Source organism: Nymphaea colorata, chromosome 8 (genome assembly GCF_008831285.2).
Source record: "Nymphaea colorata isolate Beijing-Zhang1983 chromosome 8, ASM883128v2, whole genome shotgun sequence".
In the NCBI taxonomy this organism is placed as follows: Eukaryota; Viridiplantae; Streptophyta; class Magnoliopsida; order Nymphaeales; family Nymphaeaceae; genus Nymphaea; species Nymphaea colorata.
Window position 1 is genome coordinate 7,301,759 of NC_045145.1, and position 72,089 is coordinate 7,373,847.

Sequence of the window (72,089 nt, forward strand, 5' to 3'; positions counted from 1 at the left end):
ACGCTGAAGAAGAAGCTCATCATTGTCCACCAGTTTGCAATGGTACATCATGTGTTTTCTTTTTCTTTTTTTGTCTTTTTACTACATCAGATATGCTACACAAGTGTTGTTGGTTTTTTCTACCATTTGGAGAGCGTTTAGTTCTACACCAAAAAAGGATTGGGTACTGACTCTAAGTTTTTCATTTGCTTATCTTATCAATTTTATGAGAAGTTTGGTTGTCGGTATGAAATTTATGTCTATTTGCGTTATGGGGTCTTGGTAATAGTTGGTATACTTTTTTTGCTGACTTTATTATCGTGCTCTTAGAGCACTTGGCCAAAATATTAAAATATATGAAAGATAATATGGAAGAGTCAAAGTTTTGTAAGGAGCACAATGAATATTAAGAGCACAAGTGAAGAAGTGGAAGAAGCTATTTCTATGAAGGATCTTTATGTTTGCTTTCATTGTGTCAAAATTCTTTCATTTCATACTAATAAAAGTGGGAGACCTACTCTCAGCATATATGCACCAGGACTAATTATCTTATTGACTCGCAATATGTTGGGAGTGAGATCTTGCTAAAAAACAATGGCCAAACCTTTGCATTGTAGCTAGTTTGATCAAATACCAATTGTCAGCTAGTATTGGTTGTCTTTTGATTTTTTCTGACATCTTTAGGTCGTAGTATAGCTTGATTGCACATGATTTTGATAAACATGTAGTCATAACTTTTTGATTTTCTCAGCCAAGGCTGATAGGTTGTTGCTTAAGAAAAACAATGGTATCCACAGATGGTCCAACCCAATACAAAAACACATTACAAAGGAGGAATATTACAATTTTCAAATTTCTTGGGAATTTCCAGCCTATTTAGGATACCCCCAATTGGTAGAGCTAGCCAAAAGGACTGATAGCAAGTCCGACTGAGTGATTGCCAATAGACCATTGCTTCAACAAATTAAGGAGTACAGACTGAGTTGATCTGCTGCTTTGTTTTGGAAAGAAACCTACCCCACCAAAGGCACACTCAAAATAGGATCACCTTACAATGTATCATATCTTTTGGTATCACTAAATCATTATAAATAGATTGAATAACAATTCTGTTTGAGTGAATCCAAGGCCATGGATCAGGCTGAATTCTGAAACCAAGCCACAAGCTGATTTTATTTTTATGTTTCTTTTCTCATTCAGTAATGAGAAAAACATGCCTTAAATCATTCCACAGGTTAAAGATCATGTTACCAAGATCATCTTGGAGACAATCATGGGCCTTAGCATTCCTAGTCTGCCACACTTTCTAGAAACACCATTGGAAAACAGGCATGCCAACACCAGCAAGGCCATTTAAACTTGAATTTTCTTTACCACCTTTTCTTTCGAGCATTCAAGACAAGAGAAAAGGAAGTTCATTAAAGTCCTAAAATCAAATTTACACTCAATGAATTTCCAGATAACAACTTCATGCCCTAAAAATAAATGGCTGACAGTTTCCTCAACTCATTGACAAAAATGATATCTACTCGCCAACTAGACCTTGAATCTCTTCAATTTGTCCACAATTAATAGACGTCCTTGTATGGCAAGATATAAACATCACTTTGCCCTTGGGATCGCATCATTTTTTCATACCTAGCTTCTCTCTTCAACTGCAACATCTTTGAATCTGACCTTTTCATAAATATCTCTCTTTTTAGGGAGGAGACACCACATTCCAAACCCGCATAACATGGGCTTCACGAAGTTCAGTTTTATTAAAAACTTCACAGAAAGTATCATTAAAAACATCACAAACTTTCTGGTTTAATTTCTTCAAAACCATCCATAGTTAGTTATTAGGTAATGAAGAAGTCTCCATTCCCAAACTTCAGTCCAAAAATTAACTGTTTACCAATTACCTACTTTCCAACAATTTGGTGGCAAACCTCCTCCAAGGCTCAAACGGATCCCTTTCCAAGCCCATCACATTGAAGACTTCTATGCACAAGTCCAATGACTACAATTTTTATGATATTTTGGTCTACGGAATACAACCCAAATACTATTAGCAGTTATAATGTTCAACACCAAGAAAACTAATGCTGCCTTATTAAGCAAGTCAGCTCACATCAGTCCGACTCCTCCCTTCTAAGTAAGGAAAATATAGACTTGACCATTTTATTAGATCCACCTTCTTAACGTGGTCTTGTTGCCACCCCCAGAAAATCATGGTAGTGCTTGTCAATTATTTTCAAAATTGAAGAAGGTTCAATGTGATAATGTCTCTCACCTTATAAAAAGGCTCCTCCTCATAATCAGTTCTAGATCTGCCAACAAAAAGAGGAAAAGCTAGATAATTAAGTTCTCAACATCTATAATAAAGGCATGCAAATCTTCACAAAATTAAACATAAAGTGACAAACAAAAAAATAATAACAATTAAGAAGTTTAAGGCAATACAATGAATTCAACTTTGAAATGAAACAAAAATAACAAAAGATCAGCTACAACAAACTATTTATACCCCTATCTTAAATGCAATAAAAAGGATAGGTAAAAGCAAATAATGCAGTCAACCACCCAAAATAAGGGAATTTTTACATATTATGCACAATAACCATATCAAGATTACCAACAAGAGGAAAAAAAAAACATTCTACAACGAGTTGGGCAATGTTTGGTTTTGCAATATTAGAGATTTAACTAATAAAAACAACTCATTCATAATAGCTGGTCTAAACACAACAAATATTGTCTTCCTATAATTTTATATTTATGAGTGATTCACTTGTATGTTTAAATCCCTTTTTCCTTGAGCTACATATAAAATTGTTTAAGAACAAGTCATTAGCAACTTTCATATGAAATGATTATATATATTACTTTTAGTACACATGACATTAAGATTTCACTTTGGCGCTTTGTATATGGGGTTCAGATTAAATATGCAACTACATGCAACATAGCAACAACACAATAATATAGTGCATCAAATAGTGACTACATATCATTTAACACCCATTTAGTTATATTCTTATAGAAATAAGTTGGTGTGTTTAAGATCATTTTATATAATGTCCTTGACAAATTTTCTATTTATGTAACTTATTAATGATGGGAATGAAAACTTGCGAGAATATCAAAGGCCATTTTAAAACTCATTGTTTGTGCATCTTTAGCATTATATATATATATATATATATATATATATATATCAATCGACACACACACACGCACACACACACACACACACACACACACACATATATATATATATATATGTGTGTGTGTGTGTGTGTGTGTGTGTTTTGATAATCATGTTTTTTGGGCAAGGATTCATTTGCTTCATGAATATTCTCACATGACATAAGCACCTTAAGTGTTGAAATAGTCTATGCCTCTTGGCCTATTACTTTTATTGCTTGATTTTTAATGAAATATTTACGCAGTTTATTGTTCAAGTTCGAAGAAAATGTTACAAATAGATTCAACTTGGAAACATTGAACTAAAAAATGTCAAAGTGGGAAGGAGAAAAGAGGAAAAAATTGAGATGCAATTATTTCATGAAAGTTTATGGAGCACGTCTAGCAAGTGTGAAGCAACATTTAGTTGCAACTTATAATAGTGTTGAACCATCTATTGATGTACAACTTTACAAGAGATTCTTACAAACAAAAATCTATCTTTAAAGAACAAATGAAATGGAGTATCAAAGTGGTCAGAGATGAAGGTTTTTATGAATGAGCAACGACCAATAGCAGTCTTACATCTCTATCTATTAGTAAAGTTGGAGCTTCAAAAGGCTCCTTTGATTCATTCATAAATTAAGTTCATTCATAAATTAAGAAGTCCGACACACAACCTTCAATAGTGTCTTCAAAAAGGAACAAAGAAAAAAATTTTGCTCTGCTGTAGGGATTCTTTTTTTTTGTGCAAATGACTTACCATTCAACTTATGCAATAGTCAATATTTTACATTGAAGGAAGATACTGAAGATGTTGGTCCATGACTTAAGCCATCAAGTTACTATGAGACAAGACTTGGATCCTAAATGAAGAAGTGGATAATGTTCAAAGCAAGTTAGAAAAATACAAGAAAATATGGATGAAAACTGGTTGTAGGTTAATAATAAATTATTGAATGATAAAAGCATAAACTTGATTTTCTTGTAATAACCTTTATAATCCCATTCCATAAAATCATGTGACATCAATAGAGTGAAGTGGAAATCTAAGAATTTTACATAGTCATGCATATAAGTAGCTAAAGAAATAGGGATGCAACATATAGTTCAGATAGGAACGATAACAAAAACTAGTTAAATACATAGTTTCACATTTATTCTTCATTTAAGTACTTATTATTCTAGTTTTTGTTTTTCATTTTATACATTTTCTGGGGATATTACATGCTTCACAATTTTAGTCTTGAAGCTTTCACTTCATGAGCGAAGTGCTTTTCTTTGCCACATTATATGTATTTAAAACAACATTGCCTAACACTCATTAGGAAGAGAATGTGACACAATTTGAGTGATCTTAAGCAAAAAAGGATCAAACTTAGACTTGATGCATATTGGATGGCAAGGCAATCAATCAATTGCTTTTGAGTTAGATATAATTTTAGATAATCTTGTTTTCTTTGTTTTTCTTTTTTCTTTTTTGTCAAAACCCTAGTTCATTTCCATAATGCAAAGATACATGTTTTGGAATCCACATTCATCTAACATGATCTAGGTAGTCCAAATATTTTCAATTGGATCTAGATCCATTGATCAACCTTTTTTGTCCATAATTTAAAGAGACATAGAGACAATTTTGTAGAATTATGCAACGAAGGCTTTGTTTTGTTTTTTTTTTTTTGTGAGAACCCTAGTTCATGTCCATAATGCAAAGATACATGATTTGGAATCCACATTAATCTAACATGATCTAGGTAGTCCAAATATCTGCAATTGGATCTAGATCCATTGATCAACCTTTTTGCTCCATAATCTAAAGAGACATAGAAACAATTTTGTAGAATTATGCAACAAAGGCTTTGTTTTGTTTTTTTGTGAGAAACCCTAGTTCATGTCCATAATGCAAAGATACATGATTTGGAATCCACATTCATCTAACATGATCTAGGTAGTCAAAATATCTGCAATTGGATCTAGATCCATTGATCAACCTTTTTGTCCCATAATTTAAAGACACATAGAAACAATTTTGTAGAATTATGCAAGAAAGGCTTTGTTTATTAGAACCCTAGTTCATGTCCATAGTGCAAAGATACATGATTCAGAATCCACATTCATCTAACATGATCTAGGTAGTCCAAATCTCTGCAATTGGATCTAGATCCATTGTTCAACCTTTTTTGTCCATAATTTAAAGAGACATAGGGACAATTTTTTTTTAATAGTTGTAGGATTATGTAACAAAGCCTTTGTTTGGTTAGTTTCCTTTATTTGTAGTTCTATGACTACCTTATTTCTCGTTGTTTCCCTTCACCATTTGTTGTCCTTGCACTTTTTTTTATACTTTTCCATATTTTAGTCACAACAACAATTTTAAAGCATTGTATTGTGCCACTATTTCAGACATAAAACTTGTAGTACACTTGCCGTTACAATAAAGAACTAATGTCATGCTTGTAGTTTAGATAATTATGTAAATATCGAAGTTTATTGGTGAATAAGGATTCACTATTTCCAACTTGTGCTTATGCCTTAGCAAATATCCTCGGATTGAGTTATTGATGGGTTCATATTTTAATATATTTAACATGTATGAAAGTCATTGCCTACAACTACCAATTATGTGCATGCTTCAAGGTTGGCATAGCAGGTCGGCTTGAGTGGCATGCAGAAACATGTCTTTAGTTTGATTTCTATGGCTGCTATTATTCGGAACGACAAATAACAACATGCACGAGATGTCAGTTAAAGGGTATCTCATAAGACCAACCAAGTTGTAAAACATCCTTAAACCCACGAGTGTGGGCCTTATGGGTAGGGGTGGATGAGCTGAGTCGAGCCCGAGTTCAGTCAGTTCGAGCTCCACTCGACTAATGAAACCTCGAGCTCGACTCAGCTCGAGCTCGACAATAGCTCGATGGAAGCAATTTGAGCTTGACTCGGCAGTTACATGTTGAGCTCAAGCTCAACTCGTTTAAGGCTCAACAAACTTGTTTGAATAGAATTGATATTCATTGTTACGTGTTGAGCTCGAGCTCGACTCGATTAAGGCTCGATAAACTCGTAAACTCGTTTCAATATAACAACTGGATTAAGGCTCGACAAACTCGATTAACGCTCGAGCTCGACTCGGCTGTCATGGGTTGAACTCGAACTCAACTCGATTATTTGAACGAGTCGATTCATAAACTCGATCTCAACTCGTTAAGTAAATGACTCGGGTTCGAACTCGTTCACGAGCCGTGCTTTAACCAGTAAAGCTCATTCGTTGTTCACCCCTACCTACGAGGAAGGGGATGAGGGCTTCAGCTCTCACATACCACCAATGATGTATGTGTATCAATTTATACGCCACCCAATCTCCCAGATCCGTAAGCTAGTAAATGTGCTAACCGAAACTGTCTCTTACCCTTTCCATCCGTTGGCGATTCATCACAATGTCACTTTCAACGACGGATTTCCCTATGTATAAGCATTGTCAGATCTGACAGTCTAGTAAGTACAAAAGATATAGATTAATCAACTGAGCCACGGATATTTGTCGACGCAAAAGCACTGGCAGAACTAACGTTGTAGTAAGCACAATATTGGCACCCCAAATATGCGTAAGTATACTTTAAGAGACAGTCCGGCTTTTGCTCCAAATTGCCTTGAAAGGGCTGCTTGTTTTTTAATTTACCAAAGTGCCTTCCACAAAAACATTATGTTTTCTTGGGGGGCTTCTTAAACATGGTTCACGACATATGCAGCATAAAAGGAAAGTAAAACATTTAATTTCTATAAAATATACGAAATATTAGTTCTTATAAATTACATTTTTTTTACGATTTTTTCAGCAGTTGTATTTTTCAACAAAAAACGAGGTCGTCAATCCTTTATAAAACTTCGTTTTATTTATTCATTATTTCGGCCGACCGCTCCCGCGGGTCTCGTCGTGCAGTCAACCTCCGGACTTCCTTTACTGGATCAGGACCTGCCCAAACCGATCCACTTAATTAGACTCTCCGAGTCAAGTGGGCCCCACCAAGCCCCTCCTAAAACCCAAATTTGAAACCCTCCAGGTTGGAGGATGCAAAGGGCCGTTGGATGCGGATAAAGAAACGTAGACCGTCCGATCGGCTTGGGGGCGGTGGGTCCCATCAACCGAAGAAGATGCCTGCAGAACCCGCCCAGTGGGAAAACTAAAAACCATTTCGAAATGCCGTTTGAAGTCCGCCCATAAATGGCTCAAAACCTGGCGGGCGAGGGAGGGAAAATTTTTGGGGGGAAACCAAAAAGGAGAAGTAGAAAAAAGAGAGGGAGGGAACGCTTGTCCCTGGAAACTAGGGCAAATTAAGAAAAGGAGAATCGGACGGACGATCTCGGAATTCGTCTCAGATCTCCTGGTAAGACTTTCTTCTCGCTTTCTTCCGTCTCGCTGAGGCGCTTTTCATAATTCTTAGATTTTCTCGCTTCATTTCGTTATGCCCTAGAGTTTCTTCTTTTTGTTTTTCATCATTTTCTGCATTTTTGAATGGTTTTCTTTAGATTTTGTATTTTTTTTTTCTATTCCATCTTGGGAGCCGTCCTGGTTAGATTTTGCGAGTTGTATCGTGAATCTGATAGGAAAACTTAGTAATTTTTCCTTTTAGTTCGACTTCCCCGAGTAATTAGTACAGTTTTTTCACGTCTTCCTCCTATCTTATCTCTCTCTTTCTCTCTCCCTCTACATCTCTCTATGTAAAATTTTGTTTCTGTAGGTTCTGTCATTCTTCTATGTGTTCTGTTCCTTTATGACAATCATTTGTGCAGCGCTGAAGGTATACCCGTGAGCCAGGAACTTCTAGTTCGACGGGGAAACGAGTGTATGTAATTAGCTTGCCCAGTGCAAGTTGTTTCATGTAATTAGATAGTTTACATAGCTCTTTCATAGCGATGGTGCGCTTTATTTGTCTAGTCCTTCTTACCTTCGTGCTTTTTATAGTGTCTGCTTTTATTTGATCCATAGAGACGATCTCTCGAAATCTTCTGTTCATTATCAAAATTTGACCTCTCGTACGACAGTTTTGGATATTCTTGCGACAAAAAAATGAATTCGTACTATGTTTGTTCAAATGCTGTTTGTTGTCTTTCTTTTTGGTTCTTGAGGATAAGGGGAATCTCCATTCATGTTATGCTATTTTGTTCTCTTTTTAAATTTAGATTTCTAGCTTCTCGTTCAGCAGTTGATTTATGTAAGCTATCATAGTAATTTGCTAATTGCACGACTTTCTGCCATAATTAGTTTGTATTTGGATCTTCCCTTTTGTTGTTTGGATGTCCTTGCATGTGTGGTTGTGCTATTAGCTTGTTCTCTTTTTATGATTTTCTTTCGTTCATGTTTGTCTTTTTAGTTTGTTTTCGGATACATTGTGTTAATGAATGTAACGTCGTTACTTCTCTTTCCATGTTTTTGGTGGGAAATTGTAGATTTAATTCCTTAAATATATCAAAATTTAGAAAGATTCAGTACATAAGTTTCCATATATATGTTCTGTTGAGGAAAATGTAATTTAAGTTCTTTGAGTCTGTTGAACTTAAAAAGAATTCCAGTGCATATTCTGTGTTATTTTTGAATCTATTGAACGTAAAAAGAACTCTAGTGCATATTTTGCATTCTCTTTTAGAGGTTCCAATCTTGTATGGAAATTTCCATTTTAAGTCAGAGTTTAAACTTTTCTTCTTTTTTTGGTTATTTGGTGTTAGGCAATTAAAGCAGTTGGGTTGGCTAGGAACGGCTCCCCAATTGTGGTTCTATTTTCTTTTGGAGTTTAGTTGCTTAAGAGATTTAAGATGGCAGAGAAAGAGAAAGAGAAGGATGAAGAGGTTGCAGAGATTTCATCCAATGGTGATGTTATGAAAGAAGAGAAAAATGTCACGGTCTTAGAGAAGCCTGAAGAGTGCAGTAAGGAAGAGGTGGTTGATGAAGAAAGCAAGGAGATAGTGAAAGATGTGAAGGAGGGAGAAGATGACACAAATGAGGCAGTTGAAAATGATCAGAATGGAAAGGAGGGCAATGATATGGAGAATGTAGAGGAGGAGGATAAAGAGGAGGAGGAAACAAAGAAACGGAGGCGAGGTGTTTCTAAATCCAAGGAAAAGGACAAAAAAGAGAAAGAGAAGGACATCAAAGAGGCAAAGAAGGAAATAAAGGCGAAGAGGATTAGGAAGAGGAAAGAACCTGGTACACCTGCAGCTACTACCATTGGACGTCCAACCAGGGAAAGAAAATCAGTTGAGCGGTTTGTCATCTCCAGTGAAAAGGAGTTATCAAAGGAGTTCTTGATTGAGAAGGTTTTCTATTTTTAGTAAATTTTTTATTATTTCTTGTGTTTCTCTTTTTTCAAATTTCACTCTTTTTGTTGTTGTAAACAATCATATCTAATTTGTGATCCTCTTCCTGTGTTTATTTTTTATCGAAGGGCCATGGAACTCAACTGAAAGACATACCAAACGGTGTGTATTTTATGCTCTTTCCTGTTATGCTTAGTTTTTCATTTGAACTCCAAATCTCTGAATATTGTTCTATGTGGTTACTTTAGGTTTCCATGTTATATGTTATTTTGCCATTATATCAGATGCTTGTCATGTTACTTTTTCACTTGGGTTTTGGACTACTGGATCAGCATTCACATCTGACAGCATAAACATATTGATAGTAGAGGAGTGTTGAGTACCTGCAGGCTGCATGGAACTTTGGGACAATACATGTTCATATCTGTCTTTGAACATTGGGATAATATGCGTTCATCTATCTTTTTTTAGATTTGAGTTTTATAGTTACAAACTTACAATAATATAATATAAACAAAGATAACGTAATCATGTATATAGAAAAGTTTCTCCCCTTATGCCAAGTTATTGGTGTAAAGGGAGTACGAGTGTACGACGGTAAGGGGAGGTGCTGTCGCCTCCCCTCGCGGCGGGACGGGAGACGACGGTAAAGGCTATGCCCCCCACCCCCCGATGCCGTTGGGGACGGCTTGGCGGGGCATCGCCGGCAGCCTTAGGGGGTGGCACAGCCCTCCTTTCAGAAAAACAATTTGCCCCAGGAGAAATTTTTTTTGGGGGAGGCTGTTGCCTCCCGGGTGCCTCTAGGGACGGCCTGGCAAAGCACTGCCGGGGCTGTGGAGGGGAGATGACAGTCTTCCCTCTCCCTGCACATTGCAGGGCATCAGGCAAGGCCCTTTTTTTTTTTTTAAAGTACAGTGAGCGTGACGCTTCCTGTGAAGCGTATCCCTTACGCCAATAACCTGGTGTAAGGGAAGATGTTATATATATATATCTGTATATATAGTAGCATTGATATTATGTCTATTTAAAACATTTGGTTTTCTGTGGCGTATGTTCTATCTCAACTTTATCTTGTTATATACATCCTGTTCTTTCATGGAAATTGGGATGCTAACTACATTTTAAAGTTCATTTTCTTTAATTTGTTTAATAGAGTCGTCATGTTGGACTGATTTTGTCTCCATTTCAAGCATGAAGCATGCTTTTAATGAAAGCTTCAAGTTCTTATGTAAGGTACAAGTGTTATGTGTAAATAGGGCATGGGCAACATCACTTATGACCATCTGCTTATGCCAGTTTTGGATAACTAGAATGCCTTCCTGGCTGGTTCCTTGCTACAGATATGTAGCAGGATCCGTGACAATCATGCTATTTACTATTTTTTTGGTTTATGGTTGAGTCTAGTGTATTTTCTGTTATATCCAGCTATCACTATGCTAACAAAATGTTGATGATTGTGAAACCGGGATACAAGTCTGTTGAGAGAGGACCAGATTTGGAAAACTTGTCTGGCTAAGTACTGTCTCTTGTTGATCGGGTTCATTTTCAAGCGGAGCCATGTTTGGTACTTTTAAAAATAATTTAATTTTAGGTTTTATGTAAAGATGGAATCAATGCCATTAAGTGCATAACCTGACACTTAATCAATTATCACTTGAGCAGATAGTCAGGTATTAATCTTACATAAAAAGTTACATTTTTTAAACTAAAAAATAAGACTAAAAAGTATTTGGTGTGGATTTGAGTTGACAATTGCATCCTTTATGCTTTTTTGGGCGGACACCATAAATTTATCTATGGTATGATCCCACATGTTAGGATGCACTGTTATATACAATGTTGTAAAAAGTGTATCGTAAACCATATCAGTCTGGCTTTAAGATATGCCGTATCGTAAAATATTGTAACGTATCGTAATCTTATCGTTTTTTTAAATGAATCAGAAAAAATAGGAAAAAAATTCGAAAAATTCATAAAAAATCAGTAAAAATCAAGAATAATGTGTTCTTCATAAAAAACACATAGATCATAAGTCATAAGGTCCATAAGTCTATGAAATACCACATCAAAAATCAAGTTTTAGAAGTTATGTATCATTACATCACAAGATGATAATGAAATTGTGAAAATGTTCAATGTCAATACGTATAAAATGAAAGCACTCTCGACTCTCATTCATAATCTTCATCATATTCATTCTCATCCTCATCTCCATCTTTTTCTTCATTTTCATCTTCATGATTTAAAAAAAACTCTTTCCTTCCAATGGGAATCAGCCACCCACGCACAAATCCATGGTTTAATCGATGATTTCATTTTGAAAATCGATGATTTAACAATGGAAATCGATGATTTCCATCCACGACTGCACAATCTCTAGGTTAAAAATGAAGAAGGGTCGGGTTTTTATAAAAAAAACTCGAAAAAAGGGGGTTCCAGCCCCCTTTTTTGAAATCAGCCCGTATCGTACGATACAGGGCATGTCACACTGTATTGTACGATACGGGGGCTTGTATCTTACTTATCGTAAGATATAGGCACGATACACCCCTATTTATGATACAGAGGATGTATCGTATCATATTTTGTAAAAATACGTATCGTATCGTACGTATCGTACAACACTGGTTATACAAGTGCATTATTATGCAAATGTGAACCACCATCCCGTCAGCCAATCACATGCATCTTAAACCTATTGTGTCCATCCTTTAAATGTTTGTAGTCCTTTGAAACATGTACGCTAATATCACTCTACAGGACCATCATGTTTTTTCTCAAGTCTAAATCAGAGATCTGTGGTAAATTATTTTAAGTGAATCTGTGGTAATTCAAAACATAGCCACAAATATTGTTTTCGGTTTTTTTATTGGCTAGGCTTTTCTTGGGTATTTTTCGGCAAAATTGTTTTTTTAGGAAAATCTCAGAGTTTTTTAAAAAAATAGAAAAGTTTAGTAAATATACAAGAAATGAAAAACAATATGACATAGAAAACTATCTAGTTAAAATGATAAAGTAATAAGTATTGTATTGCATTTAGGAGGTCACGTTAAATACCTAAAATGAGTTGAAATAAAACAGTGAAACAAAAAATTGAAATAATAAAAATAGAAAATAAAATAAAAAATAGATGAAAAATTCACGAAAAAGTGTGATTTCCTGTTTTTATCATTTTTATCATTTTTTTTGCTAATATTGCGATATTTTTGAAAAATATCGAGATATGTGTGGCTATGATGTAAAGAATCTTTGAAATGATAAAAGTGCAAGTTTATAGTTATACACTTCACAGTGAAATTAAGCTCCCTGATCTTTAATGCAAAATCAAACTCACATGCACAAACTGGTTTCAAATTGATGTGTTCTAAGACTCAGCTACACATGACTCTTAAGAGTGTTTATGAGGCACTCATGATTGAGTTTTTAATCCTAAAACAAAAAAGGGTCCAAATCTCCTGAAGTTTCCAAAGATACTATATAATATAATATGAGCTGTAAACATAAGTGCAAACATTCCAGATATTCTAACAGTGTCCTGGTATTATTGCCATTTTGAAACCGATCATTCATATTGGCAAATTCTCCCAATAATTCCAAAACATTTAATCTTAAGATGTTCCTGGTATTTTTTTGTCTTCTGTAAAAAATTTCTTGTTTGACATTTTAGGGCTTGTTTATTTTTTAATACATTTTTGCAAGAAAGGTTAGGAAAATTATTATCTTAAATACCTTCATTAAGTTTTTTAATAGTTAAATCACCCATGAGAAAGTTTTGGTATTGTACAATTACAAGTCACAAAATCTCTGATTTGGAATTTGTAGAAATTAATGGAGAAAAGAATCTTCATTAAGTTTTAATAGTTTGAAATATCTTCTTTAAGGTTTAGTAGTCTGAAATATCTTCATTAAGTTTTCTTGTATTCCTTATATTCTTTAAGTTTTAATAGTTTTAAATTTTCTCATTATTTTACCAAGAAAATCCACATCTGAAGACCTGTAGAACCAGGAAATTGCAGGGACTGATGTTGGTGTGTTTGGTTGGAAGTCTTATATTCATTTCTTGAGAGGAACAACTCATAATTAGTTAAATCACCCATGAGAAAGTTCTGGTATTGTACCATAATACCGTTACAAGTTACAGAATCTTTGTTTTGGAATTTGTAGAAATTAATGGAGAAAAGAATTTTCGCTGTCCAGATATTCAAGGATAAAGTTTAGGATGAAGTCTTATTGGAATACAAATTGGAGAAAGCTTCTTGTTGGTTGTAGAAAATGTAGATGCAGAGAGCATTGTCACAGAGAACGCGTCTTATTCGAAAAAAACACGTATAATACGCAAAAAAACAGTCAGCCGTATAAACTGCAAAAAAAATGTGTCTTTTTTAAAAAAATGCCAGAAAATAAAAAACGTGAAAAAACACGTATTATACTCTTTTTTTTTTCGTATTTTTATGACTTTTTTTTATAATTTTCAGGATTTATTAAATGTTTTATTTTTTTATTTTTTAAATTCGCCGAGATTTTCTCAAGATATTCATGGGATACACAACTTTGCCTTATTATATCCAAGAAATTCATTGCCATATAATGCTCGTACACGATATATGTGACAATGATTGGAAGGTAAAGAAGCCCCTAGGCCCTAGGTAAAGTGTAAGCCTTTTTGTAAAGACGGCCTAAAAGTTATTAACATACTCTAAAACTCTGGTAAATAAACTGTTTCAAGGGTTTCCATGTGATAGTAAGTTCTTTAAAACATTGCGAAAGACTCTGATTGGAGAAAAAAATTCAATATGAAAGAACTCGGCTATGTCACACTGGTGCAAGTGCAGCTGCGGCAATTTAAGAAAAATTTAGGTGCAGTTGCAGCGAGGGTGTGTGTATGTGTAGATATTAATTAACTGATAATCACTCTTATTTATCTATATCTGCATTTTAGTCATTGCTACTATATTGTGAATAACTTTTTAAAATGAAGTCTGGGCATCTTGACCTTTCTAAAGCCTTCTTTTAAAACGATGACGCCAGGGTGTTGTCTTAATAAAGAGATGACACTTTGGTCACCCTTTTTAATGGACGAAAGTAATCTTGTCCCTCAAACACACACACATAATATATATATATATATATACAGGGGGAGAGAGAGAGAGAGAGAGAGAGAGAGAGGGATGTGCGAATGGAAAAAGGGTAGAGACTAGAGAGGGTGCATAGCGCATAGGTGAAAAAAGAAGGCGAAAAGGGAACTTACAGCATGGCATATGGAGTCACACAAAAATGACAAAACATCAGTGAGGAGCTTGCTGGAGGGGACACTGATAGAGGAGACCTTATCGGAGATGACTGGGTGCAGGGGAGTTGACACAAGCTAGGGTTTCAATCGAACCGTTAAGTTTTTCTTTTACTAATTGTTTTTAAATACACATGACAGTGTTCTGGTGCTGCTGACTGCATCAGATATACATTGACCGTGTCTGGTGCTGTGTCTAAGCTGCACCAGCATGCACACCTGTGCCCTCATTGTGTCGATGCGAGTGCGGTAGCTGTTTATGATCACCCATGTGACATAGCTTAGTGACCACTAATAACTCCTCTTTTATGAGGTTAAGTTTTAAAATTATAATTGGTTAATTTAGCTGAAAAAATACGTAAATGCAATTGCAATCTATCTTGCTTTGTAGTATATTCAGTCACAGGTATACAGTTTCTTTTATCTATGCATATATATTCTGGAAGTTTGTCGATGTGTTTGTATTTGATTCGTTTCTGAAGTAAGTAATTAGCACAAGTTATAAAGAAACACAAGAAGATGTGCGAGAAAAAAGTAAAACTATAAAATAATGCAATTGTTAACTGGCAAAAAGGTTCTTGTTTAAGATCCTATGTTTGCTATCTTGTACTTTTCATAACTGACCTGCAATGGTGTCAAAATGGACTTATGACCTCTGATTGCTTTGGTATCCACTTGTTATTTTATAGATGAAAATTGGAAAATCTATTTCTTTGGTTTCTAAATTCTTTGTTATTTCAAAATTCAATTTGTTTAGTAAAAATGGTTGATGGTTATGGGCTTATACCTTTAGATTTTTGTAAGTACTTCAATCATGCCTCATACCCTTAGAAGTTAAAGGCTTGTGTATGATTGATATTCTCTATTATAACTCTCATGCAGTGTTACAAGCTAAGTAACACAAAAATGGCTGGAAGGCCACTGTACCCATGTCCACACGCCGACATTGGTATGGCAACACACTTGGATACAATAGTGTTCATTTTTGCATATTTTTTGTTGAATGTTTTAGGTTTTTGGTGGGATCTTCCATATTTTTTGTGAAATTTTGAAATTTTTCATACTTTTTGGGTGTTTTTGATATTTTACTGTATCCTTGTGTCCACAAGTTTTAATATTGTCGTGTCTGTACCAGTATTCCCATATCAATATCCTTGTGACTCAGGTTACAAATGTTGCCCTTTTTTCCCAAAAAATTTCTAAAAGAGTTACAGTGTTTTGAGAAAAGTTGAAATGAAAATGTTGCATTTTTATTGTATTTTTCCTTTTTATAAAAAACTTTTTAATATGTTTCAAATTGTGTGACCCCTCTTTTAATTTTTGAATAGCTATAAAGTATGAAGCTCAAAATTTCATAAACTTTCTGTTATTGTTTATTGTTTTTATTTTTTTAATTCTTAATTTCCCTAGAAAAACAAACTTTCCATTTCATGCTAAAAAAAAACCTTGCTGATAAAAATGTAAGAACCATATTTGTGACAAACTGACCTGTAGTTCATAAGTCTATACAAATGGCTTAAGCTGTGCAAGGTTTAGAAAAAAATTGGAGTTAAATGTTGGTTCTTTGTCTGGACTTTGGTGGGTTTAAGTGTCTTATCATCTTATGGTTTATTTGCATCTAGTATTTAACCGAGAATTGTTTCTATGTTGCAGTTGCATATAAATTATCTAAAAGAAAGGCTGATGATGTGTTGAAAATGTTGCACACTATGCTTTTTGGAAGGCGTGGGAAGGTGAGGTTATTGCTTTAGCATTTTCTGTGTCTTCATTTTTGATGCAGAATATCTGTTAGGGCATTTTCATTAATTTAAACCCTCATGAAATTTTCCTTTTTTTGCTACTGGTCATGTATTGCGTTTTCTTTATTTAGTTTCTGGTTCAAATTTAATTGATGTTTGCTTTGATTCCTCTTGCAGAATTTTCACATTAAAAGCAATATTTCTCAGTTTTCAGGATTTGTTTGGGGTAATAATGAGGTAAGGGAAGTGCTGTTCAGTCATTCGAGTTGCAATCTTGTAACAGTTTTCCTTTTATACCATAAATCCCCCATTCTCCCCTTCCCCACCACTCGGTGTATCATCCTTACCATTTTTCACAGTTGGAATAATCTTTTTGTTCTTTTGCTGAAATATAGGAAAAACAGAAAACCAAATTGAAAGAGAAGCTTGACAAATGTTTCAAGTCAAGGTTGCTGGAGTTCTGTGAACTGCTGGATATGCCAGCAAAGGTCACAGATAAAAAGGTTAGAAGTTGCCATTATCACGTCATTGTCAACATGCTAGTTTCTTTCTGGTGGTCTATACATGATTTTATAAGTACTTTGGCATTGCACAACTATTATCTGCTTAAACGGGTTGAACGATTGCAGGAAGATCTTGTTGTTAGACTGTTGGAGTTTTTGGAGGCTCCACATGCTACAACAGATGTTTTACTTGCAGAAAAGGAGAAGGTATTGCTTCACAAATTTAAGTATGGGAAAGTATACTAATGATATTAAAGCAAATTTCTGTTACCCACTATAGTATATATTGTGAAATGTGTGTTTTAATTTCAGTCAAGCAAAGGCAAGAGGCAGAAGAGGGTTGTTAGAAGGTCTTCTAGCAAGTCACCTAGTTCATCTGGGAGGGGCTTGAAGGTTCTTATCTGATACCCTTGACAATGTTTTCTTGAGGGTGGTTCACAATTTACTAGCAATTTCTGAAACTGAAATACTCTTGAATGGATGAACAGTTAAGATGTTACAGAATAGAAATTTGTTGATTCCTTTTCGGTGTGCCACCTGGTGAGGGTGGCTGTGGGTCATCCCTTTTTATCTCCAGTCTTTATGTTGTCAGGCCTCATTAATGGATATTCAGGTGAAAAGATGTCTGAGCTCTTCTTGGAGTTTTGAATTGCTATTGATTAAGCCACATATTTGTTTATATTAGACTTCCTTTTTCTTTGCCTTCACATTCTCTGAACCATGTAGATTTGCATCTGATATATCATTGGTTGTTCGTGTCTGACCTGAATGCTAAAATGATCTGAACTGCTGTTTGTGGCCCAATAAGAGAGCTTTTCAAGAAAACACACATGGTAACCATTGATTGTCTGGTAATAAATGATCATTTCATATGATTTCATTTTCATCATGAACTCTATAAATAGGAGGACCATCTCATACGTGGTTTCCTGTGTCTTGCCTTCTTTACTAGTTAACTCTTCTTGAAATTCCAAAATTATAATGGTCTCTGCCAAAAATATTATAGATTCCATCTAGGTTTACTTGTGCTCCAGGTAACATTAATAACTTGCCAGCTAAGTCACATGGGTATGGGTTTGAGTATGGGTATGGCGAAACAGGTACATGTACGATGATTTTAAAAAGTTTGAGTACAAGAGTATGGCAGATTGTATATGTGAATATATACATTATATATAATAATTGACAAATTCTCAAAATTGAAGAAAAATGAGAGGAAAATATAGAATTTTAGTGAAAGGGAAATAAAAAATAAGAGAAAAATCAAAATCAACTGAAAAATTGAGTTTAAAAATATAAACTTTTATGTTTCAAATACAGTTGTGCCCAGATAACCATGTACTGACATGGGTACATGGGCACATCACACATACTCGTGTGACTTAGCTTGCTCGTTGCCAACTTAAAAAGTTTTGAGAAATTTAATGGTTAATCTGTAACAAAGCAACACTAAGCAATATTGTACTTTTATTTATCTCTGCTAAAATATAACGTTTACTATATCTGCTTCATGAAAGTGATTGAAAACAAGAATGCTCTGAACCTAACATCTAAATGCTTGTTGTGAATTTTTCCGTTTCTTAATTGTTCATTAATGAACAAGTAATATATATTCTTTTTTTGGGCAGTGTGGCAGTCTAATGGATTGAGCGTGAAACCTCAATATAGTACATGCAGAGGCTTTTCAAATTCTTATATGATCTCTACATCATTGTTGATTTATGTCATGAGCTTGCTTCTCTTAAGCAATCAGATCCTTCATTGGAAATCTTTTTGAACTCTCTTTTATCTTGCATTTGGTGTTATGTATTTTTGAACTCTGCCAAACCGTGCTATCCTATTCTTTGGCTTCCTAGGTCTTGGTAAGTGGTATCGAGGTGTAAAATCAACAGAGATGGGAATGTATCCACACCATCAAATTCTTAGTTTTCTTTCATAGCAAAGTGTGATTGCTTAGTAAAAATGATGATGAGTGTGATAAATAAGTCCCATCATAGGCTGCATATTTGCTTTTGACGCTACTTCTCTGGCTTCTTATGTTGGCATTACTATTTGAACTTCCTAGAGAATCTGCTATAGGAGAAACTAGATTTTGCTTTCCTAGGTCTAGAGCATATCATGCAAGTATCTAGGTGGGGACTGATGGTGTACCCACACATGGCACACACACACACACACACACATATTTATGGTCACAGATAATGCATTTCTAAAAAACAATGAAAAATGTTAAAAAACGATGAAAACAAAAACAGTCTCTTTTACATTTTTTGAAATAAACTTGAACATGATTTTTTTTGCAATTTTATCATGTTTTTTTGTTCATATTTTTGCTTTATAGTTTAAAACTTAAGTTAAATTATTTATCTTCATTTCTATCATTACTAAAACATTGTTTGTCACTTTATCTAGTTTTTTATGTTTTTCTGTTAGTTTTTCATTTATTTTATATATTTTTTTAATTTTTAGGTTTTTTTTTCTTCTAAAAACATTGCCAAAATTTTCTTGAAATTGGCAGCTTTTTTGAAAAGTACCTGAGAAAAGCCTTCCCGTTTAAAATCTGTTGACGGTAGTTGTGACTATGTATTCTGTGTGTGTGTGTGCACGCACATTTGAATAAGATCATAAAGTGTAATGGTAAAAAGTGGCACCCAAAAACTGCCTGGTACCTTACCCGAGTCAGGCATGGCAACCTTGTTGAAGCAACTGTATGACATGGCTTATATGTGAAAGTTTCTTCTGAACACCTTGTGTAATTCTAGTTTTTTACTCGTGTGTCTGCTCCTTGGTATGCACTTTTTCATTTCATTTGTTGTCTGGGAATTGCAACAGGAGTTAGCTTGGCTGATGTTTGTGTGGGTATGTTGTACTATGGTTGATCTTTATGTCTCATGTCTCCTTGTTGGACCTAATTCCCGTAACTGGATTGCTTTGTGCCTCAGCAGAAGGATGAGGACTCTCCAAAAGTAAGAAGGAAGAGAAAACCAAAGGAGGCAAAAGAAGATGACCACAGCGATGAAGGTGAAGAGCAGAAAGATGAGGAAGAACAGGAAGATGAATCACTTGGATCTGAAGGTGATGCTGCTGAGGAGTCCGGAGAAAGTGACCAGGAGGATGCAGAAGAGAAATCTGAGGATGAGGGCACTAGAAAAGGTAAGAGTGCGAAGAAAGTTTCAAAGAAATTTCCAGAGAAAGCTGCAACAACAAAAGCCAGAAAATTGAAGAACGCCACCACTTTAAAAGTTCCTAAAAGCCCTTCAAAATCTTCTTCAAAGCGTACAAAGACAGAGGAGAAGCCTAGCTCTAAGGCAAAGGTTTTCTCAAGAAAGAAGAGTGATACTAAAAAGGAAGACAAGTCCTCAACGCCTCAAAAAAGGAAAAGAGATGATAAAGGGGAAGATAAGCCTTCGGCTTCAAAAAGGGGAAAGAAGAGTGATAATAAAAGGGATGAGAAGCCCTCAACTTCAAAAAGTCCTCTTCCCAATGGGAAGACAGGTGAATTTTCACTAAATTCTTTTCTTTCCACTCAGCCATTCCAGTATGAGAAATTACAATCTGGAGTTGTTTTAAGTTTATATAGCGTGATCTTCACCCTTGGCCCTGTTTGAACTTATGTTTGCCTCAAAACTTTCAATGTTGGTTACTTGGTTTTGCTAAAAAAGGTCATATGCAGATATGCTACATTTTCTGCTGATGGCTTTAATTCAATTACCACCTGATCTTATTTGAAGTCATTTATTGAGTTGTGTCTTTGTACATGCCATATGTATTTATGTTATTGTATAGCGTGTTTGTATGTGTGCCGGGACCTTCCTGATTGTTGTGTAGCTTGGCTGTCTTAGTTTGAGCTTGGAATTTCCAGGGCCCTTAGAATAGACGGTACATAACTGGGGCCTGTGTCTTCTTTTAGCTGTTCCAGTTCTTAGCCAACTATGGTCAATATGACTAGGTCGGTCTTTGGTAGGACCAGCTTCTGCAGGTAGCTAGTGGTGGAATCTCCCTTATTTTTTTTTATCGAATTGAGCTTTACAAGTTCTTTGGGTTTAAACAGGCAAGAGGACTTCTAAAGCAAAAGGTGGGACAGACAAGAAGGATAAAGCTGGTCCTACTGAGGAGGAGCTAAGGAAGGCGATTTGTGACATTTTGAAGGAAGTTGATTTTAATACCGTAAGACTGTTGGACTGTTGTATTCTCCTTCCCTATTACATAAAAAGTCGTTGGTTAGTTTTCATTTCCTTTACATACTTCTGATTAGTGCTTGTATTTTTCTTTTGTTCTTCAGGCTACTTTCACCGACATTCTTAAACAATTAGGTAAGCACTTTTCTTTTGGTTCCATTTTTCTGCAGTATGAGCTTCATTTGTGTGGACGTGCTGCAGTGTTCTGAATACTGCAAGTCTTCAATGTCTATATAGAAGGAGTCAAAACATTAAAGGACAGAAAATGAAAGAAGAGAGGAGGGGCTCTCTTTCTAACCCACAGCCCTTTCCCGTTTAAAACTAGAATGCCCATTAAGGCGATAAAAGACTAACACATCTTATGCCTTCTCTACAAAGGTATTCAATTGCCTTTGTGGGCAGTGTTGACTGTTTTGAGTATGGTGGGTGTTTACTGAACTAGTTGCATGGTGTATGTATTACTATTATGTGAGATCAAAGCTCCAGCAAATGTGGTTTGCCAGAGGTTACCTTTTGATCGCTGCCTTGTTAAAACTGTTGTCAAATTATCCATGATGCAGCCGCCCATTTCAAGACCGACCTAATGCCGCGGAAAGCAGAGGTAAAAGGCATGATCCAGGATGAGCTAACTAAACTTGCAGATGATGCTGATGATGAAGATGATGACGATGCTGAGGAAGGAGATGAAGGAGATGTCGATGAGGAAGATGACAAGTAAATGTCATTCACCTGTAATCATGCTTATTGAAGTTGCATGTGTACTTTTTTCTGGTTTTGCTTGACCATTCCTAATGGCACTAACCTAGGAAGCTACCTGTTTTTTCTTGTTTTTCTAGTTTGAACTATTCTGGATCAGGTTGAAATGGGGACAGGCCTGGATACCTAAATATTGACATGTTCCATGTATTAATAGCATTGTATGATGCATTTTTTCCACCTGACCTTGTTGTTGATGCTTAATTTTGATTGTTTCCTTGGGATTTTGCGACTCTGTATTTTGTTGTTTCCTTTCCTTTGTTTAGCAACCTGTTTGGATGGGTGGAAAGGAAATGAATGAATAAAAAAGAAAGGAAACAGAAGAGAATGGAGAGAGAAAGGAGAGGAATGGAAAGGGAAGGAAATGAATGATTATGAAAGCATGTCTTGGATTTTGGATAGAAAGGAAAGGAAAAAAATCATTAGAACCACGTTGTTTGACTGTTAAAAAGTTCAAGCGAAGTATCCGCTATGCATCGTGAAACAAAACTGTCGTCGCGTTTTTAAAATGATATAGCAATGAAAGCAAACGTTTATAAATTACAGCACAAGATATCCAACATCAATTGATTAATTGTGAAATAGATTTAATATTTTATTTTAGAAGAATAAAATAAAATATAATTGAAAATATCAACTTTACAATGTATTTGTTCATTTAAAATAGTTTAAAACTGGCATGTATCAGTCTTGGATTGCCCACCGAATTGAATTGGCCGACTCACGGAGATTTTGATAAGCATATAGTAAAACATTCATCGCTTTTAATAAAGTTAAAATATGTTGAATTGTAATATAAAAAAAGGGCATGAGACTACAAGGGACAGAGACGAGGCAACCTGCTACCTCGTTCTCATGTGCTCTTGGCAGTCTGCTAGCCTGCGGCAGATTGTTTCAGGCAGGCAGGTACTTTTGTAAGGACATTGCATGCGTCAACAAGTAGTGTAGAGCTGTTGTTGTGCACCCACCACGCACCAGAGGCAGGCACGAGAGAAGCTCGACATTTGGAAATTGAGCCTGGGCCTGACACTTGAACTCTACATCGAGCCTGGTTAAAATAAAAAATATTTTTGTAAATATAAAATATTTTTGTAAATATAAAATATTGTTAATAATAAAATATATATCATTATTAAATAAAAATAACATTAAAAGAATAAATCAAGCCGAATTGGGCCGACCCAGGCCGACTTGATATGTTATCTGGCCAGTTTGTGTCAAATTTTTCAGGCTTGAACTCAAACCGATCGGGGTGGGTGCCCCGGCCCAATTCCCAGGCTTAAAGAGACATCATATAGGGAAAAAAAAGAAATGCAAACCGGTGAGGAGAACATACGGGCTTTTCTTTCATTTTGAATCTCTTCATTTTTTGAGGGATTGATCCATTCCTTTTCCCTCCATCCAAACAGGGCGTGGAATGAGCTCTTTAAAGTGCTATGCATAACTGATGCAGCTATTGTTTTTTCGGGGCCACAAGAGAGCACGCTGGTTTTTCTTCTCGTTTTTTTTATTACCTTCCGTCGCAAAGGGTTCCTGTTTTATTCTATAACCGGTATGCCTACATCCCAAGTACCTTCCATTAGATGTTGCTACTCAAGCAGCATGTACAAGAAACTGATTTGGATGGAATTTCAAATCAGTCCTTAAGCTAATTGACTTTTGAGCTTAATCTAATTTTCATGGTTTATTTTTTGAACCAGAATGGTTGAGTCAATCCAATTTTGTAATTAACCACTGATGACATTGAAAATGTAAGGAAAAAGTATATATAAAGATGCATCCGTTGTCCCCATGGAGATATGAAGATTATGGGCAGAAAGACTAAAATTTTTTGGGCCTTAAAAGTTTTGAAAGTCAATTAAAGCTTGTGCGCCGTAAGATCAGTCTAGCTGATGGATATGTCAGAAAGCATGTTAACATCACTAGGTTAAAGAACCAGATCCCTTAGGGTTTGCTTTGCTGTTTGCATCCAAGCCTAAAATCAGACAAAGACAGATAAGCTTTTGTGTAGTTTCAGGATCTAAGCTATTCACACTTGGATTCAGTTTTAGCAACTCACGTTGGTCTTAAATACAAATTAGGTCATGGTTAGGAGGTCACTCTCCCCTTACCTCTTTATCTTGGTCATATGAAGTTTCGATTGGCACATTGAAGCAGCAGCTGAGTTGAAAAGTTTGAGCAAAGCCCTAAAATTTTCCTGCATAAAAGAACTAAGTAATTAAATAAATATAGAGAAAAATAAAATATAAATATGTATAAGTAATTATATGATTATATGTAAATGTAAATATGTAAATATATTAGATTTGGTCAAAAGAGAAGGAAGAAGTCAAAGGCCATGAATAAAAGAATATGGGTTGAAAAAAGGTAGTCATCAAAATGAAAAATAAAATTCATTTTTGTATATTGCCAATGCACTTAGGCCGGCCTGTTTGGTAGGAGGGAAAGGGAGGGAAAGAGAGAGATTGAGCAATCCCTCCTTTGTTTGGTTGGCTAATTGGAAAGGAGGGAAATGAACAAAAGGTGTTTGGTTACAAGGGGAGGGAAGGGGAGGGAAAGGGAGAGAAATGAGCAAAAGGTGTTTGGTTACAAGGGGAGGGAAATGAGCAAAAGGTGTTTGGTTACAAGGGGAGGGAAGGAGAGGGAAAGGGAGGGAAATGAGCAAAAGGTGTTTGGTTACAAGGGGAGGTGTTTGGTTACAAGGAGAGGGAAAGGGAGGGAAATGAGAAAAAGGTGTTTGGTTACAAGGGGAGGGAAAGGGAGGGAAATGAGCAAAAGGTGTTTGGTTACAAGGGGAGGAAAAGAAAGGAAGGGATTGTTTAGTGTAAATCCATTCCCTCCCAAATCGGACGGATTGGGAAGGAAATAAAAGAAAGTTAAGTGGAAGAGTTTTTTATTCCCACACTACCCATCCTTTTCTTTCTCTTCTTTCTAAATCCATGTGCTATGTAGTCTTTTTTTTTTCCATTCATTTCTTTTCCCTTCTCTTTCTATCCAAACAAACTTTTTAATCAACTCTTTCCATTCCTTTCTATTCCATTCCTTTCCCTTCCCTTCCTTTTCTCTTCCCTTCCCTTCCCTTCCCCGTCCCTCCCTTTCCATCCGTTCCTTTCCGTCCAACCAAACAAAGCGTTAATGATAAATATGAGAATAAAATTAATTATTTAATAATTATCATGAGAGTCATTAATGTAGCATTCTTTACTCCTTTTCCTGGTAGGATGATGTGTTTCTCATAATAATAGATGAATTGAAAATATTTGTGGGAAAAGGAAAATAAGATGGTGGAGAACCAAGGGACACAATCTTTTAAGGGGAGGAACCTTTTTGCTGCAACAACTTTATGAGAAAGCTCACAAGAGAGATAGGAAGAGACAGCAAACATCTCTTAGGCTGTATCATTTTTCAAGAATGAAGGTTGAGAAAGTGAAGTATAATATGCTGAGTTGGGAGAAGATAAAATGGTTTCTACTCGAAGTTGCGTTTAAGCATGTATTTACCTAACCTAACTAGTTATCCAATCTCATGCATACACATATATGTCATAATAGAAAATGATAAAAATATATGTTCTTTGAGGAAAGAAGGTGGTTTAGATCAGCCTGGGAGATTGAAGAAAGCATAATGGATGGTGTTGGATCAAAGTATTTGGGAACAAACATGCATCAGTCAAGGTATAAGAAATATCTTTACATGGTAGAGCATGTAGTTCATGTGTATTTTGGATCGTCAAATATTTATATCCATATATGCTTAGGAAACATTCCTGCATGGGGGGAACATGCAGGTCATGTGCTTTCAAATTATAAGTATGTAGAAGGATCAAGTATTTCACATATGTTCTTAAGAGAATTAAAATAACGAGTACATAATATGCTTTACAATATGTATAGACATATGCATGAGAATCATTTCATTTTGGTAAAAGGTATCAAGTTTGGCGTAACAAGATGTGTCAGGGATGCATATGAAGAAGGTTACTGAAAACAATATATTATATAAAACATGCAAATTTGTTGCAGCTTACAAACAAAAATTATGTGATACATGTTAAAATTGGGTGGTACAACTACAAGTGAAATTTGTCTGATGCATACAAATCCTATAGAAACATGTGAAAATTGTAAGATACATGCACGCTATGACAAAACATGTGACATGTTGCAAAACATGTAAATGTGTTGTGTTACTTGTGATGATTGTGAGAAACATGTAAATTTGTGTTGTAGTGCATGTGAAAATTGTGAAATGAATGCAAGCTGTGTGGTAACATGTGGAAATGGTGTAATACGTGTATAGCTTGTGCAATGAGATTTTTTATGTTGTGCTAAAGAAATCCACATCATACAATGAGTGTGTACATGATGTGCTATATATTTTTTGAGATTTAAAAATATGGTGCTTTGGAGATCTAGATTCCTTCTTGTATTTTCTTATATGAATGTGATAAATTTTTATTATTAGTCTTTTTGGGAAACTAATGGTTCGTTAATCTGTAGTCTTTTTGAGAATTGTGCCCAAGTTTTGTGTTTGAGATTGCCACTACTAAATGGTTTATTTTGAAATAGATGCGAAAAAAACACCAGCCTTCCTTTCTACAGTGGCATATGTGACTGTCAACGAAGTTAGGTGGTTGGTCTTGGTCGAGAGGGTGTGGTGTAGCATAAACTCACTTTGGTTGCTCGCCCCTCCGTTTGCAATGACTATCCATAGGGTATTGGGCAGCATAAGTGCCTGGGGTTCTGTTGTGTGTCTCTTCCATTTAGAGAGCAAGAGGTCTCTTGGTCCCTCAACCTTGGCAATTAGAGGGGTCAATCTTCCATTTCAGCTGATTTTGGTTAGTTTGACCTTTCTTCTATAGTGGCGATTTGAGATATTTTAAGAGGCTTCATTGCAACCTTTAACATAATGGATTAACTGATAGAGATATATTTTGTTCTGCTTGTGTATTGTGCCCACAAGATGTTCTGCTGTTGCTTGTCATGATAATAATGTCAAATAGTTGATAGACTATTGGTCTCTACAAACCATGTGGTGTTTGTATCTATTTCCAATGGAAAAGTTATAACTCCCATATGTTTTTGAACCATGCAGTGTTTGTATGGTTGCTATGTATTTTGACTATTTTGGCATAGTTTTGGATTACTGTATTTATGTACATCTGCTTTGCTAAATCTGACATTATTCAAAGAAGTCTGACCCTCTTTCCATTATTTGTTTCAGATAGCTTTCATTTGTTTTGGCTTGACATCCACATTCCTTGATGTTACACTGAACTAGAATTTGCAATTGGAAAGTTTTTGAGTCTTGAGATTTTGTTGGAGCCTATTGGGTGTAAATATTCTTGTAAGGGCCATAATGTGTGGTTTAGGCAAGTGTTCTATTTTAGCAAAAGTTCCTACAACTCTTTTGAACTTTTCATGACTCAGGTCTATGTTTTGGTGGAAAGCCTTAAATATCTATTTCTGTTATGTTGATAAAAAGAAGTTTTGTTCAATGTTTAGGTTGTGACAACTTTTAATATCAGAGCATAGTGCTCATAGTGCAAGTTCGACGAGCAGTGATAATACAAGAGAAGGAAATGTTTTGCCTATTGTAGAGCTATTGTTATGTCAAAATTATATGTATAAATTTTCACATTTGACTCATGTACATGTGTAAATTAGATGATATAGCTTGGGGAGGAAGCATTCGAGGCAGAGGTAAAGGCCCTTGAAGTATGGAAAACTAAAACAATGGAACTAATATTCATTTCCTACCAACATAGCATTATCTTCCCTTTCCACATTGAGCTGCATAGGTTGAAGTTGATGAAAGCTGTCTTGCTATGGGGACAACAGAGTTCCCTATGCTGCACCTAGGCCTCCTTTTATTCCCTAGGAAATCCAATGAGGCTTCTCCTCTTAGAAAAAGTGATGAAGAAATTCACAACATGGTAGAAAGACTTTTATCTTATGCATGATGTTTGTATTTGTCCAAACATACCATTACTCAAATCATTGGCATTGAGCATGTGTCTATAGTTGAAGGTTATCAATTGCTTGGAGAGCAACATGGATTTTTTCCACTGGAGAGATTAAAAAACTGCATCTTATTGCATGATCCAAATGATGTAGACCAGTCCTAGTAGTGGCTATTGACTTGAAGGATATGAAGGATCTAAATAAATCCTTCCTGTTGTGCTAGTAATTAGGACGAGCTGGGAAAACTGTGTTTGCAGCAAGTCCCTTTCACGTAAGTACCATCATTATTGTAGTTTATAGATTTGCTGGTTTAAAGTTCATATTCTTGCATATGAAAAGGAATCATTTGGAGTTGATTGGCAATTTCTGGCATCATGAGGTGGAAATTAGAGGATGGGAGTAGAGCTGGGTTCTTGATAGAATGTTGGCCTCAAGAGTTTTCTTTTTTGGATGTGGATAATTTCACTCATATGAGAAACATTGTTACTTTATTTGTGTCAAAAACATTTGTTGGATTTGGAGGGTTTGCAAAGGTGCCATAATGGATTACATAATATTGCTTTAAAGTCTTATTTAGTTCTAGGGAAGAGATCAATTAGTTTAGAAGGATGAGGACTGTCGATGGTCAGTCAAGATAAGATATGGAATCATATAAAGGCCAGACACCCAATTAAGGACTAAAGGAGCTACACATGATTGTGAAATGTTTCATAGACATCCTCTTTGGTGTGTGATGTTGGCTGTTTTAAATTTTTCATTAAGGTCTCGTTTGATGCACATGGATTTTATTGTGTATCGGTTGGAATTTACCGTTTTGGTATGGCTTTCCATGACGTTAAACACATGAAATTTTTTCCTGTCGAGAATGCCCAACGAGGGTAACTTCACCCTGGAAAAAAGTCAGACCTCGGGGCCCCTGACATTTTTCTGTCAATTTTTTTTTGGTCCGTTAGGGCTTTCTCATTGTTCTCCTTTGTTTCTCTTGCTCAAAACAACAAGGCGGGCCACGTGGAAACCGTTTCTCTCCTTCATTTCTCTTGCTTAGAAGAGCACCAAAATTGCTTACCGTGAAGCCTTTTCTGGTGTAGTCCTAGATGAACGTAGCTGGAGAGTTGTTGTTGTTGCAGGTGGCGGCGATGACAGCGGTGGTGGAGTATAGAACTCAGAGATCTTGACGAAGGAGAAAGCCTCAGAGATGGAAGAGGAAGGCCGGAAGAGGTTGGGAGGAGGGAGACAAGGTTCAGAGCCCTCAAGAACCTTGAGGTAAGAAGGGATCTCTATCACCACTTTCTTCGTCTTTCTCTCCTCCTCTTCCTTTTCCATCTCTGCTGCTCCTGCCTGATTTCACGATGTTTCAAAGGCTATGCACCTCACAAATGCATCACTTTTGTTGAATGTTGACTCTTGGTGCTAAGATGCATTTAATCACGAGCACTTGGGTTCGACGATTTGCAAGAAAATCTGGAGGATGATCTCACAAATATTATCTGTCCTCCAAAGTAAACCTCAAATGCATCAAATTAGGAAAATTGGTGATTACTCATCACCTTTATTTCAGTATTGATGAAAAATTTCATTTTCTTGGTAAATATTTTATCCACAAAATTTTTTTTGTGTCCAGCAAACCCCAAAATTCTTTTTTCTCGAAAAATATTCTAGGCCATCAAACATGGCTTCATGCAAGAGAGACATAAGAATTATGGTTTCTAGCTGAAGCCTATGTTAGAAGGAGGAGATTTCAATTCATTTATTATTTCATTGGCCATATGCCATAAATTCTTGGATGCTGGCCTCTGCTTTTGGTAAAGCTAGACAACATCATCTATCCTTTAATCACGAACTAGAATGGTGACACACCCGAAAGTTTAAAGAGAAATGGTTAGTTGGTGTTCGAGATATAATTTTTATATATTTGGCATTACATATCACAAAATATGTTTATCCATGATGAGAAAATAACATTGTAAGAGAACTATGAAAGTTGAGGAGAAAGAACTTTCTATATGCAAGAACTTTCTATATGCAAACATGAAATAGTATGCATGAAGATTTGGTTGGTGACAACCTTTATTTATTTTTTTTCGAACCCCTTCATGCCTTATGGAGGTATAAGATAGCATATCCAAATGACCCAGGTTCAACACAAGCTATTTTCACAGGCAACCTATGTAATAAGGAAAACTGTTTTGTTGGTTAGGGTCGAAATAGAGGAATAAAGAGAGAAGATAACTTTGCCCTTACTTGCTATGAAGATTATATATCGTTTTGTTACAAGCGAATTTGAGGTTTGCATTAGTGTTGCCATCTCTACAAAAGAAAGGAAAAATATGCTTCATCATGTTGTTGTTTTTGAAGCAAGTTTGGTTATTGCCAATCGTTGATTCCCCAACTTTTGCAAAAGATTAATTGTGTTTGAGCGCCCATGACTTGGACATTTTTCAACTTCCTATATTTCACGTGAGTAATTTGTTATGCATTGAATAAATTGAGTACACTATTGATGCTTATTTAGAGAGCTCATATAGGTTAACCCCATAGTGAGGCATAGCTGCAGATATGCAACACCTCTACATTATACTTTCCATGGAATTAGCCCTCTACCTTTTGTGTATATAGTATTCTAGTATGAAATTTTCTCATGACTTGATTTCTTTTCACGTTGGTTTGCAACTGCAATGTTATCTTCACTGTTTGCACAATCTTTATTGTTGGCATGATGTTTTTTCTTTTCATGTGGGATCTTTTCATCCTAGGAATAACACTCACACTAAGTATGTAGCATGCCTCTATCATGCCCCTTTAAACTGGAGGACAGGATGGAGATGCCCTAATTGTCTCTAAGTTGATCATGGGTGGATTGAGACAAAGCCTTGGTAACAATATCAATATTTTGTATGAGACACAATGTTAATAGTAATTTCAGTGCAACTTTTTCTCGCATGTAGAGATAGTCGATGCAAGTATTTATTTGCATGTAATGGTTGCCAAGTTGACACTAAAAGAAATGTTGAAGCAAGTACATATTTGATTTTGGACGCCTTCCATCAAATTGTTAATTATTGTTGGATTTGGAAACAAAGAAATATCTTGGAGAGTTCAAAATTTTAAGTGAATGACATTACAATAAGGTTACAAGAATGCATGTTTACTTGTTTTAGCAAGCTTTAAGAAGTGTCACTTTTGATATAGGAAAAGCCCATGTGCAGTTTTGATCACCTCAACACCAAGAAATAATGCAAACTCTTGGGATATTTCATTAAGAATTTTACTTAATTCTTGAATAAAATAATGAACAAAACATTCATTGACCAGTTAATATTTGTTGATCGACATATAATAATAAGAGAGTTCCTCTTTTTTCATAATAAATAAAGAGTGATGAAATCAATATATTTGAGTAAAATCCTTTGGAAAGTAAAAAAAATAAGCAAACCTGCTATATCATGCACATAGGGCTTGATACAACCCATAAGAGCTTTATGCAGTTGATAGACATAATAAAGTCTTCAAAGGCCTTCAGATCCTTGATGCTATCATCCATAAACATAGTTTTGTTAGAATTGCCATGTAAAGGAAGCTTTTTTCATGTTAAGTTGTCTATATTCCACCTTCAATAGCGAGTAATGGTTAAGATAAGACAGATTGTGGTTGGCTTAACAACTAGTGAAAATGTTTCAAAGAATCAATGCTAGGAATTTGATTTAAACTTCAGATCATCAAATAATCTTTCAATTCTACCAAAGTGCCGATGATTTCTGGTTTTGTTGTAAAAAATCCATTGAGTAGATACCATACTTATATTTTTAGTTCAAGGCATAAGAGTCCAAGTTTGCCATTCCTTCAAAGTAACCATGACTTCTTTCCATTGCCTTGACCCATCTTGGGCGTTGCAATGCTTCTTAACTGTTTCAAGTAAAGTGGCTCAACAATAACAAAAAAATGATTTCGATTTGGTTTCACTATACCATCCTTTGTTTAAGTTGTCATTTGAAGTGAATTTGAAGAAGTTAAGCTGGACGTAGGTTGTGATGTTGTGCTCAAAATTTTAACTATGTGGTCATTCTCTTATTGAATAATTACTTTAAGACAAAACAAGTGCAGTATAGTTTTGGCATAATAAAATTTCATCAATATGACAATGAACACATTGTTTTAAGTCAAAGCAGGTGTTGCATGGTTTTGGCATAATGGAGTTTCATCAATATGACAACAAACATGTTTTGAAGCTTCAAAGATCCTGGTCTGTGTTAATAAAGATATTCAGTGTCTTTTTTGAAAATAACATGCCAGCCATCATCAGAAGACTCACAAAGTATGATGCTCTCATAATTATTGTAGATGATGCGAAAAGAATTCTGAATTTTTGGAAAGAAAAAGCCAGTTAATCAAACACTACATTTCTTGATATAAAATTGTGACCTAATTTTGGGGGGGGGGGGGATACAAACATATGTAACCTATGTGAAAAACACTTATTTCATAAAAATACAATGTATCATCTTGGGTTCAGTTTTTTGTGAAGATGGTCACATAAGTATGAAAAACATTGGCTTCCAAAAATTTTCATGCAGTCATAATTAGTATTTTTCCTTTCAATGTAGGTATTGGCAACCGATTAATCAACCAAATTACTGCACAAAATGACTCAACCCCAAATTATGTAGGAACTCCAATATCAAACCCCATGACCAAACCACATACATTCATTATTCCTTCTTTTTTCTCTACCATTCTTATCATGGTATTAAAACACATACGTCCATGAAAAACTCACTAACAACATTATGTTGGATAGTGAGTGTTGCCATAACATTTATAGTTTTGTTTACATTAATCAACAATATCGTTGCTTCTTACACAAGAGTTGTTACATCCAAATTTATTACAATAATTATTGCATGAGTGATCCTTGATTTTTTTTTTATCTCAAGTTTTTTTCCGTATTAGTTTATAAGTGCAGTGTTATTGTCGTAGTTGACACAATCTTCATTGCTGGCATGATGTTCTTTCTTTTTATATGGGATCTGCTCATGCTGAGTGTGTCCCTCCATCTTTGATCAGCTTGTCCAAAGGAAGGTTATCATATGTGCCAGTAGACATAATATAATTGTATCATTAAAAGTAGTTACTCTAATTTTGTTGGAACAAGCTTATCTTATGTAGAGCCAATTATCAATTTAAAAACAACACTTCTATTGAGTGTCTCCAAACTCTCATTTGAACATGTTTTTACTTCAACTATATTATAACAATAGAAGCTCCATGCAACTACTGTAAAACACAGAGGCTAAGAAATTCTAAATTATCATAGGTTAATAAAATTAATCGATTTTAAGCAAAAGCAAAACAATGACCTCCTTTCTTTGATTTTGTCTTCAAAAGTAAACTTGGTAAGGATGTTATGGGAGGTTACCAAATTAAAGTACAAAACAAACAAAATTGAAAGTTGTAAGTTTTCAGAAAATATCCAAATTTCAAGTTCTTAGAGATTTTTTTGGCCTCAAGACCATGGGATTCAACCATTGGTTCATCAGCTCAAGGCAAAAGGCATGAATATTTTGAAGTTCCTTCCATTCTCAGCAAGCTTTCCAATTCCTTAAAAGAATATTGAACTTTGTCAAAGCGCATGAATGAGAAATTTAGGTTGTAGTAACTTCTGAAAATCCTAGTATTGAATAAGAGACTCAAAAGATATATAAGAAGACGAAGACAAAAAAAATTGTAATTTTTTAATGGAAAAAGCTTTTTTGTCTGCATCAGAAAAGCTTTTACCATTAAAAATGTATAAACTTGCCAAAAAATCTTGTGCTAGCCTACCATTTCACGCCACGTGGCTTTGAAATATTATTAGAACCTTCAACCTCATATTGCAAGAATGATTTTTTTAAGCTTAATGTTATGAATAATAATGTTAATGTGTTTTGTCAACTCATCCTTTTATCTTGTGGCCTGTTAGATTGGACTATATTAATTTGGCTTTATAAGTAAAATGGGCAAGTGCAGACTTATTAAACAGAAAGTTCTTGATGCCAAGGGTATCTTGTGCATTCAAAATAAAATTGAAATTAAGCCCCATGAATTTTTAGTAAGAAATACACAATTGATTGGACTAATAAAATGCCACATTTCTGATTTAAAAACTGCTTAAACTCCAAGGAATTACCTCTGTTTATTAACATTTATTGATATTCAAAATATGCATATATTTACCTTGTGAAAACTAAAGGATGAATCTGTTGAAAAATTTAAAGTTTTAGCATCAAAGTTGAAAAATTTCAAATTGTAAGATTGCCTCTATTAGAACTGAGAAAGGTGGACAATATCTATAATGAGTGTATTGATATTTTTAAAGAGCAAGATACACATGGAAAAAATGCAACATTTTATATTCCCCCATGTAGTGACATGACTAAATGAAAAAGAAGAATTTTAGTTAATATACTGAAACGCTAGTCATAAGTTTTAGGTCATGAACTTAATATGTAGGATAAAACATTGCTAATTTCATGATAAATTTTAAATCATGTTTTGTTATGTAAAACTAATGTTACTTCGTGTGAATTGTGGAAGGATATAAAATCAAATTGAAAGGTACTCAAATTTTTTTTATCTTGTATCACTATTGTTGAATTAAATGAGTGTAAACAAAAAAACTCAAAATTAAAAATAGGACTTGTGTGTTATTGAACACTCATAAAATAGTAAAACTTGTAAATTTATGAATCTCGAAACTAGGGTATAATTAAATCTATCAGTGCTGAACTTGAGAAAAACTAACCCTTGAACATCTCCAACAACAACTCTCCTAGAAATTCAGCATATGAACGAGTTTCTAGAAAATAAATCTTTGAACTTGAAAATCAAGAAGCTTGAAAAAACAAACACATAGAGAGTCTGGTCTAGGTTTTTGTTTTCATTTGATAGATAGAGATCTCTATTCTTTCTCTAAGGTATAAGTTGGGAAGAAAGAACTCAATGTGAGCCTGATACCATTCTTGAAAGCAATGCCTAGACCCCCAGTTAACCTTTAGTTTGGTTTCAAACTCTTGGGAGCAAACACATTTTAAAGAACATTTAAATATGTTTGATGAATAGGCAACACTAGGTTGGTAGCTAAGGGTTTAGAAAATAGGCACAGTTCTGAATACATTAAAACTTTTGCGCTCATCTCTAGATTTTTTTTATGAGAGTTCCAATTGTATTGGCATCAATTTTTGAACTTGAAATTCATCACATGAATGCAAAACCATCTTCCCAAATAAAAACTTTACGAAAAAATTACATGTAATAACATGAACACTCTAAAATTTTGGGTCACAAAATTAAAGTGCATATATTGCTTAAATCATTGAATGGACCGAAGCAAACATTTAGTAGTGGCATGAAAAGCTTGACTTAGTTATACTAGATATTTTTTAGTGTGCATACTCAAAATTAGCAAGTGTATTTGTGCTCAAATAGATGTAAAAACATTGCTATATTCAATTGTATGTAGATTATGTGCTAGTATTCAATAATGATATTGGTTTTAGTGAGACATCAAACAAATTTTTTAAAAGAAATTTAGTGTAAAAGATGTGGAACTTCTACACATGATTCTTGGCATTGAAATTGTTAGATGGAATGGTGGACATCATTAACCAATCTCATTAATATTGAAAGGGTATTTGAAAGGTTCAATTATTTTGACAACAACCTTTTACATACTCCATTTGTTCTTTGTATTGAACTCTCAAAAAATATGTAAGAGGATTTTTTAAGAGAATATGCCAACATTTTCAAAAGACCCATATATGCTATGTGTGTAAGTACTGAGCAAAGCACTACGGTGAACATTGCAAGTGGATGTTCCAATGTCTGTTCCCCGGCCGGGGGATGAGGAAGGGATTGAGACCCTTCTTTTTGAGGGGGGAAATCCTGTACAATCAGTTCAACGATTTGGAAGGAGGCAGGGGAATTTTTTCTTCGACCAAGGCTGTCCTCTCAAACCTAGTGAGATCTCTCATTCATGAAGAGAGATAGAACCCTTGAGGAAGATGTTCAGAAGGGTCTCTATTACCTCAAGCAGAACTAGGAAATCCTCATAAGTGCAGTCAAGGGGTTATCCTTATCTAAACACCCATGCAGCATTAGTGCAAAGCCTCTCAAAGCGCAGGGCTTTGTTGTGGTGAACTTTGCTAGTGCTTTGTGAGCTTCGCATGTCAAGCTTGGGACTTTGCTCATTCTACTCCTTGCTCTTATTCCTAATGAATATAGCATCACAGGATGATACAACAAATAGACAAGCCTTTTTTGTCTCAATAGTGTCCCATCAATCAAATAAAAAAAGATTTTTTTTCTTTTTTGTTCAATTATAAAAATTATTCAATTCATTTAGTTGGTATTTCACCACTTTTTTTGGGGATGCGACAGGTAAATGAAGGTTTCTTTGAGGCCTTCCGATTCCCCAAAATGGGTAGAACTTCTTTTCTTGGGGGAGCTATTTGTACTACTCGACGCTTGCTTCCTGGGGATCTTGCTCCTCCAATCAATATCTCTTTCTGTTCCGTTTTTCTTTTCGTCAGCAAAAATGCTTGCTGTCAGTAGTTAAGGGAAAAAGGGAAGGTTACAAAGGTAATCTTACTGCAACACTGAGACTAATTCAGTCAGGAGATTCGGGAAAAGATGGAACGAGAATACATGTTTGGAGGAGAGCTTAAGGACTCTCAAAGAGGATTCCGGCGGTGCCACTGTTTATATGATTAAGACTGAATGGAGGGATCTCTACCCTAGGGTTTTAAGTTGTTCATGTTTTGATCTGCACTTTCTAGAAGGGAAGTCAAGTTACTAAAAACAAACTCTATGTGAAGTCAAGCAAGCTGGGTGATGGAAGAGGAAGAGGTCGGATCAAACGACCTTATTGAAGGGAAGGACACGTCCAAATCCCAGCAGAGGCCGGGGAACCTGAAGCCCTAACCCCAATCTCCATGGATGCATCCTTGTCAGAAGATACAAGATCAAATCTACATACCACTATTTAAACACAAATAGTTATACTAGCTAGAAATCCAAGGCCACATCGGAGTGCTATTTTTTGGGTCTTTAAATACGTAAAATGAACTAGTCATTCTAAGGTTAACTATAAGAGAGGATATAGGGATGTAATTTGAAATTGTGATATGAATCATCCTATATCAACTAGTGGATCGTTCTATACGTGCTAGCTCCTGCATCTACAACATTAATTTCTTGGGTTTCCAAGAAGCAAATGATAACTCTATCTACCATAGAACCTCAGTTAACAGTACTAGCTTTAGCACCTATGGAAGCTGAATGGTTTAAGAGTGTCTTATCCTAGATACCACCAAGAGAAATGCAAGTACAACCATTTATAATTCATTATGATAGTTATTCTGCCACTTACAAGGGTAATATATAATTGAAAATCTAGATATATAAGTCTAAAACACAAGGCTATAGATAATTTACTCAAACAAATAGTTGGATATGTGAAGCCATGCTAAAATTATGTAGATCCACTTACAAACGGCCTTTCGTATATAGAATTTAATTCTACAAACCTTTCAAGGAATAAGAACCAAATCTATCAAATGAATTACCCGTGAAGGAAACCTAAATGGGATATTTATGATTATTAAGGTCATGGTTCACTGCGAATCCCATCAAGTTTAAGTATGTAACTCACGTGAAAACCCTTTTCCTTCAGAGTAGCTTTTATTAAACTCAATGTCTCTTTAGTCTCGTGAATTTGGACGAGGACGGATATTGTTAGTCCTTTCACCCTTTGTAAGTGCAGACGGATGCGCATATGGTAATTTATCATGATATAACTTACCATGTGGCTGAAGCTATGGTCAATGGGAAAGATTCAACTACTTTTGGACACTTCTAAGCCATTTATCAAAACAACCATAAGCTCAGGGAACCCCAAGTGGTTGTAGTGCACAGTCCACCTCAAGGACTTCTGATCAAATCTTGTGGTTGCTCCCATGACTCGATGCACTCTGTGAACCACGAAGATAGTAGGCACAAAAGGGGGGCAGTGACGTCTTTTAGGGTGGTGCAATGGACCATTTGCTCTTTAAAAAAAAAAAAGAAAGAAAAATTATAACCATGAGATTAGTGAGCTTGACCATAAGATCCTTTTCATCAATTGGACATCAATAATGTCTTCCTAAACTGTCATTTTAAAAAATTTATATATGGTCAAAAGACCTGGTTTTATACATATAAAGCTTCCCAAAAAGTTGGAGAGAGTGTCCACAAGAGAATCCTGCAAGTGCAAAAATTATAGCAATATATATATATATATATGTGTAGGGAGAGCGAGACTTTCATCACACCAAATACCAGCCACAGCCAAGCATATCGCTCAGGCCCATTCTTTAATTTAAAAAAGAAAATGCCTGCCCGACGCCCAAGCATCAGGGGAGGAAAGCCATCGGCTCCCCTCTTTTTTGTTTTTTTTTTTTCCAGTAAAAAAAAAAGTTCGAGGCAAGGGAGGTGATGACCTCCCCGGTCTCAATAATCTGAAAAGAAAAAGGGGAGGCCGTCGCCTCCCCCTCAAAGAGGCGGGAGAGGCATCGCCCTCCCCATCCGCCAGACACTCGACACAGTAGAGAGTCCATTTTTTAATTAAAAAAACTGAGATATCCACATGGACGGCCAGAACCAGCCGAGCGTTTTGCTCGGCTGAGATTTGTGTAAGGAAAAACTATATATATATGTATATATATATTTTAATATTGTGCTAAAAGTTAAAAATGTTGTGTATCACTAAAAATAGTATTCCAGGAGTAATAGTGACAGTTTGTGATGCGACAGTGATTTGCGGCGCCTTTAGCCGACACTACTTTTTGAAATGTAACCAAAATTTATAAAACCCAAACCATTCATTTAGTAGAAATTGCCTAATAGGTCATTCATTTGTAATTTATAAGTTGGCATCTCATAAATTCTTAAGACGTTTATTATGTCTAAGAATATCATTTTTATTTTCAATTAAAAAATGATGAGGTTGGTGAAATGACTTTTCTATTTACACATGCACACAAAACAAAAGTTTCACAAGTGCTAAGTTGTCACATGCTTGGGATAAGCGTCCTGCTTTACAAGTGGGATCAAATTGTTGTTATTGCTTCCTCATTCAAGTTTTTTTTTTTTTTAAATGACCTTTTTCGGGAAAGGCAATGTATAAATTAAGTTTTCGGGAAAAGTAAAGAAACACAACCCAAAGTGCATTGTTTGTATAGATCAAAAGGGCCCACGAGTTGTCCTCCATGAAGTTCGTTTGGACAAAAAATCCTCCAAGTCTTGGAAAAGAAAATCAATCTTTAATTTCCCATTTTCCCTGGATTCCTCTAAGATTTGGAGAAGAAAATCAATCTTCAATTTCCCATTTTCCTTCGATAAATTTAAAATTAAAAAAAAAGGAATGAGCCAATTTTGAAGCAAAAACTACGGAATTATTGTAAGCTGTAAAATTCGAGGAAAAAAGAAGAAAGTAAGGATCGTGAGGATTTCAGCAGACAACACTATCAAAAGAAACCAAATTTTGAGGGTACTTTAAACATTTAATTCAATGTCCCCGACTTGGCCTAAAAAAGCCAGAGCTAACCAGAACAATTAATTAAAGAAATGTGATTGATTTACGATTAAATCTTTGACCATTATCAAGACCTTGGTGTTGCTTTGGATCATTAGCTTTAGGCGCACCTTTCGAGTTTACCTTTATTATTAATCTAATCTAGTCATCAACCAACTTGGGACAAAGTTACATGCAGTTGTTCATAGTTTAGCATCAACACCAACATAAAAAGCTGACAGTTTATGGCACAAAGTTCTACAGTATTGCACTTCTTCCTAGCTAAGAACATTATCGGGCCCAAAGTCTATTAAAGACAGAAGACTTATTCTTAACTATGATTGAAGAATACCCATTTCGGAAAAGTTTAATTTGCTGCAGTTTAATATATTATGCTTCCCTCTGTTTGGTGGCTTAAGGATAAACTAAAATACTGACTCTCCCAAGGTTATAGCTACAAGTTGGATGCCTTTTCTCCTACCTTAATCAAGCTACTCCACTAGCTAGCTTCTCAGTTAGGAAACTTCTAGTGGAGTTCATGTATGATCATGCCACACCCTTCCTAGCTCTTTACCTTCTATTTCTTTACCTCTTTCTGTTGTGGCACATAAACATTTCTAATGTGTACTCCCTGCAGAGGGTGGTGGGTGTTCGGGGACGAGCACACTATATATAATATATGTTCATGATCTCTCTCAAACCAGCCCAATGTGTGAGGAGCATTTTAGTTTTTGTGAAAAGGTGCCTTTTTTAAGCATTCCAATTTTGACTTTATAATTAGGTGTTTACTTACACATATCATTTTTAGGAAAAGCCAAAAGCAGTTCCTAAAAGTGTTTAGAAATTGTTTCTAAAAGTACTGTAACAAAGTACATTTAGGAATGGTTTTTAACTATTCCTAATGAAAATCTTAGGAACATTTTGTAGATTCCATTGCTAAAGGTACAAATTACATATTGCACTATATATTGGAACAGCTTAGCTGCCGTTCATCTCTCTCTCGCTGTATATATATGTATATATATATAAAAGAGAGGGAGAGATAGAAAGAGAGAGAGAACCTAACCAAAAAAAAGTTTAAACATATTCAAAAATTACAAAAAAAGAGGAGAAAGGTCCTAATCGTTTCCCCATCAAAGGGCATGCAATGTGTTGTTCAATAGTCCATGTGTCTCACAATATATTTAGTGTGTTTTTAAGCCTATTTTTACATTGTTGATTTTCTTAAATATATTTTGATCATTTTTATACATCAAAAATATAGGTTACCCCTTCAAATATTAAATATTTAACATCAAAAGTTTTCTTTAGAGATTGAACACATACACAAAAAGGAATTTCAAGATTGGTTCGGGAAGCATATAATACATTTTCACATTTTTTTAAATGATTTATAATATTTGATAACTTATTTATTTAAAATTTTAATTAATCATTACATCAATGAGGTCATGAAGTAACAAAAGAAGTTTAGATGGCTTTCACAAGGTCCTCAACAACTAGCAAAAAGATTTAAAGGTTTTATCATCAATGGATTTTGATTCTACACAATAGACAAAGAGGAGTGGTGTGGTAGTTAATGCTTTGGTGACAAGATTTGCCAGTGAAAAGATAGAAATACAACAAAAGCGAATATTGCATATTATGGTAGTTTGACAAAAATCATTGAAGTGAAGTACTGTGAACATTTGAAGTTTGTATTCTTTAAATGTGATTGCTATGATGTTCTCAATATGTGTTGTTCAATCATAGTATGAACAAACATTTAACAAGTTTTTTTGTCTGACCTTCAATGTTTATCAATATTCCAATCAAATTGTTGCAGATATTTTTTTGAATATGCATTATATCAAGATTATGTTTCAACATATTATGCTGCCAATTAGTAGTACAAGGAAAATACTTTTTTTTTCCATCAAATTAAATGGTAAATTAGAGGCAGTCACCTTAAAAAGAACTTTTAACCCAGAAAGCATAGTGTGGACACACTTTCCTCAAAACTGCCATCAAATGAAGTTTTACCTCCACGAAGCCTATGGTTTCATAGGAAAAAAATGTTGGCTTCCTATAAAACAAAACTTGTGACTATTCTTGGATGAAAGGAGCATGTATCTTTATACCATGAGTGACAAGCCAATTCATGTTTAATATTCCATGTAGATGGAATGTGCATATTTTGGGAAATCATTTGATATTCCATAATAATGCTGCATGCAATTGAAATGATTCATTTCATGAAGCATTGTATATTTCTAATCTACCTTTCCACAATTCTTTTATTTCTTATACAAATAGTTACAAATAAGCATCCATATATTTTTTAGGATCACCACAAATAAGCAACGAAAGTATAATATATGGTTGTTTCATGCACATACATGGTGGTAGATTGTATGGGATGATGACAATTATGCATGTGCAGTAAATAGAGTTTAATTTTATGAAAGGATTGAACGCATCACTTGCCAATCCAAGCCTAGCATAGCAATATTCAGAAACAAAAGATGGGTATCATTTAACGAAAGATCTCAATGCTATAGAATTTGTAGGATGTCTTATGTTGTCATCTTTAGCTCATCATTCATCATGCCACATCATATGAGATGCAATTTTGATGACATATCTAACTTCTGAAGTCTTGGTATTAGAGGAAAATGCCACTTTGCTGGAATATTTTTTTCTTTGATTTGTTTGGTTGCCATTTAATTTCCATCTTGACTTGCCACAATATTCACATACCTTTTTTTCAATAGAATATTTCTAGTAAATCATGCTGTCGTTAGGGAAAACATTAATTTTGTTATAATTAAGGCCTAGTTGTGCAACAATCTTTTTTGTCTGATAGTATGACTTTGATAGTGTTTCGCCTTCATGTAATCCTTCTTAAGCAACGACAACAACATGTTAAATGGCTTGTTATTCTATCTATTAAAACTCTTTATCTGAAATAATCACATGAGAAAAGATAATTTACTAAATCTTGTACACCATGGATAAACTCTTGCTCAACATCTTTCAACTGGAAAGACTCAAATATCTTATTATATTCTTTTATAGGTTCATTTTCTTCATTTTCATATCAAAATCTGCAGTAGACATTCTACATATATCGTGCAATATGCTACTTATACGATCTTGATTTGCTTCATGCGATGGCCTTTCATTGACAAAATTGGGATGAAAGTGTAGCATCCCCATGATGATACTAGCAAGTGTAATTTGGACAATTTCCAATGCATATCAAGTGATCTAAAACATCAACCAAAACTAATACAAGGTATTGTTGCATGTTAGGCACAAACACTTGACCTTTCCATTAGTAATGACTGCATTAACTATAACAAACTCAAAAAATTCTTTCACTCCATTGACACATGCATCACTTGTCTTATCAAATGCAAGAAGTATTAGTTATCTTTCAAAAGGATTTAAATTTTTAAGAAATGTGTTAAACATTATCTTTGTTTACGAAGCCAACTCCTATTAGATATAGTGTGAATGAATCTCAATTTAATAATCTCTTTCCAAAATCAATAGAATATAGATCTAGGGAGGAAGATAAAATTGATTTTAAAATAATATAAAGCACTAGATGAAACATAATGACTATTTCCATGATCATATAAAACAAGATTTTGTTGTAGTATTTTTGGGTTAAGGGTGTTTTCGTCATTTCAATCACCTGAATACATTCTTTGTCTTTGAGGCCAGAGTATTTTGTTCATTTCAAGAACCTGAACACATTCTTTGTGTTTAGGGCCCTAGTATTTAATCTCTCTCTCTAATTCCTGATTTAGATGACAGTCAAAAGATGGACGGTCATTACTTCAAACCTCAAAAGCATGGTAAGGTTAGAAAAAACATTTAACAGGTTTAACTTTGATTGCTGCTTTTGGAGGGTCTAAGGCTAACTTTTCCTTCAAAAGGCACTTAGGCCCCATTACTGCAAAATGAAGATTTTTAGTGTTTAAGAGAGGGGGAAGGGGCCGGGGTGGTGAGTTTCACATTATCAAGTATTTGTTACATTTTCACAATTTCAACACTTTCACAAGTTCAGTCTTTACAATTAACATACATTGCAACAAACTGTATGCCGATCTGGGCCAGTGCTTGGAGTTTTTTGTTAGGGGAGCCAAACTTTAGTTTCAATAAAAGGGGTCAAAATATAATTTTTCAAAATTTTTGCATAAACTAAATGAAAAATTTGTAAAATTTACATATGATCTTTTCTTTTTTGAAATTTAGTAGATGGGAGGAGCTTTTTTTTTTTTTTTTGGGAGGGTGGGTGGCCTGCCGCTCTCAACCTCATTCTTTGGAGCCATGGACACCAATTGTACTATCCATCATGGTGGTGGTCAGCAAAGGATACAGTGTCAGCAGATAATTGAACATTGGTAAAGTAATAACTTTTTTCATGATGGTGATCCACCTATCCTTTGATGCCAAATTTTTGTCCCACCAAAAGATGGAATTTGTTCCTTTAAGGGACTGCTTGGTAATACAAACTCATTGTTATTGTTTAATGAATCTGTCTCAAAAAATGGAGTTCTTAAAACACTCGAACATGTTGTTCCATGAAGCTGCCCAATTTTTTGGGACAAATTCATGAGATAGTAACAACATGTTACTGTTATCAAATGGCCCCTTTGTTCCACTATCTGTCATCAACCTTCCAGAATATGCATGCTTGGGTTTACTTCAACTTCATCAAATTCCCAATTAATGCCAAATCAAGGCTTCTCAAATTGAAGGTTTTCCCAAGAATACACAGGATCTCCAATCCCTGAAGTTAATGGTTAGGTATGTCCCTCTCTTCTCAAAATTGCACACACCCAATTCCATTCTTTCATCTTTGCTCGCATTTTTTCACTTTCATTGTTATGTGGTCACCTGTTGTGAGTTTATTTTCATTCTCTCTTCAAAAAACATGTTCATGACACCAAGAAACAGTTACAGTTCCTGGTGCCTTAATCACTATATTAATAGATTCAGCAATCTAATTCTTCAACTCAAATTATGTTAGAGAGAAACATACCATTACGACACTTCATCATCTCACAAGACATTCCACTGTGCTTCCTCATTATCCTGATCATTCATAGGCTTAGGATATTAAGATGGTTGTCTCACACGGAGAATAAAAAGAAAAAGAGATGTACCAAGCAACTATCCAGTTCATGGCTACAGACCTCGGCTCAGAAGTTCGGCAAAAAGGACCCTGAGCCTATCCATTTTAAGGGTAGTTTTTTTTTTTTTTAAATGTCTTTGTGCACGGTTGTTTTATTCAAATCATGTTGGCATCTTTATGAGGAGATTACGTCAATGTAAATAAATTGTAGCCAATGTGATACAGGGAACCATTCAGGTTCATAGGAGGGAAAAAGTAAGGAAGGAAATAAGAACAAGAAAGGGGGCTGTAGCGGTGACCTCAATCACTGGTATAGTATATCTGACCTTTAACTACGTTTTCCTTTAATACCTACCATGTGCTCAAACAGCCTGGTCCATTTCAAGAAAATTTCCAACAACAGTGAGCGTTAGGAATTACAATTTCCATCGGCCAAGAACTTCGGAAACGTCAAAGAGAATTCTCAATGCTTTTGGCTTTTAGGAATTCATTTGCCAATAGTAATTTTCGTGACACCTATAGACCCATCGACATGAGTTGCAACGAACGGAGCCAAGGGGCGCACTGTCTGAGGTCATGGCCTACCCTGATTTTTTCAAAAAAAAATCTACATGTAATTTTGTTAAAAATTTCATTTAGCCTGAATAGGAAATTTAAAAAATTATATTTCAGCTCTAGTCAAAATTTCTTAGCTATATTTTGACTTCTCTAGCAAAAAATTCCTAGCTCTACCCCTGTAAATTTCCAATGGCTTTTGGAGGACCTCTCCACGACCATCGCCAAAAAATTGAATATATTGTAGCGATACACAACATGTTCTTAAATGTTTTTGCAACTGCTCTACAATGTTATTTTTGTATGAAGAATGAACAACTGTGGAAGAAGGGTGGCAGCGAACGACTGCGATCTTTAAAAGAAAGGTTCATGTTTGATATGAAATGGCAGAAAATGAAGAATTCCTTAACAGGATGATCTTGTTTTGGTCTAACCTATCCATGCAGGGGAAGCATCATTGATTCAACAAGAATAAATTATTGGGTCGTTTTTTCTTCCTAATTTCTGAATGCCAAAAAAGAAAAATCTCAAAATTGAACAGAAAGAAAAGCAATGACTGGAGTAAAAAGGATTCACACTCGTAGTTCGCTGTCTACGGAGCTCGCCCCAAAAGCTTGCACTTTCTTTTACCGGCAGTTCTTGAAGTGCTATAAAATCCTATCATCAAGTTGAAGCATGTGGTGCCCCAAAGGGTTTATTCTTATCAAAATAAACCATATGGATCCATGCATGTTGTCAATATATCGGATCTGGACACTTTTGTTGACTCATATGGTGTATGGGCCAAGAGACATCATTCAGTATGGGAACAAATTTATTAAAAAAAAATGGAAATAATTTGAAATAATTGAAAAACAAAAGATAGCTTTTCCAAAAACCTCATAATATCCGTCCAATATGGTCTAGGTGATGGGCTGATACATATTGATGCAATATGATAATTATTACAACATTGATAGGATCCAATTGCATGCTGAACTTTTTAGAAGGAGTTTGGTATCCTCATGATGTTAACTCTCTATGTTCTAATAGGAAAACTGATATGCAAGTTAAAGCATAGCTGTGGCATCATCATGAGGCATTTAAAGTTGAACCTTTAAAGGATGGAGAGAAGAGAGGAGGTTTCTACCTTCAATCGAATAGCGAGATTTACTCCCACTCATCGAAGGCGCTTCACATCAAGCACTGAAGCAATCCTAAACCTCAGGGGCCAATGGCAGGAGGGTTTTGGTGCCTCTCATTGGGGTGGTGGTAAGATTGAATAAAGCCAAATCAAACAAAAATTGATATTTAAAAGAGAGAAAACTATATGTAGTAAAAAGACGTTATATTCCTCAACAAGTTGAAAACCAACGACACTACCAATAAGTTATATGATTTATAATTTGTCATTTATAACAACTAAAGATACTTTTTGTTTTTTGTAGGAAAATATTATCTTGTTGACAGTAGATATGATAATATTTTCAGTTTTTTGACTCCTTATCGTTGATATCACTATCATTTATCTGAATACAATATCTATGGTGCACGACCAATCCAAAACAAATATGAATTATTCAACTATAGACATTCATCTCTATGTACTACAGTAGAACAAGTATTTGCTTTGTTGAAGGAAAGATTCCCCATTCTTAAAAACCATGTGCAATATTCAGTTGACACATAAGTCAAAATTGCACATGCTTCTTGTATTCTTCATAACTTTATAATTGAAAACAATTCAAATGCACTGCAATTTGAAGAAGAACTTATTGACAATTGATTCACATAATTTGAGAATATTGATGAAAGTCTTCTACAAACACAATTCTACAAACACAAGCTCGAGGAAGTAATATGATAATATGATAATTATTACAACATTGATAGGATACAATTGCATGCTGAACTTTTTGGAAAGAGATTGGTATCCCCATGACTTCAACTCCCTATGTTTTGAAAAGGATATCGATATGCAGGTCAAAGCATAGTTGCGGCCTCATCACGGACACCTAAAACAGCCTTGAACCTTGAAGGGATGGGAAGAAGGGGAGAGGTTCCCGCCTTCAATCGGATAGTGAGATCTACTCCCACTCACCCAAGGGGCTCCACCCCCAGCACTGAAGCAATCCTAAACTTAAAGGGCAATGGCAGGATGGTTTTGGTGCCTGGAATAAAGTCAAATCAAACAAAAATTAAGATCTAGAAGAGAGAGAACAAGACTACTATGTGTTAAAAAGAGCATATTCCTCAACAAGTTGAAAAGCCAACAACACCACCAAGAAAAATAATAACAACAAAATTTCTGTTATAAAAGGTCAATACGCATAGAAAGTGCCATTTACAGCTAGCGACAACAATTGGGCTTCCCCACCTCACAGCCCAAAAATGAGGCCTCATACATTAGGTAGGTATACATTTCCAAAATCGGCAATAGCAAAACCCAAGAGGTCTAGCTCAAATATCTAAGAAACCAACAATTGATTTTAATATATATATTTTTAAAGATTTTATATGAAAAAACTGAAGAGACTTAGTCACTTGCCTAGCAGCACCAAACCCTAGAGACTAGTTCCCCTTTTTCTAGGGCTTATGCCTTGGTTTGTGAAGATAGTTGACACTTATGAAAATCGAATGAGAGCCCTCACTTGCTGACCCAACTAGCTATGCTAAGCCCCTTGATATTTTCTGCCCAACATTTAGTAGGGTTCTAGAATGACACCTAATGTTTGTGATGTTATCATTTATGCCATCACATGTTTCACTTTATTAAATTGTTTGGTTGTGAAAGTCTCTCTTTCAAACTGCCAATGTATTCCTTTCACCACATTAACTATTCTAGATATTTTCCTTCAAAGTTGAAAAAACGGGAACATTTTAGCATGTTGGACCCTCATCCCGTTCACTGCCAAGAAGTTCGAAAAGCAAGCAAACCCAACCAATACAAATTTAACAAATACGGTACAATTGTTTTTCTTGTAGGATCACAAATTCAAATAAATAAAGTTAATAACTATGGCATAGAACTTTCCAATTGTACGGACAACTGGTCACTCAATCTTGCTTTCATCCAAGTAAAAAGTTAGTACGGATTAATTTTCCCAAAGAAGAGGGGACATATTGTACATGGAATTGGACTTGCTGAGCGCATAGAGAGCAGAGGCAAACAAGCACTGATCAAACGCCTCGACGATCAAATTCTCTTTTTGAGATGTACCAAACTGATCCTCGAAAACACCAAATCTACGGCACTCCAGTCTTCAGATCGCAGAAGTTCTGAAGATTTCTTCCATACCATCGAAAGCATCACCTTCTGCAGCACCAGAAATTCCTCAGAACCTCCATAATTTGCAGAGTAAGGTGACAGAGAGAGGCACCGACAGAAGAAAGGAGGTCAGTTTCTCTCAGTAACAAAGGACAATCAGTCCAACGAGGGGGGGAGAGAGAGAAAGAGCGAGAGAGAGAGAGAGAGAGGCCAAAAGAGCAAAAAGATGAAGTTACTATGGTACTGCACATCTATGAACGTATATTCATCTTCATCTTCCATTACAGTACAAATCCTGATCAAATTGGAAGAAGAGACAAAGAGAAACAAGGGAAAAGAACGAAAGGATACCATAGCCCTACAACTTCCCCTCAGTAATTAACCTCTGGACCTGGTCTGTTGCCCGGCCGGCGCTCCTCCGACCGAGGACCCACCTTTTCCGGCCACCGGAATCTGATAGCTCCCTACCATCCTTCCCGTCTGCTCGTACATAACCCCTCCCGGATTCTGGCCCACCATCATCATCGGCATGCCCCCATAAACCCCACCACCTCCGAACCCATTCTGCACAGCGGCACCACCAAGGGGCACGCCATTCTGGCCGCCACTACCACCGTTCTGGATGCCGCCGTCCTTGCCCGCTCCTTCTCCCCTGCAGGCGGCGGTCTTCTCCCCTTCCATCTCTCGGAACTTCTGGAGGTAGATCTTGAGGGGGTCGACGTAGTCCTCGAAGCCGAGCGTGGTCATGGCCCAGAGGAGGTCGTCTCCGTTGATGGTCTTGCGCTTCTCTCGCTGGCACTTGTCCGACGCCTCCCCCGTGATGAAGCTGATGAACTCCGAGACGCACTCCTGCACCGTCTCCTTCGCGTCCTTGGAGATCTTGGCGTTCGCCGGCAACGCCTTCTTCATGATCCTACTCACGTTCGCGATGGGTAGGAACCTGTCCTGTTCCTTCGGCGACAGCTCACTGCTCCCTCCCCCTCCCCCGCCTCCCTGGCCTCCTCCGGATTCATTGTCTGAATCCGCCATCGCCGCCGCTTCCCGGCCGATTGACCACTCCCGTCAATCGTTCCACCACCAAAATTACAACAAATAAAAGGATATAACACAAAAGCACTCCGACCACCACCGATTACAGCCGCAGAGGTCGCCAAAACAACCGGAAAAATCAACCGATAAGAGGAAGAAGAAGAGAGAATCCGCTCAGCTTTTCTCTTACTCCTTGATGCTGTTCGCTTTGATCATCAAATTCCGTTGCCTCTACGTGAGCGACAGACGCAGAGAGAGAGAGAGAGAGAGAACGGGGAGGGGACGGTAGATGCGCAGCGTTGGATCAGCGCGTAATATCGTCATCAAGAGGCAACACGTGGAGATCTGCCGGCCGTTGGTTTTTGCGATAAGTTCGCCCTTGTTGGAGTGGCTTCTCGCCGTTGGATGCGCATCCGCTGGAACCGTCCCTGCCGTTAGATTTTATAGAGACGTGGCCTTCCCTCTGGTCGTTCTTCGAAACAATCGTTCCTCTAAAGTCCCTCTATTTTGGCTTCAAAGTCAAAAGACGGTCTCAAGGAATTCAGATACGGATTGAAGGTACGGAAGTACTCAACATAAGGGGAAACTCCTGTTTCTTTTTTTTTTGTTTTCTTTTTTTATCTGTTTTTGGGATATAGATATTTTTTTTTCTGTTTTAATGTGTGGACATCCAATTCAAAATATAGTTCATTTACATCTTTGATGGCTTTTGACATGGAAAATATTGTGATGAAATACCATATGTCACAATTGAGTACGCTTTCATTCGAAAAATAGTGTGACTATGAATATTGATTTTAAATTTACATTAGTTTCAAAAGCAAGAACTTCTTTCTCGAGAAACACTTGCAAGTATTAGTGGTGTAAAAGAGTCAGGCGCCCATAATATAGGAACCAAATCTAAGCTCTGAATAGCCTCTGATGATCAGATTTAGTGAAATCTACCCTAAATCTTTTGGTATTCAGATTATGTCAATCCCCGTGTTTGGGTACGTGTCAAATTAAGCTAGATTTTGTAACTCTAAACCCAAAACAAGCCAATCCTAATTCTAGAATGACCGCTAGGGTGCAATTCTACAATTCTACTGTAGAAGCCAACTTTTGATTTTTCTCTTTCCTTCAAAGTTCTGACTGTGAATCCTCAGACTCTGTTTGATAGCGTACATGGATCTGTGGATGAGCCCCTCCCCCTCTGACTATAGAGTAATATCCACGGTTTTTGTTGATTGTATAAGTTGAGACTTAAGTTCTCCCATCTCAGGTTGTCACGTGGTTCAAAGTCTATGAAATCAAAATTTTAAACTGTTGAGTTGTTTTATCTTGTAAAAATTGTAGTGAACTCTTTGACAAAATAATACATGAAATTGGACTATGTATATTAACTGCATTTACAATAAGGACATTTTTTTTTAAAGGTGAGTAGTTCATTTCATTGCTAGCTTTTAAGAGAATCCACTGGCCTCTTTATGCCTGCCCTCCTGAGTTCACAGAGCATGCTTCGACACCTTTTATGGTCTAAAAGTAGAGTACATTGAGACGTGATAGTGATTACTTCAAGATTTAAATACAAGTCCTTAAAAAAGATGGACCACCTTACCACTCAATACGCTACCACTTTAGGTGAATAAGAGAATTAATTCTACCATCCGACCAAGAGTCGAAACTCTTTTAGGTCTAGAGTTATGATACGAAACAGTAGAATCTTTATATACTTCAACATACATATAGGACCTACCTTTTTATAGCACACCTTTTTTATAGTACAAAAGTATAGAATAAAACTCTAGATGCAGTCTCACCTCCCATTTGAGCTTATTTTTCTTTTTTGATTTCAAATACATGAAAATATAACTATTTTTAAAATAAAAAATTAAAACTGAAAAGATAAAATAACTGCTCACCCGGCTGTGGCCTACGGTGGCCGACACCCCTAGCAGAGGCCTTTGGGCATCAAACAAGTGGACGCCCAAGTCGCCTTGTCAAAGGAAAAAAGAAAATCTTCAAAAAAAGATTGAATAGCATATTTAATAAAAAGTTGGTGGCTTTTTAAAATATCAACCAGGAGGTGGGCCAATTGGGTGAGTCCTTTCCTCCTTTCCTTTATCCTTTTTCGTGTTGTCATCTTTGAGGTGGCCTGTGGATAGTGCCGCTCAGGGTCCCTTTCTCCCCCGCCTTCCTTGGAGCTACAACTGACCATGATCAGAATCCCAAATGACTAACTTGCCCTTTATGGATCTGATACAGATCCATAATACAACGATCCACCACCTCCCATTGAGCTTCAACTGTTATGACCCACGTTCACCGGTGGGCAATTTAAATTGGCTTTAATTATAGTTTTGGCATATTAGGTAAGATATATTTTTAGCATTAAAGATTTAAAACTACTAAACATCTATAAAAGATAAAAAGGAGAAATAACATTAGGCATAATTGTAAGAATATCCATTTCAAGTGCACATCATTAATATCCCTACTTTTAGAGAACGTTTCCTTTATTTGAATAAACTAAAATATTTTCAATTAACTGAGGTTAGATCTGCCAAAGCAAACTAGATTGAAACCGACATTAACAAATGACGAGGAGTTATAAAAGCCGTCAACGTTGCAAGTGCCCCAAAAGAGAATGAAATCGAGAGAAAAGTTTTCGGTGATAAAGACCTAAGTAGTTATTGATGTTCATCCGCTCTAATGTTATACAGTTAGGTAGTCAATATTTTGATCTCTTTTTAAGTGTAACGTCATAAGACCTTGCAGAGGAATACTGCATTCCAGCATTCATGAATCTACTGTAATTTTGATGATAGATTCATAACTCATATGACACAAACGCTAGGGCTGCACACGAGCTCGAGCTCGACTTGGCTCAAAAAACGTGAGCTCGAGTTTGGCTCGAACTTGAGTCGAACTCCTTATAGCAAGCTCAAGCTCGACTCGGCTGCATAAAATTGAGATCGAACTCTACTCGTTTAACATATTTAACTCGTTTAGACGTTAACTCGTTTGAGTAAAACATTAACTTGTGTAAACGTTAACTCATGTAACTTGTGAAAATTTGTTTTTACTTGCCCTAAAAATTAAATCAAATCAATCGGTTTTGACAATATTATGTAGAATACCGGTTTGCGAGTCAAGTATAAACCAGTCGAGTTCTTGAAACTCGAACTCAACTTGTTTATCATTTCAAATATCTTTATATATAGTCCGGTTCCAAATGCCACATCAGTCCATATATGGCTTCATTATATAAGATTTTTATTGGCAAAATTAGACTATATCAGCAGATATTGCCTCGTTTGGGCAGAATAATTTGCAGAGCAATTGTTGTGGGCGATGACAAGATGTCTGGATATATATCTAATTTGAGATATCTGCCGCTATTTTTGCTTGAGATGAATTCTCCATGATCAATATTATTAATGTCGCTTCACATCGTAATGTAGAGGCCAATCAAGGCCGATAAGATTTCCAACTTCTATTTTTCAAACCAATTATTTAAAAATATCTTAAATAAACTTAAAAAATTTATAAAACTAAAAATATGGCAAAAAAAACGGATATATACCGTATGCCTTGGGTATACTCTTTTCTCTACAAGTTTCCTCATTGCTCATTGTCTAATTCCATAAATTAACCTTGCCGCGGGGCACTCCCTTATCATAATTATAAGGGAAAGATAGAATGAACCCATCTCTTTGTCTTCACCGTCATGGAAAAAATTTATTCAGACAACGACAAGACGTGAAACTAACTCTGCGGCCAGATTTCCCATAAAGAAATTAGCAATCAAATACAATAGTTTAAGGATTCACCATAGCTTGCTGGATTGGTAGGCCGGTGAAAGTTTCTAAACTGTACGATACTTTAATTGACAGGTGTACCATTGTCTACTCAAATCCTCAAACATGAAGGTGAAAGAGAAAGAGGCTTCAACTTATAAAATACTTCAAAGTCAGCATCAAACCTTCTTTTAGTTCAAATTAATAAATCATATCCAAATCCAAATAGGGCTCCAAAAATCAAACCCACTTTTGGTCCAGCAGCAATGACCAGGTAGGCCCAGTAGGTGTGAGGTCTGATCAGATCCAGCTCACTCCGTAGGCCGCCCAACAAGTGACCCGCCTACCAGCTTTTTGGGTGGATCGTGGTCGGGTCCAAAGCTCACTCGACTCGATTTACAGCTACCATCCCGTGTCGCTGTCGGCTGCCCTTAATAGTGAAAGCAGCCACACCTTGTAGGGAGGACCGTCCATCGGAAGATGGACGGCGTCGTGGGGTTCTTTGCGTACAAACGACACCTCCCGGTGTTGCATTCCTGATCTCGGAGCACAGTGCAATTCAATTATTTGTAGGTCAGAAAATTACATTAACGCCCTCCATATTCTTATTAATTTGTTCTAAGGAAAATAGTATTGGATCCACACCTCAATTCAGACACCCTAAACCGAAAGCCAGTTCATGTTTGCATCTGATAACTCAAGCGGGTTTGAGCCATTTTCTTATTACAAAAAGAAATAATAATAATAATAAAACACCCAGGTTAAATTCGATCAATTCACATCCATAAGAGGATGGTATATACACTGTTGCCAAACGATTTTAAATAAAACACTGACAAAGTTTTACATGAATTTCAACCTCAATCTTTATGATAGATTCATGGATATCGTGTTTTAGTGTTCTATAAAACTGTTCTAAATGTTTTGGTTAGATTCATAAAAAAACTCACAAAATGTTTCAACCACCGAATGACTCATAAGAGAGATTTGTTAATATGAACCTTAACAAAGTGTATCATTGTTCTCATCTAAAATTTGAGATAGATCTATCAAATATTAAAATACAGTGTTCCATAAATTTGATTTATTTATTTTTATTAATACTTTGGTTGTCAAACACCTTTTAATGTACATGTAAAGAGGTTGGTTGCGAGATCCGAGTTATTATCTGTTCATCTGTTACTGGATTTGAATACCAAATTAATAATCTAATATTGAATCTCATGGCAGCACATGACTAGATACCACTGTGGTTCTTTAAAGTTCCCACCGGATCAATGGCCCTAAACGCGAAAAAACTGCAATGTGGGTCCAAATCTTTGTCTGAATGGTAAAAACTCCAAACCAAGTTTTGAACATGGACTAAGGCGTTGTTGCTGCAAAACCAATTTCTAGATTTGGATCGTATAGGCTCGACTAGAACGATCCATTGTGCCTGCATGTAAGTGCCGCTGGTTTGGGTTGACCTACGTACACCTTTTTGTGGATCTGTGGCTCCCAATCATTGGAATGAGATTCAATTTGGATATGGATCTTACTTTCGAGGTGCTGAAACAGGTCCATGTCAGACAGGAGCGGGTCTTAGGCCTAGTGGTATCCAGAAGATCTCGAGGAAACACTTTCATCCCAAAAGAAAACTACCTTTTGAAAAATCAGATTGGTCAGCAGACACGCGTACGATCAATCAATTTCAAAAGGAAAACTCTATCCAGATACTATTCCGATCATGCGGGTCCAACCAGATTATTAAAAGTGTTCGCCAGCCGAGTTTGACCTTGACCTGAGCTGGGTCAATTTGAGCTTAACTCGAGTCCAGCAAGACTTGGCTGGAGCTCGTGACAGACCAGAAAAAAAAAATTTATCTGACAAGCAATAATCTTAGCGGATTTGGCGCTTATGCGATGGCATTGACCTTGGTCTGGTGTGTGTACCCATCACTTGTGGCTGGAGCCAGATTTAGCTCTCTCTCGGCACTTTTTTAGTATCTCGTATCAACATGTGTGTCAATGAGTAGGGGTGAACACGAGCTGAGTCGGGCTCGAGTTCAGTCAGCTCGAGCTCAGCTTGCCTAATGAAACCTCAAGCTTGATAATAGCTCGACGGAAGTAGCTTAAGTTCGACTCGGCAGTTACGTGTTGATCTCGAGCTCAAGTCGATTAAGACTCGTCAAAGTTATTTGAATATAATTGATATTCATCGTTCCGTGTTGATCTCGAGCTCGACTCGATTAAGGCTCGACAAGCTCGTAAACTCCTTTGAATATATTGACTTGATTAAGGTTCGACAAAGTCGATTAAGACTCGAGCTCGACTCGACAGTTACGTGTTGAAATCGAACTCAACTCGATTATTTAAATCAGTCGTCTCATGAACTCGAGCTCGACTCGTTAAGCAAATGACTCGGTTCAAACTCGCTCACCAGCAGAACTTTAACAAGTCTCAAGTAGATCGACTCGTTGTTCACCCGTACCGACAAACAATAACCTTAGCGGATTTGGCACCACACGTTGGCTAGACCGAAGCCAGAGAGATTTAGCTCTCTCGGCACTTTTCTAGTATCCGGTGTCAACAGGTGTAGATGCCAGGTATAGCGCCAGTGATTTTTTTTTTTTAAATTTCTAAATATTTTAAATACAGTTTCTACGAATAATGTAAAGTTCACAATATCTTCCACGAATAATTACAAAGTATAAAACCTGTTAAAATTGTCAATAATAATACTTTTGCGTCTTATTAGTTATTACAAAAAATAAACTCATTGGACTCATGAGGGAAGAGTCCCATCAAAGCGCCACGATAAAAAAAATAAACATTCTTCAACAGCATATACAGATTTTTCAAGAGAACTTTCTCCTCATCCCACTTGTTTCATAAGTTCCTGTCAACATCGTGGCAAGAAATTCAGATTTTCAGGAGAACTTTCTTCCCCATCCCACTTGTTTCCTGAATTCCTCTCATCATCATGGCAAAAAATTCTTCATGATTGATCATCTGGATAAGCAAGAACATCAAAGTAGATAAGTCCTCGCTGGAAAGGAGCCTTTATAATCTGAGTCTCTAAAAGACATATTAACATTGTAAGTAATAAATATGTCAAGCAGACAACAAGATAAAAGGAAATATAGTTTTTATTAGCAACACTAAGCAAGTTCTCGCCTTCGTTTAAAGATATTATTTACGCTTGGAGAATGGTTAGTGATGAGACACGCTGGGGAGTGAACAAGGAGAATGTGGTAAAATTTTGGTTTAACCTTTGTTGACAACATTTTAGTTAATTCTGTTCCTGTTGATCTCAATGGCGAGGGAGGGGCATCTTTACTTTTAAAAAGCGGAAGAAATTCAATTTAGACAGCAGGCAACCACGTTTTAATATGGAGAAAAAATCGGCTGCAAGTTCAGTCCGAAAGCTAGGGGGTTTGCGCAACAGTCTGGGCGGGGCAGGTTGGTGGTCAGTTCCCGTTTCGAATCCCCATGGCGTCAACCTTTTGTGCTGTAAAAAGCAGTCTACTGACGTGCAAGGTAAAGCATCATAGAGGCGGCACCCGAAGCACCAGAAGCACACCCTGTACCTTGGAGGGATAAAGGATTGGGTGGTGGCTTCGGCCTTTTTCTTAAATGCCAGGAGAAATTTCTTTACCCTTCATAAAACAGAAAAATTTATACGTTACATAAAAGTCAAAGTCTGCATGATTTCATCAGAAATTTTTTGTTTGATGTCCTGCTACAAAAAAGTGTTGTCACATAAAAACATGAAAACACGTATTATACACATTTTTCAAGTTTTTTTCTTATTTTTATTAATTTTTAGGATTGATTAAATGTTTTAAATTTTTTTAAAAAATTGCTGAAATTTTCTTAAGATATTCTCGAGATATACAACTTTGCCGTATTATACCCGGAAAATTCTTTGCTGTATAATAACCATACACAATATATGTGATAATGCAAAAAAGAACCTACAATTATTCTTGTGGCAAATCTTAGTCATTGCAATACAAAAGCCAACTGTTGCAGCGAATGAACTCATGTTTAACCTTTTTTCCCATCATTTTGTGCACCACCAACTAAACACGGAAGTCGACACTTTAAACATGACTTCTTGCCAGCTAGCAATGTAGACTCTGCGCACATGCCCAAATAACAGGGTCAAATTCTGTTAAGCAGACCTTGATAACAATGAGATAAGAGAAAATTAAACTTTCATATGAAGACCATTCTTAAAATTCATGGAAGTCTAGATGGCAGAGCCAAAGACCAAAATTTCCAACCTCAGTAACCATTATAAAGGATTCCAGCAATTGATAAAGACTTGTAACGATACTTTTCAACACAACCTGAAATGAACAGCATACCAGAAAATCGAAGCATCAGCTCTTGGCATTTGTTGGTAATCTTTCATACTCATCTTTGTACGGTTCTTGATATTTGTGGAAACTGCTAACCGGTGAAATGAACAGTCGCAATCAGTCAAGGATGTTAGTATGTGCACATGCAGTGCACCGTAAAATTTGAATAGTTTCTCTGTCCTTTCCATGAACAGCAAATAGATACTTTCCTCAACAAAACCGTGTATGATGTTTGTCCTATTCAGATATAAATTGAAATAGGATCAGTTTTAGTCTGAAACAGAACTTGAATTTGGGCATCAGTTGTAAAATATACCTGCATTCAATTATCAATCAGTTCTTATTTTTAGAATAAGGTCCATGTAATTAGATTCATATTTAGGTTTCTAATTTGATAGACCTAACCCTTTAACATATGTCACATAGATTCTTCAAAAAAGGGGCAGCACCTACGTCGACATGATGACAGTGCGGCCACGGGTATGTTGGATAGTGGCCCTCAGCCCTATCTTTATATCTTGTAACTGCAAGAGGGTCCACTTGCAGTTATGAGATTAAATAAGAAAACTGACCACAAATCTCTTTGACTGTAACTACAAGCTGGGAAAAGGGAAATCCTATGCCCAGCAATACTGTAATTAGGGTTAACGCATCTGTGATTACCCTAAACGAGTCTCACAGAAGGAAACCCGTGAACTAACTATTTGCCTTCGGTTCTCTTTTCCTCTGATTTTCTTCAGCTTCGTTCAACAGACGCTATTGCCATAGCCTCTTAACGCGCAAACTGGAGATGCCGCTGGTGGTGAATTTGCTGCGCAGACAAAGGGCTGATCATAGGTATTGTTCCGCTACTAAAGTTCCGACATTGTTATCAGAGCATCAGCTTCTCCGAATTTCATTAAGTCCCTCAAGACTTTCGGTGGTGCCTGTGATAACTACGATGAATGCAGTCTGTGTATGACAATTTTTTTTTTATCATATCTCTTGAAAATAAAAGCATGCTAGGCGATATTGATTTAAAGCATGAAGCATGATACCCTAATTGTTTTTTGAAACCTCTTTGGTTGTGTATCTTGTCGTCCTCTGTTTTTTTCTTTTTTCTTTTTGTAACCCTTGTGTCTACGAGAGATAGAGAACAGAGTCTTCCTCTTGACTAGAGCATGATTAACTGTCGAATTGACAGATATTTACCCGCTAGTCGAAGTCCTGATTGTTCTGTAAGAACCTTGATGGAGGCACAGAAATTTCAAAACCTGAAAAGAACCTCGACGAGAGGGGAAGAAACACCCCTGTAGAGGATTCTAGTAGTGGATTCCAAAAGGAGAACAATGAAAATAACAGAAAATCAGAACCCTCTTCGAGGTCTGGTTAGAAATTAAGCACATGCAAGTCTGGGAGAAAGATTTTTTTAATGCCGAGGGTTGCCTGCCCTTTGAGGCACTGAAAACGCTGTTTTTCTTTTCTATCGCCGGACTCTCGGACATAGCCGAAGAGCTCTCTACTGCTCCTTTTCTGGCAACAACCCTAACCCTATGCAGAGGGTTTGAGAGCATATAGTGCTCAGCCGACTGCTTTTTCCTCACCGTGTCATAGGAGAGAGAATAGAGCAGGTGCTTGCCACAGCTACAGTCATCCTCCTCGCAGCAACCCAAAACTCCAAACCAAGTGCGAGAAGGCCTCCAAAAGTGTTTCTGCTACTCGCCGACGACAGCTCTAACTGTCCCCCTCGCTTCCTTGATCATCGTGCTTGAGCTGGGAGCAGCGATAGCTTGAGAGCAGAGAGAGTCGGTGGAAGAATAGCATCGAGCGAATAGCATCAGGCGAAACCATAGCAGAGGGTTCTCTCAAGACGCTATCGTATTTATTGGTCCACCTCCTTCGTCAAATTTTCATGAAAGCTGTCGTATTTATTGAAATTTTTTGCTGAAACCTTTTTTGAAAAAGAGGATTGCGAAAGTTAATTTCAGTGAAAACCAGAGACTTTATATAAAATTACATAGATGTTCGCATCTCCAAAATTTGGTATTGGTTTTTGGAGTGCTCTAGAAAAATGAGATTTGTTTTGAAAGATGAGAGAGAAATGGACTCGCCCATCGGTACGAGGAACGACCATTCCCAGCGCCTTTATCGGGGTAATCAATTCAAGGGTTATGTCTATTATTGATGCATTTCATTTTGGTTTAAACATCTTTTTTATATGTGGCATAGAAAAATATTGAAAGCTTGATGTTTCAAACTTTTGAAAAGGTTCTTGAAGAATGACTTGAGAATATGAAACATTTTAGGGAAAACTAGAATTGAGAAATCTTTGTAAATATCATTTAGAAAGCTTGAGAAATCATTTTGAAGTCATTTTAGTGTTCTCTTAAGACTTTAAGTAGGTTTGAGATTTTGCTCTGATTCAGTTACTACCTAATTAGAGCTCTATCTTATATTGCTTAAGTTCTTTTAGAAATATTCCTGTGATCATTTGTGGCATTAAGTGAATCTAGATGCATGAATGCATTGATCTTATATGATTCATTCCTACCACAACATTCATCTAAAAACATTCCTACCATCACATACATCTAAGTTTTTTGTTTTCATAATTGTCATATATAAGAAGAAAACGTTTTTGAAAATGGATTGAACTTATAGGCCATTATGCATAAATCCAATATTGGATCATTACTTGATTTTTGGTCTTGACAAAGTCGATAAATAAAAAGATCATGAGAGGAAAATGTTAAAAAGAATAAAAATGAAATACTTTCATGAAAAGAAAGAAAGAGAGATAAAGAAAGACATGCATATACGTGTACATACCATCATATATACATATAGATGAAAGTTGAAAAGAAAAGAGGTATTGATTTGAAGAGAAGGAGAGATTTTAGAGTAAAAGAGAAATATGCATACATATATATGTGTATGTATAAGAAATTTTGTAAGGGAAGATATTTGTCTTGAAAAGAGAAATAAAATATTCAAAAGAGAGGAAATACAACACATGTATATATGCATTCATGTGCATATGAAAATTTGTAAAATAGAATGTGGAAGCATATAGAGAGAAGGATGAAAGGAATCATCATGTGCACATATATGTATATAACATGTATATACATATGTCTCTTCATGAGATTAGAAATCAAGAAATAACTTAAAATAACCGACTTTACGTTTGATGTAGGCCCGATGAGAGCTTGTACTCATGCAAGAGCCTAAGCTAAGTCTCTAGAGCCACATTAGAGAGGGTTCTTTTGAAAATATTTTGAAAAGCATGATTTTAAATATTTGAACATAAAAACATAATTACCTAGTTTGTTACTAGGGAATATGTTTCTTTCACCGTTGGGTATGAAAAAAAACAAACCATACGATAAGATGCTCATTTGGGTTCCTAATAGGATGATTAAAAAGGAAACTAATGCAAAATGACATGCAAATGCATATTAACATGTACATATTCATGAGAGTTTTCCCCGGGTTAGACAAGCCCCAACCTAAAAAATGAACATAAAAAAAAAGTCCCCAAACCACACTCTCGTTCCCACTGTGCATTCACATATAAATGGAAAATCAACCAACTATGCATGTATAATATCTTGAAGCAAAACAATATTCAAAGAAAGAGCTGATATTAAATATGTCCAGAATTTTGTTTTATATATTCATTTAGCTATTGCATTTTGATCTCACAATAAACGTTGTACTTTTTTGGAGCATGATTTGATTTTGACTACTTTACACCTTTGTTTAAGATTTATTTCTTTTCTATATTAGATCTAAACACATTATGATATGCTTTGTGGTATTTAGATCTAATGATTTTATTGAATTTGAGAAAAGAATGTACATATTCAATGTGAGTAGCACTAGAGTGCTAGAAGACTAATTTCTTCTGTTTTTTATGAAAAAATATTCTTGGGAAAAATATTACATTATTATATGTTTATCCAAGTTAAAAGGAATTATTATTTTACTATATGTTGCTATGCTAAGAGGTGTAAATCAACACTCTTAGACATGGTGAGATCCATATAACATTGTGCTCGGTTCATAATAGGTTTAGATCTAAATATTTGTACTTACATTGAATTCAATATGCCATCATGTTTGTCTTTTGTCTGTAGTTGTAAAGTAACACTCTTAAACATGATGAAATCCATATTAATGAGATATGTTTATTTGAAGATCTATTCTACTAAAGTTTTTAGTACATGAAATTTTATTTGCTCTTTTAGAGATGACTAGCTAATATGAATTTACATTTGCGTCATATTAAAGGTGAGAAAAAGAAAATCTTTGGTGTTGACTTAAGAGTTTTTGGGATGAGATATTTGTTATATTTTCCTATCGTTGTATTTGGATCTATGTTGATATGATCTGAATTTTCTATATCTGAGCTAGTAAAATCCATATTACATAAAGTTTAGATTCAGATCTAAATTGACTTGTTTGGATATGTGAAAAAAATCAATATCCTATTTACATTGGTTCAAATTTATGTTATCATGTTTCCCTTTGATTTGATCGTTCTGTGATATTTGTTGCCATTATAGATCTAAAGTCAGTTTAGATAACTATTGAATAAAGCTTTATTTGCTTCTTTTTCTTGGGAAGATGAATTTGTTTTTTAATACATGCTCAAGAGATGGGATATAACACTCTTGAACTAAAATTCATACTGGCAAGAATGCATTTGTTTGAAGCATTATAACCCTAAAGTGCTAGTAGATGATAGCTTGATTTTCTAAAAGGAGGGTTGTGTTAGCATTGATCCAAATATGATTGTTGAATCATATTGTACAATATTTCAATGGATCATGTGTTTTAAATTCATATTAGTTGTATTGTGGATAATATTAGTTTGGATCCATGCTATTATAATCTGAATCTTTAGATTCATATAACATTTAGGATTAGATCTATTTATTGTTTAAGATCTACCATGCATACTGCCTTGATTCAGATTCGAATATATTTATAAAGTAATGGTTAAACATCCATATCCTGTTTATATTAGATCCAAGCATATTATGCTATTTGTTCACTTATAGATCCAACTGGGCTAATATGCTACTAAGTAAGTTCTTTTTTAAGAATGAATTTGTTTGTTCAATATTTACATGAAGTGTAAGATAACACTCATGAATATAATGAAATCCACACGAAGTAGAGGCATATTGAGATCTTTGGAGATCAAGAATGCATGTCAAATGCATAATTAGAAATTAAAGAATATGTTTGCAAATACACATGTATTGAATACTCAAAGAAAGGTATGGTATATAATGTTTTTACGCATGAGTTTATACAAATAGTAGAAATATAATGATTATTTTGATGATCAAGTTTGGTCGACTGGATATGTTAGTAAACAGTCACACAATGAACCGACTAAGAATTAGTTTGGTAATAAACCGACTGAAGCTTCTTAGTGATATCAATAACCATCTTGTGGATTTATTTATAGATCAGTTAGGGAAATAACCAACTAAGTCTAACTCCTCTATTCTTCAAACATTGATAATTAAGTTATAGATGACGATACTTAAATTGTTGTTCTATGCATTTGGTAGTAGAACTACGTGTTGAACTTTATGAATTACTTGACAAATCTGACATGACAGTAAGCGATTTATTTGCTTGTTATGATTTAAGTATTTGGTCATGAAAATTATTATATGAATGATGAGTTAAATGAAATTATTTCTATGAAAAGGTATATTGATAAAGGTTGTACAAGATGAAAAGTACTTGTATGATAGACTCTGGGTTAATTGCTCATTCTTTTAAATAGTCATAATAAAGATTAGGTGTAATGCTAATCAAGTTGATGACTATACAAACATTTGAAAAGTGAGAACACACTTGAATATACCCTTTGCACTGTTGGAAAGCTAATAGGTGTTTTGTCATATGATTATGTATTACATGAACTTATAATGAATGTTTCGAAACTCCAGTTGTTAAAAGAGTTAAGTAATCAGTATTGGGTGTTGCAACCAAACACCGAATACTGATTTTATTAGCCTTTTAAGGGTGTGTGGACTATTGTCGAGAGTGAAGTGTAAATGAGGACAAAAGCCATATTACTAACATTAATGGCAGTGTGGAGATTACTTTTTGCCTAGTCAACATATTCTATTGCACTACAAGAGAAAGTTGCGTGCACCTTACCTGCACGGTATGCAGTAAAGGAAGGAATGACATTTTGGTAATTTGTTAAAAAAGTATCTTTTATAGTTTTTATAGTTTTTTTTTGTCTTTACAAAAAGTTTTTTTTAATGTGAATTAAAGGTATGTTAGTTATTAACCATATTGACACAAAAATTCATGCACCAATATGACGCATATAACCAGGTTTGCTGCACCATATGCAAACTGAAATTCAAGTATTTGGGATTTCCTTTACAGATTGAACCTGTCAACAAGACCACGTGGACCCCAATCCTTAAAGAAGCTTGGAAGGGTCAATACCTCTCACTCGCGAGTGAAGAATCAGCCTGGCTTCCAAGTACGTCATGATTCAACCATTAGAGACGCCATTTTTGGACCTTAGAGTTGGACGTCATGATTGATGTTGCTGTTCTCATTCCAAGGCAGAATTAACACTCATCTTACGCATGAGCTTGTTATTTGTTTTCGGTTTCATTATTGTATTTCTCTTCCGTTTCTTGTTTTTCTTGGTCTTCTTGCCGACGGCCGGCCTTCAGTTGCCTACTTTTTCCTCCTACATCCTGTTAGAGTCTAGTAATGTTGAGTATCTCCTTTTCTCTCCCTCATTCCCCCTCTTGTTTCTCTCCCCTCCCACCTCCTTACCCTCTTCGCCCCTCTCCCAACTGGAACCCTTCCACCTCTATCCGCCCCTGTCTCGCCTGCTCACCTCCCTCATGCTCTCACTGATGTTTTCTGATGCTCCATGCCCCACCAGGCAAATGTCCCTCTCTCTCTCTCTCTCTCTCTCTCTCTCTCTCTCTCTCTCTCTCTCTCTCTGAGTTGAGTGTCACCTCCATGTGGCCTCTTCCTCTTTATCCCCTCTCATCTATGGGTATTTCTATTTCTCGACGGAAGGCAGTAGCAACCCAATGACTGGTAGCAATCGAACAACAACCATCTTTCCCAGTATGCTCATGTCTCTCCCCCACTTCTACTTCCCCCTTTTTTATTTTGCATCCATCACATGCCCATAGCTAATACACTGTTTTTTTTTTTTATCGTTTTCCGTTTTTTTGCTGAAGGGGATGGGCAAAGTTGCAAACTAGTGCCCATGTCTCAGGCACTAGGTTGCTCTTTTCAGTTTTTTTTTTCTTCTTTTATAAAGTAACATAATGGATAGAGAAATGGTTGTTCTTTTCTCGTCCCATGGCCGATGCAAACAAGAGGTTGAGACTGCCCGAGCAGCACCCTGAAAAATGAGTGTCAAGCCACTTACCATTAATATTAAGTGGCTTGTCTATCTTCTTTTTTCTTTTCTTTTTTTGTATGATAATAGTTCACAAAAATTTGTGAGTTATTTGCTTGTGATTCATGTGCGTCTTGACTCATGAGTCCTTAAGATAGTAATTGCTGCTCACTCTTAGTTTAAAACTTAGATAAGTTTCATTAGTAATTTACTTCTAAGATTCTTATAGCATCAATGGTAGAAATGACAGAAGGAAGATATTGACAATATTATGATGAACATGTTCTTATCTAGTTTAATTTTGCATTGGAGCAATGTTTGTTTTTGCATGATCTTAACCTATGAAATGAAGAATCTTAGTTTCAGCACTTGAGCTGAAGAACTAATTTTCAGTTTGTGTGTCAAAATTTTATTACTTGGTTCTTGAAGCATTTGTCATGGATTCAAACTTGAGGCTTGGGTTCCACTTGAATGGTTGTGAAGTCATGGATAGGTTCACAATCTTGTTTGGGGCCAAAATTGACTTATTGTTTGGCTCATTTATTATCTTTACTATGTCTCTTACATGAAAATCTTTGTAGCAAGGTCATGTTTTTGTAATATAAATGGTAGCATGAGCCATATTTAGTTCACATATATGTCACGACCTATCTTCTTAGAAACACACTGTAACTAGAATTGTGCTGGTGCTACAACATCCAAATATGTGACATAGATATAGATACATTTCATCATTATCAACATAAGTGTGTATTTTGGAGGTTTTTTGTTACAAACATGCATTGAATTGTGATTTAACTGAACTGGTTGACTGGTCAATGGACAAAAGTGTCAAGAGCATTGCTGATAGTTTAGATGGTGGTTTTCTTGCAATGGCAACAATTTTAGGACAATAAATATTTGATCCAAGATAGAGATGCTCTCCATCATGAAATCGTGTTCAACCGTCTTGCATCCAAATCTATATGTTTGATTTTTTCTCTCCTTAATGATTTTTTGTAGTAGGAACTATGGTTTATATCAAGTATGCAGCAATTTGCTCTTGAACTACCATCTTAGTTTCCAATGTGCTGTTGTAATGCTTATAATAGTGTTGATTTTTAAAACAGTTTGCTTTTTACAAGTGTCTAATCGTATGATATTCTTGATATTGTCTTTTATTTGTCTTATAATTCACTAGAATTAGTCTAGAAGGTTCTATTAACCTTAATAATCTTAAATTGTTGCATGTAGGACTATGCTTATACTGATAATTGCACTTCAAATGAAGAATCAAATATGGATATATTGAAGCTTATACTACTGTTCTTGGATTGGTGTCTTTGCATCCTGATACAGTTCCACTAGGACCAATGGCATTTGAATGCTCAAATGAGGGACAAAAATGTCTACATTCTTAAAATGAATGCTCAAAGGAGAGACAATAGAAACCTTGAAGCTTGTAGCAAAGATATGCACAAACATAGACTGCCTTATGATGGGTTTCTATTTGGAAAATCTTTAGGTAATGTATATTTAGAAATTCAACACTGTAAACAGTCTTATGCCAGTTTGAATTGATTGCTAGTTCAAACATAATTGCCTTATTAGGTATGAAGATAGTAAGTAAAATTACCTTTGAGAATTTGGTTGTAAATCAGCTTTAAGTTTCTCCTTTTTTTTAATGTACAGTTTAAAATTTTTTGTTGCATTGCTCTCTTGAAGAATGGTAGGCATCCTAATGGCTGAAATTAGCCAATGGTAGTCAATTGATTATAATTTTAAACAAAGCATTCTGGTTGCATTCCATAGAGTGGTTGAAGTGATTCCTGATTAGTGCAGGAGTTGGTGTTGGGAGGTGAGTATAGGGGAAGTGAGAAAACATGATGATCAGATTGAGGACTGATTGCCAACTCAACCAAAAGTCCATGAATTCATCACTGGCATTAGTGAAAGCTATACCATTAATGATTATGCTATGAGCAGACATAAAATAAAGTCAAATAATTTAACAAACAAAATTATTATTGTTGAACTTAGAATCCACCAGGAACATAGGTGAATCTTACTTTGGTGGAAATTAAAGTACATCTTTTGGATTATGGGGGGCAAGCAAAAGAGTGGGCATCTACAAACCAAAACGTTTGGTCATGCCACAAAACCCATAAGCAATAAGTATTGCATTGTTCTGTCAACTCTTACAAAGATATATCACAAACCTATTGAAAGGACTCGACCTTAATGGAGGAAACAACCAATGAACCTCATAATCTATGATCTAAACTATTCAAAATTACACCACTGGAGAACCTGCATTGCTTCAATCTGGCAATGGTAGTTAGTGCTTTTCCAACCAATTGACTCACATAAACAATTAAAAGTACAACTGATAGGTTTGACATATTTTCATCGATAACCAACAACACATACTTGTGAATATGTTCCAAATAGCCTTCCATGCACAAGGTTAACAAGTAATATCCCCTATAGAGACATAAACACAATGCTTTGTATCTCATCAATGTTGTTGTTTTTGGGTCCTTCAGTTCATGTAGAGGTTGTTGCATTGCTTTTGACTTCAATACCTACAATTAGGCATCTGCCAAAAAAATGCAATTGTACCACATAATAGGTAGTTGTAGGAAAGCTCTTCTATCTTCTGATTATTTCAAAAAATTCTCTAAGCTTATTTCCACAAACATGGGTTGGCTAATCAATGTTGTTTTATGATATACTTTTAGATTATTGTAATAGAGGCACATATCTAAATGGTCAAATAAGAACTAGAATTCTCATTTGAATCCCTTGAATGTCCATTTTCTCCAGCAACAACAATGATAATCATGTTTGATGTCTTAATGTCATCATTTGCATAATTTCTGTTTTGTGTTTGTTTTCATGGCAGTAGATATTCCTATGCTTGATTGTTCTTTACTTAAAATAGGGACAGAAGAAACACGCTTCATTAACATTAAGTCAAGACTATTCAATATAAGCAGACACATTTAATAACCATTAATGAGCAAATGAAACTAAGAGTTTGTGCCCACCGTCACTTAAGGGATCAACCTCTTTCAAAGTACCCAAATTTCTAACCCTCACCTTTTGCATCTTCTACAATGAGTATATGCCATCTTCCATCCCCAACTATGTGCACATTAGCTTCTTTACCATGGTCAACACTTGTTTTCCATTGTTGAGGGTCAGCTCCGGCAGCCTCAACCCCTCATTTGCATAGGTCATGAGGCAAGGAAAAACATCTATTTCCCTATCTTCATTTCATTTTATAAAAATAAAAACCAGTGCCTCTGCCATTTCTCTTTAAGCAAAAGAGGCCATTTGATGCATCTTCCATGGCCATGGCCGATGCATCTAATGAAAACATAAAAAAGGGGTTGCCCTTCATAAATCTAAAAAGGGAAAAGAAAGAACAAAAGAAAACAAACTAGCATATTAGCCATGGGCATACAATAAATACAAAATTATATGGAGAGAGAGTGAGAGAGGGAAAGTGATAAAATCATACCAAGAAAGCTGGTCACCATCGGATTATTGCTGATTATTAGGTTGTTGCCACCTTCTGCTGGGAAATACCCATAGGCGAGGGGGGATAAAGTAGGAGAGTAGGGAAGCTATTGCCGGCCATAGAAGTGATCCCCAAATGAGAGAGAGAGAGAGGGAGAATGAGAGTGCCTTGGTACTAAAGAATAAATAACTGTATCAAGTTATCAACTTTCTCACCAACTCTTGCTATGATAACAATTCCCAACTCTTCTCTTATTGGTTACTATCTTTTTGTTGCATTACTTTCATATAACGCTCTCAATGCTAAGTTTCATATGTTCACGGTGGAGCCAGAATTTTATCTTTTCAATAGGGAGAGGGGGGGAGGAGGGCAAACGGTCAAGGGATTTGGGTCAATATGTTTTAAAAAAAAATCTTACAAAGACTGAAATGAAATTTTCAGAAAGTTAAAATTATAAATTTTAAAAGGGAGGGGGTGAGGGAAATGGCGCTTGCTGACCTCTAGCTCCACCCTTGCTCATTAGCTAGCATTGCAGATCCAACAACAAAATTTACCAAAATAAGAACATCCATAAGTTATTTCTTTTCCTTCATGTCAAAAGTCCTTTCCTGCTGGTCTAGCAAATTCATCACAGAGATCCAAGGCATTCAAAAGCTTCAAAGTCAAGTTATAGAAACTAGGATAATCAAGACCACAAGTGCATTTGCAGCCTCTTCAACAATTTGATACTATTTAGTCTTCCTAATTTAACAAGTTATGCACTTTTATTTTTTATAGGGAGAATCAATTGACATGCCTAGTCCATCAAATCAAGCACAAGAGCAATCTTTAGCTTAGCAATTGGCTGGTCCCAATTAAATCTATTTGTACACATTATCTTCTTGCACACTATTATGTTTGGCTTGACATTTACTTTGGTATACAGTAATGTATAACATGTATTAGATTTTATATATTAAATTCATGCATTATGGATACTATATAGTTCAAAACCTCTCCTTCAATTAGGTTTCAAGCAATCTTAGCTTGAGTTTCACCACATTTGAAGTTAAATGAGGAATTTAGCACATATTTAGTGTATTGCGATATAATTAAAGAAGATTGAGGGTATAATCCATCTAAACCCAATCAACAGTACATCTTGGACCAAACCCAAGCTGAAATCCGGTTCTCAATCCCCTAAATGCCCAAATGTCCAACAATTCCAATTTAGGACCCTTCTCATTACCAATCTAAAAATTAGCACATTTTCAATCAGTTACCATTCAACAAGTACTAAAAACAAAGTAAAATATAACTCTTTTACATTACGAGGAAATAACCCTAAAAAGAGTCGTTGACAAAAAGCAAACAAAAAGAAAACTCTTCTCAGGAAGAAGTTGGAAATAAACTCGAAGCGTCTCTGCAAATAAGTTTCAACTGTTTGGTTGCATGATCATCAACTGGTTTAAAAGGAAACTTGTACCCTTCCCAACTAGATGTTATTCACAAACCGTTTCTTTGCCATCTTTCAACTTTGTTAGCTACTCCTTGGAATAAAAATCAAATGTGATTATGTTGTTCACATACTGAGTCTTTTGCACTACATTTCAAGGGTTACTTCATTGCACAATCAGCCAATAGAGATTGCTTCTCACATACTCTAATATGGGTTCATGACCTTGTGCATCTTTTGTCCTTGTAATTTGACTTGTCCTATCTATAGATCATTCACATGAAAACCAGAAGGAATAAATTTCAATGAACAATGATTTTCTTTGGTAAATTGGCCAACAATTGAAAAGTTCTTTGCAATATAAGAACTTATAACACACAACTTAGAGAGAATTTAGAACTTTAGATGGTAGAGTTAAATCTCCGATTTGAGAAATAGATATTATTGAGCCATAGCCAGTTATGATTCGATTGCTTTTATGATCTTTTCTTTATTCTCCACCTACACACCATCCATGATTATGTCATCAATTGCCCTAGAACTAGGGTGCCAATTCTTGTCTTGAACTTCTCCCAGTGACATGGCGAAGACAGCTTCTACAATGTCCCAATGTGTTTTAGCCTTAGCCTTCTTGTATTTACAGTATTGATAAGAGGTTATGGAGTTCATTTATTTGAGGAAGAAGAAGAAATAGAGTTGTGTTGTTGGTTGACCTCTTATTATTATTGTTGAAATTTTGATATTTTTATTTTGGAACGTCATTCACATGCTCTTTGATAGAATAACCTTTCCCATCTTCATCCTGTAAATGAGGAGAAAACAATCTGAGAATTTTTTAACAGTTTTGCAAACTTTGGATGATTAAGGGTTCTATTTTGTTGATTTAAAAAGAGATCATATAGATGTGGTTAAGTCATTGTTGCTACTATAAAAGTTATGGTGATGGATGTCACTTAACCTTCATAGTCATTTGAAAGACCATCAAGAGTGGTTTGCCTGAGTTTTTAATCTAAAACACAATGACCAATAGCAACAAGTGCATTAGTTGGAAACATGATTTAGTCCACACAAATTATGTTTTTTGCATTTTTCTTAATGAAAGGTAACTCCTATTTTGGCATCACATTGCATATAAGTAACTATGAATTGTACGTCTTTTCAATATCATTCCAAGCCTTTTGAGTGGATGTTGCTCGTACCATCTACCAAACAGTTGCTTTTATGCAACTCAGGGCAGTTTGGTATGACCTTCTCAAGGTGAGATAATCATGTTTTACTTAGTTGTTGTTGTCCTTGGTTGTTTTGAGTTAAGATGGCATCGTGTAAGAAACATTAGCAAATGGTAGTAGATCTTGACTAATCACTTTTGACTCTATTTTGCTCCTCCATAACAAATAATTGTCTTATTTTAGTTTATTGAGAAAAGGCTAGATATGACATTCCACTATATCAATCATTGGGGTGTTGCCATGATGCTTGGATACAAGCAAGAAGATGTACTGAAGATGGCTAGGATTAGATTCTTGTTAAGAGAAGGCTCCAAACACAAGCAAGCTTAAAAGAAAATCTAATATGAAAAACATGTCTCTTTTCTCATACTGGTGAGGAAGGTCTAGATTAATATATTTAAATAACATTAGTTACAAATGCAAGTTCATTTGAGGGCAATTATGTTGTGATGTATACAATAGGGGAAAGACATACCATATACATGGTGCAGTAATTGAGGAATAAGTGTCAACATCGATAGTTTGTTAACTCGACAACTATTCGATCAGAAGGCAGACCATGAGATTATAGGCAAGTCAAATGATAGCGAGCTATCAAGATAAGAGGAGAATGATTTATGTTATGTGGCAAGAAAGGCAAATGTGAATTAGCTATCCTGTAAATTCAATTTTTAAATCATAGAGATGATATGATGATGTAACTACCATATAGATTAAATAAAGTCAACTCTCATCTTTCTAAAATGCAATTAAGTAAGAGATTAGTTTTTCATGTCTTCTCTATGGATTTTGTTATTTTATATTTACCTATTATATTTTAATATGGTACCAAATCATTCATCTCCTAATAGAGAAAACTGAGCTTATTCATCTTTAGTTCAAAATTATTCTCTAGCCATGATATCTAGGACATGTAGAAGAAACAAATGGAGGCAACACAAAGCATGGTGGGAACACTCTCTCCACAAGTCTCTC

The 72,089-nt window shown here is 35.6% G+C and overlaps 2 protein-coding genes and 2 long non-coding RNA genes across 6 annotated transcripts; 2 read left to right on the plus strand and 2 right to left on the minus strand.

Annotated features, from left to right (window-relative positions):
* Positions 1–7,394: 7,394 nt before the first annotated feature.
* Positions 7,395–22,102, plus strand: LOC116259445 (DEK domain-containing chromatin-associated protein 1-like). Of its 2 annotated transcripts, none has more exons than XM_031637272.2 (12): positions 7,395–7,532; positions 8,872–9,459; positions 9,588–9,621; positions 16,400–16,479; positions 16,663–16,722; positions 16,881–16,988; positions 17,115–17,195; positions 17,301–17,381; positions 19,931–20,483; positions 21,040–21,155; positions 21,271–21,301; positions 21,727–22,102. In XM_031637272.2, exons 2-12 carry the CDS (start codon positions 8,959–8,961, stop codon positions 21,882–21,884), a joined length of 1,803 nt encoding a protein of 600 aa, XP_031493132.1. In that variant the 5' UTR covers positions 7,395–7,532; positions 8,872–8,958; the 3' UTR covers positions 21,885–22,102. The 2 variants fall into 2 exon arrangements, with proteins under 2 accessions (XP_031493132.1, XP_031493133.1); XM_031637273.2 differs by having other exon boundaries at positions 19,934–20,483.
* A 24,929-nt stretch (positions 22,103–47,031) lies between these two features.
* LOC116259487 (nuclear transcription factor Y subunit B-3-like) lies at positions 47,032–49,854 on the minus strand. 2 transcript variants are annotated; one of them, XR_004173947.2, is made up of 3 exons: positions 48,751–49,854; positions 48,261–48,447; positions 47,032–47,302 (listed from the first exon to the last, which is right to left on the minus strand). XR_004173947.2 is itself a non-coding variant. In XM_031637340.2 (2 exons), exon 1 carries the CDS (start codon positions 49,426–49,428, stop codon positions 48,778–48,780), a length of 651 nt encoding a protein of 216 aa, XP_031493200.1. In that variant the 5' UTR covers positions 49,429–49,854; the 3' UTR covers positions 48,119–48,447; positions 48,751–48,777. The 2 variants fall into 2 exon arrangements, 1 of the variants encoding a protein (XP_031493200.1); XM_031637340.2 differs by lacking the exon at positions 47,032–47,302 and having other exon boundaries at positions 48,119–48,447.
* A 7,260-nt stretch (positions 49,855–57,114) lies between these two features.
* Positions 57,115–59,409, minus strand: LOC126410314 (uncharacterized). The gene is made up of 3 exons (XR_007574109.1): positions 59,136–59,409; positions 57,559–57,789; positions 57,115–57,327 (listed from the first exon to the last, which is right to left on the minus strand). It is a non-coding gene; the product is annotated as an uncharacterized LOC126410314 (long non-coding RNA).
* Positions 57,850–66,421, plus strand: LOC116259329 (uncharacterized). Its single transcript, XR_004173900.2, has 3 exons — positions 57,850–58,389; positions 63,958–64,057; positions 66,179–66,421. It is a non-coding gene; the product is annotated as an uncharacterized LOC116259329 (long non-coding RNA).
* Positions 66,422–72,089: the final 5,668 nt, after the last annotated feature.

Coding starts and splice junctions, on each gene's coding strand:
- LOC116259445 (XM_031637272.2), top strand. CDS start 8,959: ATGGCAGAGAAAGAGAAAGAGAAGGATGAAGAGGTTGCAGAGATTTCA. Junction 17,382..19,930: donor CATCTGGGAGGGGCTTGAAG/GTTCTTATCTGA, acceptor TTTGTGCCTCAG/CAGAAGGATGAGGACTCTCC. Junction 20,484..21,039: donor TCTTCCCAATGGGAAGACAG/GTGAATTTTCAC, acceptor GGGTTTAAACAG/GCAAGAGGACTTCTAAAGCA.
- LOC116259487 (XM_031637340.2), bottom strand. CDS start 49,428: ATGGCGGATTCAGACAATGAATCCGGAGGAGGCCAGGGAGGCGGGGGA.